The sequence below is a fragment of the Erinaceus europaeus genome, chromosome 1 (genome assembly GCF_950295315.1).
Source record: "Erinaceus europaeus chromosome 1, mEriEur2.1, whole genome shotgun sequence".
In the NCBI taxonomy this organism is placed as follows: domain Eukaryota; kingdom Metazoa; phylum Chordata; class Mammalia; order Eulipotyphla; family Erinaceidae; genus Erinaceus; species Erinaceus europaeus.
Genome location: NC_080162.1, coordinates 73323296 through 73395384, shown reverse-complemented (window position 1 = coordinate 73395384; position 72089 = coordinate 73323296). Strand labels below are relative to the sequence as shown.

Here is a 72089-nt window from a genome sequence, read left to right as displayed (position 1 = left end):
ATTAGGACTCCTGGTTACAGAGGGCAGAAGCCAGCCTCCCCTGGGAAGGATCCTGGGATGACTTGTGTTATCAAGCCAAGTTGTGTCTAACATCTGTAGGGAAATGACTGTGTAACCTGATATTTATTTTCTTTCTGGAAGACAGTTGAGCAATATGGCCTAAAACATTCTACTCAACCTAGAATTCTACTTCAAGGAATTTATCTGACAATAATCAAAATGATGAAGGCAAAGATGCAATTTTAAGGATGTTTGTTGCAACACTGTTTATATAGGAAATAACTGGAAACAACTTGAATGTCCAACAATAGAAGGATGGACTAACAATTGGAAGTTTGACAATGAACTATTCTTTAGTTATTTGATCTGCTGCTGTGGTAAAGAGTGACAATTCCCAGACCATCTGCAAGGCTGCTCTGTGAACAAGTTTTGTTGTTCTACAGCAAAATCAGAAAAATTGAGACAATAGCAAGATGTTCCTAACAGTCTTTTCTCTAATATTATCTCTGCTTAAATGATCTCTTTGACATAGTGATGATTATAAATATTAACTTTTTTCTTTTTCCCGAAGTAGAAATAACAACAAAAGCAACAACAACAAAAAAAAACCCCAATTGACAGTAGCATGAAGAAATGGAGCCTTGTATTTGCGCATAAAAAGACTGGTGGTAGCAATCACTGGAAAGGTTTCAGTATCCACCAACAGTCTCTCTCTCTCTCTCTCTCTCTCTGTCTCTTTTTGCCTCCAGGTTTATCCCTGGGGCTTGGTGCCTGCACTATGAATCCTCTGCTCCTGTGGCTATTTTTTCGATAAGACAGAGAGGGTGAGATAAAGATAGACACATGCAGACCTGCTTCACTGCCAGTGAAGCGACCCCCCTGCAGGCAGGGAGCTGGGGGCTCTAACGATCCTCACATGGGTCATTTCACTTCGCACTATGTGCACTTAGCCTGGTGTGCTACTGCCAGCCTCCCACCACCAACAACAATAGTCTTGATATTAGTATTGGCAGCTATTGGTGTCTATGACTATTTGACCCTTTATTCATGGCCCTAAGAATATTGCCACTACTCTTGACACTATATCCACATACAAGGTAAGAAAATGGGACAAAGTGCCAGTGACATTTCCCCTTTTTCAAAGAAGCAACATTTCTGGAGATGTCCAGAAGACTTCTTAGGTCATTGGCTAAATTAGGCTACAGGAATACTGCTGGCTGCAAGAAAACTTAGGAAATCAAGAACCTGTAAAAAGGGAATGATATCATCATATTGGGTCTAGTCATGATTATTTAATGGCCAAGAGTACATGGCCCTATCAAACATAACCAAGAAAAAAAGAGATAGGGTAGTGAGGGTTGGCTACTGAGAGTATTGCTAATCTTGTCTGATACACTTAAGGGAAAGAAAGTTGGCAATTCAGAATCTGTGATCTGGAAGTTTTGGAAGGTGAGATATACTCGTCCATGAAATTCTGAAGACTAGGAACCACTTGAATAGATGATCAATTTTAGAGCAGGTGACTGGTTTCAGATAAGATTCCTATGCTGCTCAGAGTTATTTAGTAATAGAATAAGAAGTTATGGGTATTAGTCCCTAATTTTCTTCCAATCCAAGCACTTCCACTTTTACCTGAATATTATATTATCTGCATAAAATTCCACTTGATTTATATTGAATATATATGAGCTTATATGAGTGTATGTGGGTCTATCTATGTACATGTATAAATGTATTTTAGAGGGGTGGATAGATGAGAGATACAAAATACATATATAGCTTGAGTTCCAAACTGGTGGCCCTTGGAGCCTAAGCCAGTGTTTAAAATTTCTTTAACTTTTAAATATCTTTACAAAAGCTGCATATTCACTATTATGCCACAGATTGAAATTTTCCTATCGCAACCCAACTGTTTATATACACTTTCATATAAATTAACTTACACTTGTCACAAATTTTATTAACTTTAATATGACTCAATTCATGCAGTTATATTAATCTTAATATATTCTAATTCATATTCACATTAATACTCAGCTGCCTATGCATTTAGTTTGTGATCCTTGAATACATTTTGTGTTAGCATGGCTCCTTCTGGGTCATGGGTCATTGTTTTTTTTTTTTTTCTTTTTCCTGGTTTAGCCTGTCTAATTTTGCTAAAATGAACAGACATGACTTTTGTAGTAAGGGAAAATGACGCCATTTTAATTAAAAAGTAATAACAATGTGGCCTGTGACCCATGGGCTGTTTGGGCCATGCTCCATGGCCCCCACTGAGCCTGGCTCTTCTGGGCTGCTCCTGCCTCCCCACCCTGCCTCACATGTGTCGCCAAGTGAGTGACCGGGGTCCTGGACTTGGCCTGTGAGTAAGGTGTGAGTGGGAGATGGGGACTGGATAACACTCTGAAGTAGAACTCTCCTTGGAAAGATTTGGAAAGTTAGTCTCAATCTGAGGTCCTTTCAAATGCTGAACTCAAGCATGGAATGCAGTTCTTGAAAATGCCAAAGCTTGACTCTGACTGGGGCTGTTGATAGATATATTGCTTCAAACTAATGTGGTATTATCACAACATAGTTCCATGTTCAGCTACTGCAAGTCACCAGGACAACATCTGGTTTGAGTCTTTTCTCATTATGACAAAAAAAAAATTAAATTGAAACCACCCTTCTCACACTCTGTACCTCTTTCTCATTTCTCCCTTTCCCTTTCTCTGTCCTCCATCTTCGTCTTACACTCAAACCAGGTATTAAGAATTTATACATTGCCCAACACCTTTGAATGTTCTCTGTGAGGAGCAGAAAGGATTATGGGCAGTGAGAACTGTCATTTAAAGGTTTCTAGCTAATCCATGCAAGAAGTATAGAACTCAAATCCCCTAAATTCTAATTGTAGCATGCTCTACAATTTACTTGGGAGGAAGGACTAGGAAGATGATGCGTATACTACCTTGTACTATGTAGACATGTGTCATTTAACAATCGGGATATGCTTTAAGAAATGTGTCACAAAGCAATTTCATCATTGAACAGACATCATATTGGGGTGCAGGAAAAGTCACAGAGTATTTTTCTATGTTTTCCTATGCAAAAATGCTTCACGACTTTTCCAACAACCCAATCAAATGTAACTACACAAATCTAAATGGCATATCCTACTATACAACTAAACTATGTGGCATAAGCTACTGAGAACACCATCATATATGCAGTTTATCATTCACTAAAGTGTCATTGAGCTACTCAACATTGAACTAGATGCTATGTTTAGTCCCTCATGAAATATGCAGATCACAGATTAGAGCATTGTTCCTGCAGTCAAGCAGGAACAAATAGATTATTCTCATAGCCTCTGTTTCTTGTGTGAAGAATGGGAGAGCTAATAGTATTTATCTAATAAGCTGGTTATGAAGATGAAATGAGAGTGTGTGTACAGGATAAGATTACTCTGGGTAGCAGATAAACATAAACGAGGCAGCCTTTACTTTAGATGACTGACTGATCTTTGGCTCTCTGATGTTGGAGAGCAGTCCATCTTGCAGAGCACTAGTGTGTGTACGTGTGTGCTCACACATGTGCCTGTGCTTTTGAATGTAGGTAATTGTAAAAGAAGTTCCTGAAACTTGCTTTTTCTTTCTGACTCTCTTCTCTTAACTTATCCTTTTTCTGCTCTTCCTTTGTAGTGGATGGGGTTTTTCTAACAAGTTCTCTCAGACTTTTTTTGCCTTCTTCTTCTTCTAGCGTTTGCCACTTTTTTGCCTAAGGTTTATGATCTTGATTCATCTTCATGTTCATCAGACCAGGCTCTTTACGCTTGAAGGCACCTGAACAATTGAGAAAATTTGTTTTTCTCTAAGCACAGATTTATTTTCCAGTCTATCTGATTGTTAAGAACTCAGGAATCAGGAGTCGAGTGGTAGGCAGTGGGTTAAGCGCACGTGGCGCAAAGGGCAAAAACCGGTATAAGGATCCTGGTTTGAGCCCCCAGCACCCCACCTGCAGGGGAGTCACTTCACAAGCGGTGAAGCAGGTCTGCAGGTGTCTGTCTTCCTCTCCCCCTCTCTGTCTTCCCCTCCTCTCTCCATTTTCTCTGTCCTATCCAACAAAAATGACATTAATAACAACAACAATAATAACTATAACAATAAAAAACCAAGGGAAACAAAAGGGGATAAATAAATAAATATTTTTTTAAGTCAGGAACCCTATTTTCAAAGTCCAGAGGTGAACAACTTCGCCCCTTGGGTTTCTGGCATAGTAATCCTGATCTCCCAGGAAGTTTAATGGATGCCTGTGGATGCTTGAGGAAAAACACAGGTGCAAAAAAAAAAAAAAACGAAAAGGAAAAAAACACTTTGAAATATTTTAATGTTTTAACCTTAGTTTACATTGTTAATTTTTTTGTCACTCTTTTTAAAAAATATATTTATTCCCTTTTGTTGTCCTTGTTTTTTTATTGTTGTATTTATTATTGTTGTTGTTATTAATGTCGTCGTTGGTGGATGGGACAGAGAATGAAGAAAGAAGGGGAAGACAGAGAGGGGGAGAGAAAGACACCTGCTGACCTGCTTCACCACCTGTGAAGCGACTCCCCTGCAGGTGGGGAGGCGCGGGCTCGAACTGGGATTCTTAAGCGGTCCTTGTGCTTTGCACCACCTGCGCTTAACCACCTGCGTTTAACCCGCTGTGCTACCGCCCAACTCCCACATTGTTAATTTTTTTTTCCCCGTTTGTACTTCATCAGTACGTCCAGTTGCTTCTTGTTGCTCTTTTTCTCTGGACCCGGATATTTGGCTGACGCCTCTGCCTAGGGGACAACAGGCAATCTTGGTTTCTTCATTTCAGACAAGACTGAAGACTTGGTTTCTTCATTTCAGTGAAGACTGACACTTGGGGGTCATGTGATAAGGGAGTCTAAGCTACTGATACTTTTAATTTTATTTATTGGTGGATTATTGGGTAGAGATAAAGAGAAATCGAGAGGGAAGGGGGAAGTAGAGAAGGAGGGAAAGAGACACATATAACACTGCTCCTCTACTCATGAAATGTGGTTCCCTGCAGGTGAGGACAGGGCTTTGAACCCAGGTCCTTGTGCATGGTGATATGTGCTCTCAGCCTGGTGCACCACTACCTGGCCTCCATTATTATTATTATATTATTATATATATTTTTAAATTTATTTCTTTATTGGGGAATTAATGTTTTACATTCAACAGTAAATACAATAGTTTGAACATGCATAACATTCCCCAGTTTCCCATTTAACAATACAACCCTCACTATGTCATTCATCATCCTTCATGGACCTGTATTCTCCCCACCCACCCACCCCAGAGTCTTTTACTTTGGTGCAATATGCCAATTACATTTCAGGTTCTACTTGTGTTTTCGTTTCTGATCTTGTTTTTCAACTTCTGCCTGAGAGTGAGATCATCCCATATTCATCCTTCTGTTTCTGACTTATTGCACATAACATGAATTTTTCAAGGTCCATCTGAGATCGGTTGAAAACAGTGAAGTCACCATTTTTTTACAGCTGAGTAGTATTCCATTGTGTATATATACCACAACTTGCTCAGCCACTCATCTGTTGTTGGACACCTGGTTGCTTCCAGGTTTTGGAAATTGTGCTATTACAAATTGTGCTGCCAAGAACATATGTGTACACAGATCTTTTTGGATGGATGTGTTGGGTTCCTTAGGATATATCCCCAGGAGAGGAATTGCAGGGTCATAGAGTAGGTCCATTTCTAGCCTTCTGAGAGTTCTCCAGACAGTTCTCCACAGAGGTTGGACCAATTGACATTCCCACCAGCAGTGTAGGAGGGTTCCTTTGACCCCACACCCTCTCCAGCATTTGCTGCTGTTACCTTTTCTGATGTATGACATTCTCACAGGAGTGAAGTGATATCTCATTGTTGTCTTGATTTGCATTCCTCTGACAATCAGAGACTTGGAGCATTTTTTCATGTGTTTCTCGGCCTTTCGGATCTCTTCTGTGGTGAATATTCTGTCCAAGTCTTCCCCCCATTTTTGGATGGGGTTATTTGTTGTCTTGTTGTTGAGTCTGGCAAGCTCTTTATATATGTTGGTTATTAAACTCTTATCTGATGTATGGCATGTAAAGATCTTCTCCCATTCTGTGAGGGGTCTCTTGGTTTGGGTAGTAGTTTCTTTTGCTGTGAAAAAACTTTTTAATTTGATGTAGTCCCATAGGTTTATACTTGCCTTAGGCTTCTTTATAATTGAATTCGTTTCATTGCAAATGTCTTTAAAATTTATGCGGAAAAGAGTTCTGCCAATATTTTCCTCTAAGTATCTGATAGTTTCTGGTCTAACATCCAAGTCCTTGATCCACTTGGAATTTACTTTTGTATTTGGTGAAATACAGTGATTTAGTTTCATTCTTCTGCATGTTTCAACCCATTGTTTCCAACACTATTTGTTGAAGAGACTCTGCTTTCCCCATTTAATAGTCTGGGCACCTTTGTCAAAGATTAAATGTCCATAGGTGTGGGGCCTCATTTCTGGGCTCTCAATTCTATTCCACTGGTCAGTATGTCTATTCATGTTCCAGTACCAAGCAGTTTTGATGACAATGGCCCTATAATACAGTTTGAAATCTGGGAGTGTGATGCCTCCAGTTCAGTTCTTTTTTCTCAAGATTTTTTTGGCAATTCTAGGTCTTTTCTGGTTCCAGATAAACATTTGTAGCATTTTTTCTATTCTCCTAAAAAATGTTCTTGGGATCTTGATGGGGATAGCATTAAATTTGTAAATGGCTCTGGGTAATATATTCATTTTGATGATGTTAATTCTTCCAACCCATGAACATGGAATATCTTTCCACTTCTTTGTGTCTTTTTCAATTTCTTTGAGTAGTGACTCATAATTTTCAGTATACAAGTCTTTCACTTCTTTGGCTAGATTTACTCCTAGATATTTTATTGTTTTTGTTGCTATAGTAAAAGGAATTGATTTCTGGATTTCAGTTTCTTCTAACTTAGTGTTTGCATAGAGGAATGTCACTGACTTTTGAATGTTAATTTTATAGCCTGACACCTTACTGTATTGCCTGATGATTTCCAAAAGCTTCTTGCTGGATTCCTTAGGTTTTTCCATGTATACTATCATGTCATCTGCAAATAAGGAGAGTTTGACTTCTTCTCTTCCAATCTGTATCCCTTTAATTCCTTGCTCCTGCCTGATTGCTATGGCAACAACTTCCAACACTATGTTGAATAGTAATAGTGATAGTGGGCAGCCCTGTCTAGTACCTGATCTGAATGGAAATGCTTCCAGTTTTTCACCATTGAGTATGATGTTGGCTGTAGGTTTGCTATATATAGACTCCACTGTCTTCAGGAATTTCCCATCTATTCCCATTTTTTGTAGTGTTTTGTAGGGATGTTGTATTTTGTCAAAGGCTTTCTCTGCATCTATTGATATGACCATGTGGTTTTTGGTCTTGCTTTTGTTGATGTGGTGGATCACATTGATTGATTTACGTATATTAAGGCAAACTTGCATGCCTGGGATAAACCCCACTTGGTCATGATGAACAATCTTTTTAATATACTGTTGTATCCGGTTGGCTAGAATTTTGTTCAATATTTTCACATCTATGTTCATCAGAGATATTGGTCTGTAGTTTTCTTTTTTGGTTGTGTTCCTGTCTGCTTTTGGTACCAGAGTGATGTTGGCTTCATAGAAGCTGGCAGGGAGTATTCCAGTGTCTTCAATCATATGGAAGACTTTTAAAAGTAGAGGTATTAGTTCTTCTTTGAAGGTTTTGTAGAATTCATTTGTAAAACCATCTGGTCCAGGACTTTTATTTTTGGGGAGATTTTTGATAACTGTTTCAATTTCATTAGCTGTGATGGGCCTGTTCATGTTATCCACTTCCTCTTTACTTACTTTTGGAAGTTGGTAGGTATCTAGGAAATCATCCATTTCTTCCAGGTTCTCTAGCTTGGTGGCATATAGTTGTTCATAGAAGCCTCGCATGATATGTTGAATTTCTGCAGTGTCTGTTGTGATTTCTCCTCTTTATTTAGTATCCAATTTATTTGGGTCTTCTCCCTTTTTTTGTTTTGTGAGTCTGGCTAAAGGTTTGTCGATTTTGTTTACTCTTTCGAAGAACCAACATTTACTTTCATTGATCTTTTGTATGGTTTTCTTGTTCTCAATGTTATTTATTTCTGCCCTAACTTTAGTGATTTCTGTCCTTCTGGTTGCTTTAGGGTTCCTTTGTTCTTCTTCTTCTGGGTCTTTAAAATGTGCAATCAGGCTGTTTATTTGTGCTTTTTCTTGTTTCCTAATGTGTGCTTGTATAGCTATGAACTTCCCTCTTAGGACTGCTTTAGCTGTGTCCCAAATATTTTGATAGCTTGTGTCTTCATGTTCATTGAAGTCTCGAAACATTTTTATTTCTTCCTTTATTTCCTCTTTGACCCAGAAGTTGTTAAGAAGCGTACTGTTGAGCTTCCACATTTTGGGACTGTTACTAATCTTTTGTTGATTGTTAAGTGTTAGTTTAATTCCACTGTGGTCTGAGAAGATGCTTGGGATGATTTCAATGCTCTTGAATTGGATGATGCTGTCTTTGTGGCCTAATATATGGTCTATCCTTGAGAATGACCCATGTGGATTTGAGTAAAATTTGCATTCCAGTTTCTTGGGATGAATGACTTTGAAAATGTCCAGTAGTTCTAGTTTATCTCTTCATTTAGCTCTCTTATGTTTTTATTGATTTTCTGCCTGGATGATCTGTCAATTTGAGACAGTGGTGTGTTGAAGTCCCCTACTATGATTGCATTACTGTTAATATATTGCTGTAGCTCTTTCAGTAGAAGTTTGATGTATTTAGATGGCTTCTCATTAGGTGCATAGATGTTAATAATTGTTAAGTCCTCTTGATTGACTGATCCTCTGAGCATTAAGTAGTGTCCATTCCTATCTTTTTAAATCTTATCTATTTTAAAGTCTATCATGTCAGATATGAGAATAGCTGTTCCTGCCCTTTTTTGTGGGCCATTGGCTTGTATAACAGTTTTCCATCCTTTCACTTTAAGTCTATGTTTGTCTTGTTGAGTTAGGTGGGTTTCCTGTAGACAGCATATTGTTGGGTTGTGTTTTCTGATCCATCTTCCTACTCTGTGTCTTTTAATAGGTGAATTCAGGCTATTGACATTTGATATCAAAGATTGAAGATATTTTAACGCCATTCTTGACGAGTTTTAGAGTGTTTTGATATATGTCCTATTTGTGGTGGTCTGGTTGTTTATAGGAGACCTTTCAGAACTTCTTTCAGGGCAGGCTTGGTGATGGTTGCTTCCTTCAACTGTTGCTTGTCTGAGAAGGTTTTGATGCTTCCATCTAGTCTGAATGACAGTCTAGCAGGATATAGTATTCTTGGCTGAAAGCCTTTCTCATTGAGCACTCGATAGATATCTTGCCATTCTCTTCTGGCCTGTAGTGTTTGTATGGAGAAGTCTGCTGCTAATCTTATGGGTTTTCCTTTGTAGGTGATTCTTTGTTTTTCTCTTGCAGCCTTCAGGATCCTTTCTTTATCCTTATTCCTTTCCATTCTAAGTATGATATGTCTTGGTGTCTTTAGGTCTGGGTTAATTCTGTTTGGGACCCTCTGGGCTTCTTGAATCTTTATGTCTTTGATGTTGTCTAGACTAGAGAAGTTTTCAGCTATTATGGCCTGGAAAATGCTTTCTTCCTTTCCTTCTCTTTCTTCCTCTGGTATGCCAATAATGCGTATATGGTTTCTTTTGAAGTTATCCCATAGGACTCTGTTGTTGTTTTCAGTATCTATTAATCTCTTTTTGAGATCTCTTACTTCTTTTTTAGTTGTCTCTAATTCATCCTCAATCTTGCTAATTCTGTCTTCAGCCTCATAGATTCTATTCTCTCTGCCCTCTACTGCTTTCTGGAGTTCATCTATTTTGTTGCCCTGCTCTGATACTGTTTTAGCTTGTTCAGCTAGTTGCCTTCTTAGCTCAGCGATTTCAGCTTTCAGCTCTCTAATAACCTTGAGATAATTAGTATTTTCTTCCATAGTCTCATTTGTTGTTCCTGTATTTCTGATTACAATTTTTTCAAATTCTTTACTCACTCCTGTTATTATTTCCTTAGCTTAATATTTGGATGTTGAACTCGTTATTTTGTGCTTCACCCTCTGGAGGACTTTTAGCTGGACTCTTGTCCTGGCTCGATTCTCCAATATTTCTTCTTGTTGTTTTAACCATTTTATATATTATGTTATGAGTTCCCTTTATCAGTACTTTTCAAATTACTGATCACTATTGCCTGGATTGACTTGTGTCTAAGTAAGTTAATTAAAGGGTTCACAGTGGTGGAAGTTAACAGTTGTTTCAATGTTTCAATAGTACTTTAATCCCTGAGTTGGAGCTCAGTGGTTTAAAAGCCTCTTTTTTTTTTTTTTTCTTCCCTGTAGGCTATGGGTGTCTGCGGGCTTTTAAACTATCAGTAGGCTTCTTAACTTAATCACTGACTCCTGACCAAGAGATAAAGCAGGGTGTGGCAGAGATAATCCAGTGGTTATACAAAGAGAATTTCACAGCCCCTCAGCTATGCCACCGAGGTATAGGTCTTCTCCTGAGTTTCCCGGTTACATCTCTGTCCCTTGGTGTCCCTCCCTGTTGCTGCTCCAGATTCTGAGGGCAGTAGCAATGGAGACTCAGAGTTGCACTTGGTGAGTCTCTGGGGAGTCCTCTCCTCCCCTCCGCTGTCCCCTTATTGGTGGAGCAGACTGGAGGTCTCAACTGATAAACTGCTGGACTGTTAGCAGTCACTTAATCTCTCCTTACGCTCCTCTCTCCTCTCTGTCACCAGCCACGTGTGTTTGTATTCACCCGTGATTTAGTGGGTTCCTGTGGTCATTCTAGTCCTGTCTTGTTTCGGTCCCGGGTGGTCTCCTTTGGTATTCCTAGTTGATCTGGGAGAGGAGAGAAGACCATTGTTAAATTTTTTATACTTCTGTGAAGCACTGACTCAGTGCCTAGCACATAAGTAGAACTCAATGAACTTGGCTAGTATTGTTGCTATTTCTGTGCACTAGCAGGTATTCTTATAATACTCATTTAAAATAAAACTAATTAATTGGCGTATTGCACCAAAATAAAAGACTCTGGGGTGAGTGGGTGGAGAGAATACAGATCCTTATACATGGTAACATGTGTGCAGCCAGGTATACCCTGGGTCCCATTTTTGTTCTTTAGTTTTTTGTTTTTTTTTTTAACAATGTGATGCTAGAGTGCTGGGAAATTGTGCAGATGCACATCTGCCATGTTGTCCCCTCAGGCTATTGCTAGTTCCCGAGAGAGTTGGGACATTCTCAGAGCACCTATTCCACCATGTTGTCCCCTCAGGATATTGCCAGTTCCTGCCGAAGTCAAACCCTATAGCAGTTCTGCTCAAAGGTCTCAGACCATGGGGCATTTGGTCATCTGTATGCCCAAGCTCAGCCGTGAGTCCCTGGTCGTCTCTCTCCCACCCGTGAAGGTAGACCGGCACTAGAGAATGAACCAAGTACCCCACACATATGCAATAATAAGTGGCCTCCCCAGCACAATTTTTAATTCTTTCCTTACAGAGTCAAGCAGAGAGAAGAGGGAAAGATACCACCGCCATCCACCAACCCCCCCCCCCCAACATTAATGCTGTCCTTGGTGTTCCAATGTGATGCCACAAAAGAAACTTAGAATCTGACATATGGTAAGGCATGTGCTCTACCCAATGAATAATCTCCTGGTCCTGCTCTAGAAATAAAATACTTTTCTATAGTATGAATATGCCATAGTTTATTCATTAGTTTTAATGACAATAAACATTTGAATCCTTCCAGTTTTGAGGTTATTATAGATAACAATTTTAAAATAAGAATATGCTTTGTATATACCTTCTGATGTACATGTAGACTAATTTTTGTTGAATGTAAATTACTGGCCATAGGTGGTGCATACCTTTCACTTTACAAAACACTAGCAGTTTTCCAAAGTTTCTATACCAATATAAGCTAATTATATGAAAGTTTCTGTTGTTACACATCCTTGTCTTTACTTGGTATTCTCAGACTTTTTCTTTTTAACAATGCATACTGCATGTGTAAAGGTTATTTCATTGATGGTGAAATTTTCACTTCCCTGACAACTAGTGTGATTAAATACCATTTCAAGGGCCTTATTGGTCACTTGGATATTGTCTTTTGGGAAATGCTTGTCCATTTGTGTTGTCCTTTTGGAAATTAACTTCTTTTTCTTAATGAGTGGATGTATTCTTTTAAAAAATTATTATTATCACTATTATTATTATTTTCCCTCCAGGGTTTTCGCTGGAGCTTAGTGCCTATACTATGAATCCACAGCTTCTAGCAGCCATTTTTTCTTTTTTTACTTTCAGTTTTTTATTGGATAGGACAGAGGAAAATTGATAGAGGGGGAGAGATAGGGAGAGAGAAAGACATCTGCAGACCTGCTTCACCACTTGTGAAGTGACCCCTTCCTTTGCAGATGTGGAGCTGGGTGCTCAAACTGGGGTCGTATGTGTGTTTAACCCAGTGTGCCACTGCCTGACCCCAATTATTTTATTTCAATAAAAGAGAGAGAGATACAGAGAGAAAGACCAGAGCACTCAGCTCTGGCTTATGGTGGTGCTGGCTATTGAACCTAGGACCTTGGAACCTTGGGCATGAAAGTCTTTTGCATAACCATTATGCTATCACCCCAATCCTGGAGGCACTCTGATATGTTCTAGTTAGCAAGTCCTTTCTTGGTCTAATGGCAAGTATGTTCTTTTGCTTTGTAGCTTACCTTTTCAGTTACCTGTGTCTTCAAATGAAGTTATTTCAAAAGACATAAAGTTCAGTTTATCATTCTTTTCCTTTGTAATTTGTGTTTCTCTTTTCTTTAATTTTTTAAATATTTATTTATTTATTTATTTTCCCTTTTGTTGCCCTTGTTGTTGTAATTGTTATTGTTGTTGTTATTGATGTCGTCGTTAGATAGGGCAGAGAAAAATGGAGAGAGAAAGGGAAGAGAAAAAGATAGACACCTGCAGACCTGCTTCACCCCCTGTGAAGCCACTCCCCTGCAGGTGGGGATCCCGGGGCAAGAAACTGGATCCTTACGGTGGTCCTTGCGCTTTGTGCCACATGCTCTTAACCAGCTGTGCTACCACCGGACTCCCTGTAATTTGTGTTTTTCTAAGCTGTTTAAGGAGTCTTAGCCTAACCCAAGTTTGTGAATATACTTATCAATTGTTTTTTCACTTTAATTTTCACATTTAGCATTTAATTTTCACATTAAATTTCACAAACAATTTGAAATTTTTTTAGTGTAATGAAAGTTAGGAATCAAGGCTCATTTTTCCCTTCACCAACTGATATCCAATTGACCATTTATATTTTTTAATGATATTTTATTTTTCTCTTTATTTTTTAGCCAGAGCACAGCTCACCTCTGACTTGTGGTGGTGCAGGGTATAGATTATGGAACTTTGGAGCCTCAGACATGAACATATTTTTCATAACTTATGTTATCTCCTATCCTCCATCATTAAAAAATGCTTATTTTTTTCCTCACTGTACTACACTATCAATTTTATTATACATACTTGATTTCATGTGGGTTTATATAGGTCTGTTTCCAACCTCTTAATCCACTACATTGACCTCTTTGTGTTAATATTACATTAACTTCATTACTGGTTTTACTGTACATTCTGATAATTGCTCAAATAAATGTTCCTAACTTTCTTTCTTTAAAATTTTATTGTTTGTTCTTGCATCAATTTTCACATCAGGTTAATCTGTTCTCACAGAAGGAAAGAAAGAGCTTTTCTTTTTGAGAGAGAGAGTTTCACTGAGGTTGCACTGTACTAATAGTTCAGACCAGAGCAAACTGACATCACTGCAGTGTTGAACAAACGCAGATATATGGATCATACCCATGGAGAGGAGGAGTCTGAATTCTAGAGAGAAGTAGTAGAGAAGTGTGAAGTAGTTCTCTAAAATGGAATGATCACAGCACCTGAAGGGACACATTGTCAAGAATAACTCTTTAAAAATCAGTGAGGGATCTGGGAATTTAGTTAAGTAGTTTTATTAGCAGACACGACTGTCACCTCTCCAGATTCAAAGGAGGTCTCGAAACTTTACATCAGGCTCAACCTGACGCTATTGACTGGCTACGGAAGAAGGGCAAACACTAGAAGAAGAATTATCAGACAGAGAAATAGTCTGAGACAGAGGGAGGATGCCTGAGAGCAGAGGGGGGTTTTCCTCCACCTCTATAGAGCAGGGGTGTACTAGGCTTATCAGCTGTTCTCTCTGAACCTCAGTTTCCTACATTGTGGGGCTAGTAAACCCAGTCTACCTTATAAGGTTTGTTTACAGTTCCAGCAGGATCGTGGGAGTATTCACTCATTAATCCACTCATCCATTCGTGTAACACATAAGTACTGAGTGCCCATTGTGTGACAAGAAGCACCAGGTATATTAGACAAACTATCTACCTTCTAGAGAAGAAAAGAAACAAAACAATGAAGTGATGAATCACAATGTTGAGGAACCGGAAAGATAGCATAATGGTTATGCAAAAGACTTTCATGCCTGAGGCTTTGACCTCCCAAGCTCATTCCCAAGTATCACCATAAACAAGTGCTGTGCAGTGCTCTGGTTAAAAAATAAAGAAATAGGGGGCTCGCGATAGTGCAGCAGATTATGGGTACATGGCACAAAGTGCAAGGACCAGCATAAGGCTCCCCAGGCTCCCCACCTGCAGGGGGGTCGCTTCACCACGATTCATGTGCGGTGAAGCAGGTCTGCAGGTGTCTATCTTACTCTTCCCCTCTCTGTCTTCCCCTCCTCTCTAGATTTCTTTCTATCCTGTCTAACAACAACAAAAGCAATGGCAACAACAACAATAATAACAACAACAATGAATAACAAGGGCAAGAAAGGGGAAAGGATGGCCTCCAGGAGCAGTGGATTCATAGTGCAAGTACTGAGCCCCTGTGATAACCCTGGAGGCAAAATAAAGTAAAAATAAAATAAAATAAATGACAATAATCAGAGTATTGCTTAGGGGACATAATGACTTTGTAGTGGGTGGTACAGTTTCTTTAGAAAAAGATTTGAGAATGGTTTGTAAACTAAAAGGACTGTGCACATTTGAGTCATTCTTATTCTTTTTTCTGATTTTTCTTCCTTAGTAAGCAGAGGAAATTTTTAAAATAGTAACAAACAATGTTTAATGAGCTTACCCTGTGTCTGACACTAGTCTAAAACTTTTTATAAGAGATACAACACATCATAAATTTAACTTTTTATGTAAAGTTCACAATTCAGTGGTTTGTGCAACTATTGGCATTATTTAATTCCAAAACATGTTTATCATCTTACAAAGAAACCCTCTATCAAGAGAAAACTCTGCCTGGGAGATAGCATACTTGTTATGTAAAAGACTATCATACCTGGAGCTCTAGGGTCTCATGTTCAATCCCGGGTAATGCAAACTAGAGCTGAGAATTACTCTGATTAAAAATTAAAATTAAAAATTCAGTGGAACAAACTAACTAAAAATCATCTAATGTCCTAAGTTATGGCCCCTGGGCTATGATGTGTGAGCATACGTTCTTTGATTAGAACAACTATACCACCCTGGTGTGGGATTTTGATAGTGGGGAAATTTGTATATATGAGGGTGCATAGGACTTGTAGAAAAAACTCTCACCTACTGTTCAATTGTCCTGTGAATCTAAAACTGTTTAAAATATATGTTTGTCTATATGCATTTTATTACTATTATTATTACTATAATATAAGCACTGCTCAGCTCTGGCTATTGGTGGTACCAGTAATTGAACCTGGAACCACTTGCATGAATGTCTTCTGCACAATCATTATACTACCTCTCTGGTCCATAATGTCCTCCTTTTTAGTTTGTTGTTGTTGTTATTTTTTTGCTGATGAATTAACATTGGGACTTGATGCCTACACAAATATACCACCATTTATAGCAGTCATCTTTTTCTTATGATAGAGACAGAAAGAAATAGGCAGAGAGAAAGAGAGAGAGGGAGAGAGAGAGAGAGAGAGAGAGAGAGAGAGAAAGAGAGAGAGAGAGAATTGAAGCCTGCTCCACCATTCTTAAAGCTTCTCCATGCAAATGGAAACTGGGGGCTTGAATCCAGGTACTCATACATAGTAATGTGAACATAATGCCCATTTTTTGAAAGGAAAAAGGAAACATCTAATGTGTTATTCCTCTTTCCAACCCCTGACACCACTAAGCCTACTGTTTCTAACGATTTGACTACTCTGGGTATTTTTTTTCAAGGTCCATCATATTATAGCATGTGTCAGTTCTTCATTCTTTTTGATAGCTAAATGATGCTCTGTTATATAGGTATAACATATTTTGTTTTTTTTTTAATTTTTTGTTATTTTTATTGATTGGATAGAGACAGTAAGAAATCGAGAGGGAAGGGAGGGAGAGAGAGATATCTGCAGCATTGCTTCACCACTTGTGAAGCTTTCTCCTTGCAGGTGGGGACCAGAGGCTTGAACCCAGGTCCTTGCACATTGTAACATGTGCGCTCAACCAGGTGTTCTACCACCTGGCCCCAACATATTTTGTTTATCCGCTTGTCAACTGATAGACAAGTTGTGCTGCTTCAGTCTTTCGGTGCTTGGAACATTCATTTACAAGTTTTAGAGTGAACATGCTTCTATTTATTTTAATTCAATTCAAGGGTTGAAACTCACAGGTTAGATAGTATCTCTATATTTACCTTTTTGAAAAACTTCCCAATCATTTTCCAAAAGGGCTGTATCATTTTATACTTCTACCAACAACACAGAAAAACTGTAGTATTTCCACATTCCTGCTAATAGTTATTGCCCATCTTTTTTATTTCATCCATCCTGGCAGCATTGCCAGTATTGTATCTTCCAGCCCATGAGCACAAAATGTCTATGTTTGTTTAAATAGTTAATTTATTTCAGTTATATCTTATAGTTTTCAATACACAAGTTCTTGAAGGGAAGATTTGCTAACAATATCTTTCAATTTTTTTCCCCTCTCAGAATGTCTTAATTTCTCTTTCATTTTAAAGTGTAGTTTTGCCAGGTGTAGAATTCTTTAATTATTCATTGTTTTTCTCTTTCAGTAGTTTGAATACATCATCCCAATGGCTTCTGGTCTTCCTGGTTTCCAGTAAGAAATCAGTTTTTATTCTTAATGAAAATACCTTGTACCTGATGAGTTATTTCTCTCTTGCTATGTTCCAGATACTTTAACTTTGGGGTAGTTTGATTATGATCTGTCTAGGTAGGGGGTCTCTGTCTTCTTCTGAATTTGTTGAGCAACTTGGATGTGTAAAGTCCTTCATCAAATTATTTCTTTAAATATTCTGATTCTATTTCCTTGAACTTGCATCATACATATAATGTTATACTTGCTGGTGTTTCACAGTTCTTTGAGGTTCTGTTCATTTTTCTTCAGTTTTTTTATTTTTCATTCTATTCTTCAAACTGGATCATCTCAATTGATCTAATACCACTGATTCTTTTTCCACCTGCTCCAGTTTGCTCACCTCCTGTAATAAATTTTCTACTTGTGGAGAAAATAAACCTCTAGTGAAGTTATTCTCCTTTTCAACTCCAAAAATTCCATTTGGTTCTTTTTATACAATTTCTGTCTCTATTGTTATTGTCTGTTTGATGAAACATCATTCTCACTTTCCTTTACTTCTTTAACCATGGTTTCTTTTAGTTCTTTGAATGTAATTAAATTATCTTATTTAAAGTCTTTGTTTTGTGAGTCAGTGTGTGGACTTCCTTAGGGACAGTTTCTATTGATTGATTTTCTCCATACAATAGTATTTCTTTTCATGTCTTATGATTTTTCATTGAATAATGAACATTTTACATTGTATCATGTGGTCACTCTAGAAATGAAATTCTTCCCCACCCCCAGGGATTGTTATTTGTTTTAGCAACTTTTCTGAAAGGATTATGTAAAATCTGTATTCTTTTTTTTTACATCTGTATTCTTATGTGTGGCCCTAAAATCTCTGTTCAGTCACCTTATAGAAGTTGGACTAGTGCTTGGACAGTTGGTAGTTGAACAGAAATTTATTTATGTACCCGGAGCTAATATGTAAACCAGTCTTTGCCTAGAGTCTCTCTGTTCATGTGGATTTATTCTCAACATTCAACAAGGCAGTTGATAATGTTGCCTTAATTAACATTCCTGCTTGTGCAGAGTCTTGTGGTCACCATTAGGGGAGCAGTTAGATCTTTCTTGTGTGTTTGCACAACCCTCAGCCTGCACACAGCCTTGCACATGCACTTGACCCTGTAGATTCCAAGGGATTCATCAATTTTTCCAAACTTCTATGGGAAATTCATCCCCTAGCCTTTTGCTTAGCCTACTGTTTCCCTCAACAACTATTACCCACTGCCTCAGTCAGTCCCCAAATGAAACAATTATCTACAAATGTCTTTTTAACAAAGTCCCTGAGGAAAAAAAAATTTGCACTAGGTGAACTTCTAGTCAGGTCCAGAAAAGACTGTCTGGTATGTGAGGTCTCCCTAGGAAGCACAAGACAGGGGGAAAAAAAATGACAGTTCTTTTGGAATAAGCCTTTGAAGGAGTTTCAGCCCTATTTTGTCCCTTCTTGTGGCTGCTAGGCTATTGAATGTCGAGTCTATCAGAGTTGGGGGGGGGGGGCGGGTAGATGCATGAAAACAAGACAAATTAAAATGACACAATTTGTAGTTCTTACCAAGATGTTGAGTTTTTACTTTAATAAATGATCCCTTGATTACCCAAATTCTTTATATAATTTCAAGAATTGTGAAAAATATTAATTTTTAACATCTTTGCACACCTGGCTTTAATTTTATAGAGGAGAGAATTTTCAGAAGTCCTAATCCTGTTTCCTTTCTTTCTTTCTTTGTTTCTTTCTTTGTTTCTTTCTTTGTTTCTTTCTTTCTTTCTTTCTTTCTTTCTTTTAACTTTTTCAGGTGTCACTTTACTTCACTTTAAGATTTTTTGAGACAGATATTGCAATTAATATAGTTTTCATTTTACAGGTGAGGAATCTGAGGCTCAGAGAGGCAATGTGACTTGCCTATCCTCATGTAGTCAACATCTGGTGGAGACAGAATTCAACTGCAGGCTTGAGATCTAGGATGATCCCCAGACTCTTCTTTCTTCCCATAACTGAGAAAAGAGCATTGACTTTGGAGTCAGGAAGCCAGAAATCAAGTCCCAATTTTACTGTTGTTTCACTAAACCAGTATACCACTTCCTCTCTGCCTCAGTTTTCTCATCTGCAAAATGAAGCAATTGACTGATCTCTCCTATTGTCCTCCTATCAGTTATGACCCTTGAATGGAGACCAGGCCTAGATGCTTCTACAGAGACTGTGCTAGATGGGCAGCAGCTGCTGTCTTAAACACCATCTGTTCCATTACTGTTGCCTGAAGAGTTGGGAGGAGGGGGAGACAAGATGACCCCAAAGGAGGCCTTTACCTATTGGGGCTGTTACTGATGAGACATCCTTTATTAGCTGTACCATGGAACCCAGACCACTATTTCTGTTTGGGTCTCCCAAGGCCAAGGAATAAAGAAGGTCCTTGCTTCATCCCTCTCTATCTTGGATTTTTCCCTAACAAAAGCCTGCAGGAAGCTGGATCTACTATCAGGGCATTAAGGGATATTTTAAATTTCCAAGTCCTTCCTCTCCCTTTCTCTCTCTCTCTCTCTCTCTCTCTCTCTCTCTCTCTCTCTCTCTCTCTCTCCAGGGTCTTGTATAGATTTCACCACTCCAGGTCAACCATTTTTTATGTTTATTTTCCCTTTTGTTGCCCTTGTTTTTTATTGTTGTTGTAGTTATTATTGTTGTTGTTATTGATGTCATTGTTTGAAAGGACAGAGAGAAATGGAGAGAGGAGGGGAAGAGAGGGGGAGAGAAAGATAGACACCTGCCTCACTGCCTGTAAAGTGGCCCCCTTGCAGGTGGGGAGCCAGGGGCTTGAACCAGGATCCTTATGCCAGTCCTTGTGCCGGGTCAACTTTTTCAGAGAGAGAGAGAGACACCTTAGCACTGGAGCTTCCCCCAGTGCCATGGTACTCTCATGTAGTACCAGGGTTTGAACCTGAGTTTTACACATGGCAAGACACACCCTATCCAGTGAGCTGTCACTTATCCACTAGGTCTTTTTTAATATTTCCTTTAGGTGGCCTCTCTCAGTCATTTTCTGAATGTCAAAAACACATGCCAGTCACAGTCCTACTGCAGGACCTTTGGGTTTGCCATTCCACCTGCCTAGGACATCTACCTCAAGTATTTCCATACTGTCCTTACTCCTGCTCCCCTCCCTGCATTTCAGAGTTTTCCTTAGGACAGACCTCTTTTGTTATGTAAGCTAATGCATTTTTTATTTTTGCTCAAACTAGTCTGAGCTGTTTTCATTCCTCCGAATATGAAGTATTTCTCAGCATCACAGCCCTTGATAAAGAATTGAGCCCCGGGAGGACAACCTGCCTTGTGGCTGAAGATATACAAGTATGCACTATGGTGACAGCTGTGTGCAGGATGACAGTTGAGCCATGGAAAAGGCAACAGGAAAGTACTCATTCAGACGGAGCTGGCTTTTGCCTCATCCTCCTTAACTTTGCCAACTTAAGGTCTAACCTAACAATTGGGAAATGTCTTTTCCTTCTTCCCTTTGTCAAAGTCCATCCAAGGTCAGTTTTTTCCACCATGCCACATGATCATAGTGGAAACTATGGCAGTTCTGGATAAGCTGAGGCTTGCATGCCAGGGACTGGGCCTCATTCCTGTCACGTTCCTGGCACTCAATCTCCCTGACTGACCACATCCATGCCACCTTTCCACCAAGCTGCTGCCAGAGTTGCTCCCAGATAGAAGGAAAGGGATAAAGGGCCACTAAGCTGATCTAATGCATACATACCCTCCACCCCCAGAGAGATGTTAAAACTGAGGCCATCAATGAGAGGAGACTAGTCAGGGTCACCCAGGCTTATAAGACCAGATGGACCTGTGCTTTCACCCAATTTATACTCACTATCAGAGAGATTTTGGTCAGGACCACCACCTTAATGAACTTCAGCTCCCTTGTCAAAGTTTATAAGAGTCTTCCCCCTTTTTGGTTGTGAGGAAGATAATTTGAAGTAATACATAAAAACATAAAGTGCTTGACTCACGTTGTCACTCTGCACATGAAGCCTCTCTGAAAGGACAGTTCAAGTGCCCTTAAGAGAGACTTTAGTTTGCTGCGTTTGAGACCCTGTCTAAGAGCTTGCCCAGCTCACTGCACCTGCACAGCCTAGAAAGTGACATAACTCAGCACTCAACTTGACAGATGAGAAACTGAAAGCCAGAAAGGTTGAGGAGTGTTGTACTTTCCCAAGATGAGAAGCTTAGAATCTCTGGGCCAAGATATGCTACAAAAAAACAAAAACAAAAGCACCTAGCACACACTTCCTGCTGTTTGATCTGTAGAAACTAGGTAACATCATCTACAAACTCTCATGCCTGTTAGAAATTATTCCTTTTCCCCTTGCGGGAAAACTAGTTTTGCCTTATTTATAATTTAAGTCTTTTGCTCCACATAAATTTGAGCAACATGACATCAGTCTTGTTCTCTCATTGTTTAACAAGTAAAATAAAAATCTTGAATACATGTGTCATTGTCAGAATTAAAGGAGAGTGTTTTTGTTTAAAAAAAAAATCTTAGAAATAAAAGTCTGATTCTTTTTCCTCTTCTTTTTCTTCTTTCCTATTTTTTCTCTTTTATTTAATTTTCTTTATTTTTTATTTTAATTATTTATTTTTTGCCTCCAGGGTTATTGCTGGGGTTCGGTGCCTGCACTATGAATCCACTGCTCCAGAAGGCTATTTTTTTCCTTTTGTTGCCCCTGTTGTTTATCGTTATTATTATTATTGTCCTTGCTGTTATTGTTGTTGTTGGATAGGACAGAGAGAAATGGAGAGAGGAGAGGAAGACGGGGGGGGAGAAAAACACCTGCAGACCTGCTTCACCACCTGTGAAGGGACCCCCCTGCAGCCCCCTCTTTTCTATTTTTTATAGAGACAGAGAGGTGGAGAGAGAGGGAGAGTGGGGAGGGAGAGAGAAAGAGAGAACCACAGAAATGAAGCTTTCTTTAATGCAGCAGAGGCTGGGCTTGAGCTGAGCCGTGCACATGGTGAAATAGCATACTGTTCAAGTGAGCTATTTTACCAACTCCAAAGTCTGATCAGTCACATAAGTAAGTCTTCACAGAACTTCACTTTAGTGACCTCCTCTCTATCATTCTCCCTACAATCACTGGGGAGCTACTGGAATAATCCCTATCTGAAAAATTGATACGGCAGATGCATAAACAACCATGCTGAGACATGCACTAGGGCTTCCAGGTACCCTCAAGGTTTCCTGACTCTGAGAGCAGAATACTTTTCCATTGTGTGCATTCATTCCTTTAGTCAACTGAATTTATTGGCCACTTAGTATGTCTACCAGGCCCTGTTATGGGTGCTCAGAGTATAGCAGGGAACTTGACAAACAAGCTCCCTGTGTTCAGAAGCTGTTTGTTCCAGTTAGAAATGAAAACAGGTCTTTTGAGGTAAAGCTAGTCACCTACCCTGCCTACCTGGCCCATGTGGGATTTAGGGCTGAAGCTGGACACAACTGGAGAGGTGTGAGGCAGGTGAAAGGATACAGATTAAGTCTTTGAAAGGATGGGTACAAGGATTTCCACTGAAGGAAGGAGGATTCCAAAGGAGAATGACCTCAGAAATGAGCAAAACAGAGTCTCTGTGTCCCAGGAATTAGTTTCTCTGAGGACTGTCTCTTCCTGGGATCGGTAATGCCCAAAGGGAAAAGCAGGTATTTTCAAGTGTAAAGACTCTGACTGCACTGAGTTGTACACCCTTTATAGGGATCCCCAGTCCAGGATATCCCTGATTTTCCTGGTACAAAGAGCCAGGATAAAGGAAGCTCATGCCTCTCATTTTTCTCCACTACCTTGGTGGACATTTGGGTGAACCTCGGCGCCCTCTAGTGGCCTCCCTCATCTCTGCCTGGACCCTACATATGTACCCATCCAGACACTTCCCTGCTTCCAGCCTTTCCTGCTTCCAACCAATGCCTTAAAATCTCAGTCACAGTTCTTTGTTATTCTTATGTAGACCTCAGAGCACAGATAGTGGGCACCTGCAACCTCTGTGATGTTATCAGGGGCACAGACATGTGATAATGAAGCCATAGAGATACAGCATCTGGTTCAAATCCTGATAGTGTCACTTGGAATAACTGTTCAAACTTTTGTGCTTTGTTTCATTTTAATATTTATTAATTTATCTGTTTATTTTACTAGATCACTGGTAATTTCTGGCTTATGGTGCTGGAGATTAAACGTGGGACTTTGGAACTTCAGGCATGAAAGTCTTTTGCATAACCACTATACTATCTTCTCATCGCTTCTTGTTTCATTTTTTTTTTTATTTCTTTATTGGGGGAATAATGTTTTACATTCGACAGTAAATACAATAGTTTGTACATGCATAACATTTTTCAGTTTTCCACATAACAATGCAACCTCCCACTAGGTCCTCTGTCATCCTTTTGGACCTGTACTCTCCCCCCCCCCCCACACTCCAAAGTCTTTTACGTCAGTGCAATATGCCAATTCCAGTTCAGGTTCTTCCTGTTTTCTCTTCTGATGTTGTTTTTCAATTTCTGCCTGAGAGTGAGATCATCCCATATTCATCCTTCTGTTTCTGACTTATTTCACTTAACACGATTTCTTCAAGCTCCATCCAAGATCAGCTGAAAATGATGAAGTCACCATTTTTAATAGCTGAGTAGTATTCCACTGTGTATATACACCACAACTTGCTCAGCCACTCATCTGTTGTTGGACACCTGGGTTTCTTCCAGGTTTTGGCTATTACAAATTGTGCTGCAAAGAACATAGGTATACACAAATCTTTTTGGATGGGTTGGGTGTGTTGGGTTCCTTAGGATATATCCACAGGAGAGGAATTGCAGGATCATAGGGGAGGTCCATTTCTAGCCTTCTGCAAGTTCTCCAGACTGCTCTCCACAGGGGTTGGACCAGTTTACATTCCTACCAGCAGTGCAGGAGGGTTCCTTTGACCCCACAACCTCTCCAGCATTTGTTGCTGCTACCTTTTCTGATGTATGACATTCTCACAGGAGTGAAGTGGTACCTCATTGTCACCTTTATTTGTATTTCTCTGACAATCAAAGACTTGGAGCATTTTTTCATGTGTTTCTCAACCTTTTGGATCTCTTCTGTGGTGAATATTCTGTCCATGTCCTCTCCCAATTTTTGGATGGGATTATTTTCTTGTTGTTGAGTTTGGCAAGCTCTTTATATATGTTGGTTATTAAACTCTTGTCTGATGTATGGCATGTAAAGATCCTCTCCCATTCTGTGAGGGGTCTCTTGGTTTGGGTAGTAGTTTCTTTTGCTGTGCAGAAGCTTTTTAATTTGATATAGTCCCATAGGTTTATCTTGCCTTAGTCTTCTTTGTAGTTGGATTCATTTCATTGAAGATGTCTTTAAAATTTATGCGGAAAAGAGTTCTGCCAATATTTTCCTCTAAGTATCTGATAGTTTCTGGTCTAACATTCAAGTCCTTGATCCACTTGAAATTTACTTTTGGGTTTGGTGAAATATAGTGGTTCAGTGTTTCATTCTTCTGCATGTCTCAACCCATTTTTTCCAATACCATTTGATGAAGAGACTCAGCTTTCCCTATTTAATAGTCTGGGCTCCCCGTTTCATTTTTGAAATTAGGGTCATATAGTTTCTACCTTGAATAGTGGATATAATTAAATGAATCATACTAATTGACCAGTATGTCCTATAAAAGGAAGTACTACTGCTGTCCCAATGCACATACATACATATATTTTTCATGCCCTTCCTTCCCTGTTTTCCAGGGGTCTGGAGCCTGACAATTTCTTTTTATTTATAAATTTATTTATTTAATATGTGTAAGAAACAGAAAGGAAGACAGAGAACCAGACCATTCCTCCTAGATGTGATGCGAGGGACTGAACTCAGGACCCCATGCCTATGAGTCTAATGCTTTATCCATTGTGCCACCCCCTAGATTGCATTTTGGAGCTTGGCATTTCTAGAATGTCTTGTCAGCAAAGTTCTGGGTTAGATTCAGCCAATGAGATGCAAAAGAGGTAGATTACTGCTTCTCCAATAACAGCGGCAGAATCTGGAGATTCAAAATTTAGTTTTGCAGCCACTTTTGCAGGCATTGCCCTGAATATTGACTCAAGGGCAGGAGACAAACACAATTTTTGCTTTCCTGCTACTCCAAACTTTCAAACTCTCCAAAAGTTGACAGTAACTCCCTTGATCTTTACATTTCAACTAATACAAGTTTTGTAGTAATCAGATCTTTTTTTATTTCTTTCTTTTTCCCACCAGGAGCCCAGTGCCTGCACACAAAAAAATTATCAGTGATTGCAGACTGATTTCAGATAAAAGTTTGTGAAAGAGAATGGGGAACAGGAACAGAATTTTTCTGGGAACGGATGGGGAAGATATTCACATCAACATGCAGTGACACCTGTGAAAGAAGAAGAGAAGGAATGGGGACTGGACATAAGGTGCCTCAAACTTTAATTTACTTTTGAAAAAAATCTCAGTTAATCCAACAAGGAGCCCCCAGTGTGAGGGTATTCTGGGGCTCAATGCCTGCACAACAAATCCATGATTCCTGGAAGCCACTTTTTTCTTTTTAAAAAATTTTATTTGATAGGACCAAGAGAAATTGAGAGAGGCAGGGAGATATAAAGAGAGAAAAAGATACCTGCATATCCACTTCACCCCTCATGAAGTTTTCCCCCTGCAGGTGACAATCAGGGGCTTTGAACTTGGGTCCTTATACATGGTAACATGCATACTCAAGTGGGTGTGCCAAGTAGCGTACAGAAAAATTGCTGGTCATCTACACTATGGGATACCCTCACACTGGGGGCTTCCTGTTGGATTGACTGAGATTTTTTTCAAAAGTAAATTAAAGTCTGAGGCACCTTCTGTCCAGTCCCCATTCTTTCCCCTCTTCTTTCACAGGTGTCACTGCATGTTGATGTATCTTCCCCATCTGTTTCCAGAAAAATTCTGTTCCTGTTCCCCATTCTCTTTCACAAACCTTTATCTGCAATCAATCTGCATCACTGATAACTCCATTCTGACTTCTGCTTCTCTAGGTCCCCAGCGCGCGCGCGCATGTGTGTGTGTGTGTGTGTGTGTGTGTGTGTGTGTGTGTGTGTGTGTGTGTGATTTCAAAAGGCAAACGTAATCTACAGAGACCCAGAGCAGATCAGTGGTTGTCTGGACCAGAGGTTAGACATATTAACTGCAAAGTGACATGAGGAAATTTTGGGAGTATTGTAAATATCATGATTTGGGACTAGGGAGACAATATAATGATTTTGCAAAGAGACTTTCAAAATTGTAAACTTTTGTGCATCCAAGAACACTACTAACAAAGTAAAAATACAATCCGCAGAATTTTAGAATTTGTAAATCATAATCCGAGGAGACTAAGAACCAGAACATGTAAAAAATTCAAATTTTGACACATAGACACCATCAAACATCTCAACTCATTAAAGACACGATAAACTAAATTTTTATCTAAAAATAAAATACATACATCAAATTAATAAGCAAGTAGATAGATAATTTGTGTTAATGGAGAGTAAGATCAATATGGCTAAGTTTCTGGTCCTTTAGAACTTGATTAATAGGTTCAATACAATCCAAATAAAAATCCCAACAAATAATTTTGCGGATACTGAAATGCTTATTTTAAAGTTTTCTTTGAGAGGCAAAAGACCCAGAATAGTGAAAATAATATTAGAAATCAAAGTTAGATGATTAGTATTACCTGAATTTGAAACTCACTGTAAAACTACATTAAACAAGTTAGTGTGGTGTTGGTGAAAGAATAGACAAATAGATTAATAGAACCAAAAATAGAGATCCAAGAAATAGATGCACATAAAAACTCAACAAATCTTGTAAAGAATGCTGGAGATAGATGGTGGTAGTGGTGGCACAATACAAATATACTTAATACCACTAAACTACACATTTAAAAATAGCTAACATAAATTTTATGTTACAGATATTTTGCCACAATAAACATACGCTTTTGAAACTATCAGTTATATTTAAGTCATTAAGAAAATTAACTCCTCCAAGTTCCAAATATACTGGGCACTACACTGACTAGGGAGACTGGAAGTCTTAGGTTCCAGTTACTGTTAAACAGTATTAGTCACACAAGATTTCCTGGAGGTGAAGTGCTTGGGCTGGTAACAGGCCAAAAGATAAAGATAACTTCAGTGGCAAATGATCTGACTTCAATGCTCACTGGACCCTGACCCTCAGTCCACCTCTTCATGGTTTCCAAGGAGACAGAGAGCTTGGAATACCAACATTGCTATCACTTGGCAACAAAGGACTGGTGGCTACCGCCACCTGCCCCATTTTTTCCATCATCCTGGGCCCTCATCTCTGGCATGGGCTTCCCACTGCCTAGGCAACGGGGGCCCAGCCAGGGAAATACTTCCCATCTGCTTCCCTTCTCAGCCATCCACATATCTCATACGGAACACAGAGAATTTTGTTGATGGAGGTAAGTCCAGAGAAATTGTTAAATGAATCAGTGCAAGGGTCAAGCAACCTCCTATCCCAGGGATTCTCACTTACTATCCACTGAAAGTCCTTCTGTTGATGGAACACAATATTGAACATCAGGTGATTTGCAGCCCAAGTAAAAGACACAGGGCTCATCTAGTTATTTTAATACACACATGTTGATACCTATTTCATTATGGCCCTAGGGCCACAGACTTTGTAAAGGCAAACTGTTACCTCTCTCTTTTTAAATGTTATCTTAAGGGAAACGAAGGAATAACAATATCAGGAGTGCAAATTAAACTGCTTACTCCTCGGCAACCAACTCCAAGCACCAAAAGCTAGATATTTTCTCTAAAATGCAATTTTCTACCCTCAGGTTTTGTTTGTTTAATGTCACCTGAAATGAACCTCAATCTATGGAAACCCAGATCCCTATAACATAGTTGGTACACTCTGACACATGTCCTATACTATTTCCTAGTTTCCCAGTATGATTGATCTCCAGGTGTCCAAGATGACAGAGTTGATCACACAACACATTTTGCCTGTCCTACCTTCTATCCTTGCCCCATTCCATTACTGCTACTTCTTGGAATCAGTCCCCCCCCCAAAAAAAAAAAACTAACCAATCTTTATCTCATGTTAGCTTCTAAAAAAACCCATGTTTCTTTTTTGATAGACTGATGTCACATTTGTAGTACAAAATCTAGCACGCAATAAACATTTTACAAATTTTATCCTAGGAGCCAGACAGTCAGGTTTCAATAGCATTTCTGTCACTAACGCATTGTGTTATTGTGGCCAGTTCTACACACACACACACTGTTGGGCATGTTTACTTTTCTGTAAAGTAGGGCTGCTGTTATTACTAGAGAAGTGGGTCTTGAGAATGAAATAAATGAATAAAAAAAAAATTTTAAAGCATTTAGAACAGCGTGGCACAAAGCAAGCATTGCATAAACGTCGTTACTATGAATATGTTTCAGTCGTATTTCCTTTGACTCTCTCCACTGCCTGACATACACCCACCACATTTTGAGGTTAAGATTTCCGTGGTTCAGAACTAGGTAATCTCTCCTCGAGAACTCAACACTGTGTACAAGTTGCCTTATTCCCTGGGGAACTGGAGATTCCCCCAGGTGTCATGGGCCACACGAACCGGGATGCCACTGCTAGGCGGAACTTTCAGTGTCACGCCGGAATTTCCAAGCCGACCGGCCTCGGCAGCAGAGCCAGCCGCTTGGGGCTATTTCCGGCGACAGCGCCCCGCCCCGGGCGTCTCCATATTGGTCGCAGGTGGAGACGCAGCTAGTGTAGTGCGGGTGCAACTGAGTGGAGTCTTCCGTGCTTGGAGGCGGAGGCTCCCAGACCTCTTCCCCGCTTCTTCCCTCCTCCCGCAGAAGCCGTGAGCGAGCATGGCGGGCTTGGAGGTTCTGTTTGCGTCGGCGGCGCCGTCCATCACCACTGCGCAGGACGCCCTAGTCTGCTTCCTGCATTGGGAGATGGTGACGCACGGCTACTACTGCTTGGGGACCGGCGACCAGGTACGACACGGCGCCGCTTGGGGACCTGGGGACCCAACAAAGGGAAAGGTGTCTTCTGCAAAAGCCCAAGAGGGCTGGAGGCCTGTTCTTCCGCCCTCGCAAGTATGGGGCCTCGGCTGGACACGATCGATCGGTGCTGTCTCCCAGGCGGGGAGCTTGTGTTCTGTCCCGGTGCCCCGCACGGCACAGCACTGCTGGCACAGCACGACTTGTAAACCCAAGAATTGCCCGTCTTCAGCCCAGCCTGGCAGTCTGTCCAGCCAGGATTGTGTGGATCCGGCACTGAGACTAGAGTGTCAGCCGTCCCAATCCCTAACAGTTTAGCTGCCTGAACTCCACGAAGTCCCACCCCCAGAGGGTGGAGAGAAGGACACTGTACAGAAAACTGACCACGTACTGTCTCGAGCTTCCACTAGATATCTCTGTACTCAGGACCTTACACACTCTGTACTGAGGACTCCAGCCTTCCCCAGACTTACCCTCAGGATGTAGACCAGGTCTGGAGAAAGGGCGCCTCATTGCATCTTACAGTGCAAGCTTGACCTTCTGTTCATTTAAAATTTTTGTTTATTTATTTATTCCCTTTTGTTATCCTTGTTGTTTTATTGTTGTAATAATTATTATTGTTATTTGATGTCATTGTTGTTGGATAGGACAGAGAGATAGAGAGAGGAGGGGAAGACAGAGAGAGGGAGAGAAAGATAGACACCTGCAGACCTGCTTCAGTACCTGTGAAGCGACTCCCCTGCAGGTGGGGAGCCGGGGACTGGAACCGGGATCCTTCCTTGGGCTTTGCGCCACCTGCGCTTAAACCGCTGCACTACTGCCTGACTCCCCCTTCTGCTCATTTCTAAATACTTGTGTGTTTTTTTAATACTTGTTTTTAAACTCCCTACTTCTTCTCTTTCAGACATTCATTCAGACTCTTTAATTTTCCTCTCCTGACATACCTGTAGGGATCTTTCCTCAAACAGTGCATTTTGAGGGACCAGGTGGTGGCACACCTGGTTAAGCACACACATTACAGTGCATAAGGACCCAGGTTCAAGCCCCTGGTCCCCACCTACAGGGGAAAAGCTTCATGAGTGGTGAAGTAGGGTTGCAGGGTTGTCTCTGTGTCTCTTTCCCTCTATACTTCCCCCTCCCCTCTAAATTTCTGTCTCTATCTAATAAATAAAAAAACCAACAAAAAAAGAATGCATTTAGAGCCAGGTATTGCGTCCCGCCCTCTGCCCCTTGGAGCTGAAATCAAGACCCTCACACCCTTTCCTGCTTTACTCCTACCTAAAGGACAAGGACTGTCATAGCTTTCGGACTCTTTTATTCCCCCCAGACCTCATCTCACAGGAACCCTGGATCAACAGTTAGCACTCCCTATCCCTTCCTCTAGATTCATGCATGTTTGTCCCTCACATGAACTCTGGGACTGAAAATAAGGGTGGAAAAGGCAGATTAACTCTACATACAAATCCCTGTATGTCTTCTTTCTCCCAGATGTGTCTGTCCTTGACTTTTTAACCCTGCACTTCATTTTATCTACTTTGTCTTTGCCTTTGAGCATACCTGTAGAGATGGGCTACCCAGTGACAAATGGTACAATTCTTCTTTTGTGGCATAGACTCCCAAACAGAAACCTGTGTCTCCTTAGTTGCTGCACTTCATCTTTCTAATCTTTCACTTGCCTCTGTCATTTCATCTCAACTTTTCCTAGGAAGCTCTCCCAGCAAAGTGATGTGCCGTATGATGAAGGGGACAGTGAGATTGGAGAGAACAGTAAGACTTGGTTCTGACCTTGGGACTTTCCCATCAGCCCTAAGCCCGTTCTTGCCCTGCTGTGGTCTGGTCTAGTGTGCCCCGCTCTCAGTGCCACTTCATGTGCTTCACTCTTTTCAATTATCCCTATATACTATCAGACCTCTCCCTCACACCCCCAACAGGAGCTTGTTAAAAAAGACCTCCCTTCTCTTTTCCCCATTCTATATATACTTAACAACACAGATTTTTTTTTTCTTTTTCTGCCTCCAGATTTAGTGCTTGGGCTTGGTGCCTGCACTACAAATCCATTGCTCCTGGAGGCCATTTTTCCCATTTTGTTGCCCTTGTTGCTGTTGCCACTGCTGTTGTTGTTGCTGGATAGGACAGAGAGAAATCGAGAGAGAGGGACAGAAAGATAGACACCTGCAGACCTGCTTCACCGCTTGTGAAGTGACACCCCTTGACCCCGCAGGTAGGGAGCCGGGCTGAACCGGGGGGTCCTTACACCAGCTTCTCGATTCATACCATGTCCACTTAAACCACTGCACTACCGCCCAGCCCACTGTCTGAATCCCTTTTGATAGTTTAGAGATATCAGTTTATACAGATTGTTACTTTTTCTAGTTATCATCTCTCCCTTGCCATACTCTCCAGGCTCTCAAATTTAAAGGTGAAATTCATAGAGATAATATGATCTCAAAACACTAATTTTTAAATATAAAAGATCTTGTGAGCTAGGTGGTGATTCACCCAGTAGAGCCCACACATTGAAGACCCCATTCCCACTGCAGGGGAAAGCTGCATAAGCAGTGGAGCAATGCTGCAGGTGTCTGTCCTTCTCTCCCCTTCCTTCTCTGTCCTTTTCTGTGTCTCACCCTCTATAAGAAAAAAGGAAGGAAAGAAAGAAAAGAAATAGCAGTCCCAGCAATAGCTGTGGAGGCATAATAAATCAAAGGTCTTAGTCTGATTTCCAGAGATCCATCTAATTCTCCTCTATTTACAGTGCCATGTGTTATGTTCCTGGCTCCAGGTATCTTAGGGGATAAAGAAAGAGGGGATGTGGGGTTTTTGGAAGGCATTGCCCACTCTTGGTCTGTCCACTCCAGTGCTTAATCATGTTTGCCAGCAGGGCAGGAGGGAGAGTGGGTATTTGTATTGCATGTGAAAGTATGGTATATTTTGCTTCTCCCTACCTTTTACTTTAAGATTTTTTTAAATATTTATTTATTCCCTTTTGTTGCCCTTGTTGTTTTATTGTTGTAGTTATTATTGTTGTTGTTATTGATGTTGTCGTTGTTGGATAGGACAGAGAGAAATGGAGGGAAGAGGGAAGATAGAGAAGAAAAAGACAGACACCTGCAGACCTGTTTCACCACTTGTGAAGTGGCTCCCCAGTAGGGAACCGAAATCCTTAGCTAAGCTACCGCCCAACTCCCTTTTTTTTTTTTTTCCTCCAGGGTTATTGCTGGGGCTTGGTGCCTGCACCACGAACCCACTAGTGGCTCCTGGAGACTATTTTTTTCCCCTTTTTGTTGCCCTTGATGTTTTATGGTTGTTGTGGTTATTATTGTTGTTGTTGTTGATGTTGCTGTTGTTGGATAGGACAGAGAAAAATGAAGAGAGGAGGGAAGAAGGGGGAGAGAAAGATAGACACCTGCAGACCTGCTTCATCACTTGTGAAGCGACTCCCCTGCAGATGGGGGGGGGGGGGCTCGAATAGGAATCCTTATACTGGTCCTTGCACTTCATGCCATGTGCTGCTGTGCTACAGGCCGACCCCACCCCCACCTTTTTCTTTAGTGCCTTGGAGACTCAAGTTACATTTGCCCTCCTTTCAGTTCAGCTAAATCTTCTCATTCATACTAGATGCCCTGTGGAGAGGCATCTTTTCTGTTGGTTTATTTAAGAGGGGTATAATTGGTCTGAGGCAGCTGACACCTACAGTGTTTGTCAAACTCAGAAGATGATTATGTTGCCTCTCCAACTACCTCCTATTCTCCCACCCTTTTGGAGATAATAGGAGAGCAAGGAGGGTTGCAAAAGCATATATTTGACCATGTAATATATTGGCAGTTAAATGGAAAGCTAAAGTTTCTGCTTTTTCTCTTTGGTTTTGTCTCCTTTGATACAAGGGGATTCTAGAATTGGTTTAGAAGAGCAACACAGTCATCCAGTAAAAATTTAATATTTGAATTTTCCCTACTCTTGAGTCAGTACCACTGCATTACAATTGTGTCAAGTGATACAGTGGGTGAGGGGGATAAAAACAGCCATAAAGATTTTCATTTTCTCTTGTAAGACTCAAAGAGTTATGAGAGAAAGAGAGGAAATAACCAGAATGGCCCACTTGGTATCTGTGATTACATTTTAGTGCAGAAGTGTTGAGATGAATACATGACCACTGAAGAATGCTTTAGGCTCCAGGACTTCACCTAAAGGAGCAACTTGCTTTACTTTATGGAGGCCAGAAAATCTTCACTATTTATAACCTAGGCAACCAGAAACTCCAAATGCATAGCCAAACTCTGCACCTAAATTATTCTAACCTTGGGCAGTTCTCAAATATTACATGTTTTTCCATCACAGGGACTTAAGCTGTCCAGTCATTCACTTTGGCTGCTTTTCAATCAAAACTCTCTGGGAGGCCTGATACTTGATCTAAGAGTTTACGGGGCAGTTGAATGCCATGTTTGGCTTGTTATCACCAGGACCATCCCCTCTCCATCCTAACAGTCCTCCTTGTATCAGGGTAACAACTGAGTTGGGGAACATCTGACTCTCTGCAATGAGAGGCAGCAGCCTCACCTGGTCCCAGGATTTTCTTGTTTTGAAAGTCAGAGTTTATGACACAATGAACAGACTGAATTAACTATAGTCTTAAGAAAAAAGAATTTTTAAAACATTTATTTATTAATGAGAGGGATAGAAGATGAGAGAGAGTTAGAGCCAGACATGGTACAAGTGCTGTGGGGGGATCGAACTCAGACCTTGTGCTTGAAAGTCCAGCACTTTATTCACTGCACCTGCTCTCAGACCATTCAAGGAAAAATTCTAATGAATTGAATATTACATGTGGAGGGCATAAGTGTAAATTCAAAAATGCTTGACAGGATACAGGTAACACATGTCAAAATTTAGACTTCCAGGGCCAAGAGATTGCTCACCCAGGAGGGCACAGTGCATGCTATACTGTGTGCAGAGTCCCAGGTTGAAGCCACACAACCACATGTATTGGGGAAAGTGCCATGGATGGTGGAACAGTTCTGCAATGCCTCTCCCTCCTTATTCGTCTCTTTCTCTCTGAAATTTTTATTTAAAAATTGTCCTTGAAGTGATTAAATTCTGCATGCAAGAGACCATGGCAACCACCTCCACTACCCCCCTCAAAAAAAAAAAAAATCTTCCAAAGTGAAACAAATTCACAACATTGAATATGTTACAGGAAACTAAAGGGGGGGGGGGGAACCAGCTTTTCCCATTTACTTGTTCGTCATTACTTTCACTTTTGTTTTTATCATTCGTATCTCTGCTTCAGACTTGTAGATTCCCTTATTTCTAGGCCAGGTTTTAAAACTTTCCAATTGCAGCAGCTTGAATTTTATTTGGAGCTGCTTTCCCCATCAAATTCCCTAAGCACAAGGGTGACCAAAGAGGAGAGGCCTGCAGTTCTTCAGCTGTGACATTCCATTGTCCAGGGTGTATGAAGGGCCCGTGTTGCTGGGCCTTTGACTTGCTGTTGCTCTTCACCACTGTCCTACTTCGTACTATGTCCTACAGAGTTTTCCCATCTATTTACTGTGTGTTTAGCTATATAAATATAAGTCCATGAAAGAAATACCAGGGTGTGTGTGTGTGTGTGTGTGTGTGTGTGTGTGTGTGTTAAATCTTTACATAAATGCTACTAGACTGTAAATTTTATTTTTCCTAACTTTGTGTGTGTGTATGTGATATTGGTTATTTTTTAAAAATCGATCATTTAAATTTAGTTTGCCCTTTATAACTATTACATGACCTTCTACTCTGAGCACATTTTGCATTTTGTCGTCACTGATAAGACTGATGAGGATTTCTTGTCTTGTCCGTAGTGTTTCTTCATTCTGGTGGTGGGAATTGTATGGAATTGTATACCTCTTATCCTACAATCTTGTCAATCATTATTAAATCAATAAAATAAAAAAAAAAAGAACAGGAGAAATGGAATAAAAAAGTGTAAGTTTTAGGTCATAGGGAATTTTGTTTCAGTTGATCCTACCAGAGGAATTCTGTAATTGTAATTGGCCACTACTAGTGCCTGGAGGTGTGCCCCACACATACACCCCTGGTGGAAAGTAGAAAGGTATAACCTGCTATCTTATTATTTCAACTTGAACTTCTCTGGTTGCTAGTGAAGTTGAAAAACTTTATATAATGCAGATCTTTTGTCTGTTTATATCTTTTACCAGTTTTTCAATTGAGTTTCCAATTTTGGTATTTTTCTAGACATCCCCTCCATATGCTAATTACTAATTCTTTTTCATTTGCATCCATGGAAACTATCTTATCTTAGTCTGTGACTACTTATTACCTTTGTGGTATCTTTACTGAAGGGAAGCTTTAAATAATAAGCAGTTTCAAAGACAACACTTATTTTGTAAGGTTTCTTTTATTTGTGATCTATCCCTAACTGCAGTTCACTGTTTGCTTTTATTATAGAATAGTTTTGAGAACTTTCTCAAACTTCAAGTATAAAAGGAAAAGTCCTAGGGTAATTAAAAGCAAAGTAGGACATTACAACTGACAGTGATACATTTTTGCACCAACTAGATGAGTAAAAGTTTTAAAATTAGGGACCAGGAGGTGGCATACCTGGTTAAGTACACACATTTAAGTGCTCAAAGACCCAGGTTCAATCCCCTGAGCCTCACCCACGGGGGAAAAGCTCATGAGCAGTGAAGCAGTGCTACAGGTGTCTCTCTGTTTCTCTCCCTTTCTCTATTTCCCTCTCTTCTCTCAATTTCTCTCTGTCTTTATCTAATAAGTAAATAATTTTGGGGGGGCCAGTTGGTGGCACAGCTGGTGAGTGCACATTACAATGCACAAGGACCCAGGTTCAAGCCCCCAGTCCCCACCTGAGAGGGAAAGCTTCACAAGTGATAAAGCAGGGCTGCAGGTCTGTCTCTCTCCCTCTCTATCTTCCCTTCCTCTCCACTTCTGGCTATCTCTATCAAATAAATAAAGATTTAAAAAATTTTTTAAATAAAAAAAACAAAAATAAATAAATAAATGTTTTAGAATTGGACAATAACAGTATTGCTGACCATGTTAGACAACGAGAACTCACACAGTTCTTTCCCCAGGTATAGTCTGCAGACACTCATCCACATGTGTACTAGGAGATATATACAGGAATGTTTATAGCAGCATTCATTATGACAGAAACAAACAAACAAAAAAACACAAACTGGAAATATTCAAAAAACGTGACAGCATATTTATAGAATGGAACAGAATTTGGCTGTGGACTATAAAGCAGCAGGATGCTACATAGTGAATTAACTAATATAAAGTGAAAAAGGCAAGACTTTATGTGTGTATGAAAGTTGTGTATAACTTTTTGTTAATCTATCATAGTAGTTGGGGAGGGGGAATACATTAGAATCTGTTTTTTCCCTCACATCTCTGGGGGCCTTCCATATGCATAAATTCACCACTGTGGGTTGAGTTTTTCAGAAAAACAGACAAAGTGAGAGAGATACCACAGAGCTGTAATAACTCCATGTGGTGTGTGCTGGGGCTTGGACCTGGCCAGGTTGCATGCATGGTAAGACAAGTGCCCTGCTTCATGAGCTGTCTCCCCTGCCCTAGAATATGTATTTTTAAGCAGCATGTCGGTGGTATGATTGCAGTAGTCCAAGTTCCAAGTTTTACAGTCAACTTTTCTACAACTGAAATGGTATGCCACCAAGCTATACCCTCAAATATTGAAAAACCACTGCCTTTGAATTTCACAGTGTTTCTGAAATGATTTGCTTTATTCTTGGCAGGGAAACAGAGATTAGTCTTAATCTAAGACTGCAAGTTCTTGGTAGGCTCCAGTGCAGTGTCATAAAAACAGTAAAAGATGAGGGAGGAACATAAAAGCAGTAGTCCAAAGGCATAGATCCTAGACCTCTTTTTTTTTTTTTTTTCCCTCTGTGACCATGGAATTTTTACTTTTTTTTTTAAAAACAGAAATTAAGAGGGAAGGGCTATAGAAAGAGCACTTCATCATTGCTCCATCACCTATGAAGTTCCCCACACCCCCTCCAGGTGGGGCCCTCATTCATAGTAACTTGTGCTCCCTACTGGATGTGCCGCTGCCCAGCCGCAATATATGAAGTACTTTATAGCTGTGTGATCTTCCTCCTCTCAACCTTGCTTATCTTCTCAGCCAGGTCCCAATGATAAGAAATCAGAACTTCTACCAGCCAAATGGAACAACAATAAAGACCTGTATGTCCTCCGGTATGAGTCTAAGGATGGGTCCAAAAAACTCCTTGTGAAGGCCATCACCATGGAAAACAGCATGATCATCAATGTGTTGGTGAGTCTCTGGGAGACTTAAGAGTTTGTTAATAGGAGTGCGCAGTGGGATTGACTTGTTGAAATCTGTTTAACATTATGAATTAAGAGCCCTAAATATTTTTTTAAATTTTTTTACATTTATTTATTATTGGATAGAGACAGAGAGAATTTGAGGGTGAAGGGGGAAATAGTGAAGGAGAGGGCAGGGGTAGATAGCATAATGGTTATGCAAAGAGATTGTCTTGCCTGAGGCTCCCAAGTCCTAGGTTCAGTCCCCCTCACCATCATAAGCCACAGCTGATCAGTGCTCTGGTAGAAAAGAAGAAAAAAAAATGGTGAAAGAGACAGAGAGACACCTGCAGCCCTCACCTCTTGCAAAGCTTTCCCCCTGCAGGTAGGGACCAGGGGCTTGAACATAGGTCCTCACACACTGTAATATGTGTGCTTAACCAGGTTCACCACCGCCTGGGCCCTAACAATCCTAAATGTTTACAAAAACCCAGTCATCCTCCTTCTATAACTTTATCCTAAGACAAGAAACCTAAATATAGGAAAGCTTTGTGGAGTGAAGGAGATAACATAAGTTATTCAAACAACTTTCATGCCTGAGGTTCTGAGGTCCCAGGTTCAATCCCTAGCACCACCATAAGCCAGAGTTTAGCAATGCTCTTATTTCTGTATCTTTCTCTCTGATCTCCTTCATTAAAATAAATAAAGTGGGGCCAGGTGGTGGCGCACCCAGTTAAGCGCACACATTACAGTGCACAAGGACACAGGTTCCAGCTCCTGGTCCCCACCTGCCGGAGGAAAGCTTCATAAGTGGTAAAGCAGGCTGTAGGTGTCTTTCTGTTTCTCTCCCTCTCTCCTCCCACCTCCACTCTCAATTTCTCTATGTCTCTATCCAGTAATAAATAAAATAAAATAAAAAGATTTTTAAAAATTTAAAAAAAAGAAAAATACCTGCATTTAAATAAATAAATAAAGCATATTTTAAAAAAGAAAAACTGAAAAAATGTTATATAGGTACAAACTACTGTATTTTACTGTCGACTGTAAACCATTAATCCCCCCAATAAAGAAAAAAAAGTAAAAAATATATATATATATAAGGTAAGAAAAGCTTTGTGCATGTAAGTTGTTCACCACCTGGTATTATTGAAGAAGAAACTTTCCATCATAAGGGAATGATTAAGTAAATTAAGGTAAGTAAATCCACCCATTTTTTTGTTACATTTGTCCTGGTTGTATGTGTATGTCCATTTAAAAGTATCTGCAATTTATTTGATACTGCTTTTTTTCACTAAATTATGTTTTAGGGGTCTTTACATGGGGATGCTTAAAGGCATACTTCATTATCTTTAAATAATGGTAGGGGGAAAAAAAAAGCTTACTATCTTCCCAAGGGCCTACTTTTAGTTCTCTAAATAAGCCTAGCTTTTTGCTGTCTTAAAAGCTTTCCAGTTAATGTTTCCTGCATTATAAAGCTTTCCCTCTTCACTGTTGGCCACCATACACAGTCACACTCTCCACCAACCCTGTAGCCTTAGCTAGCTCCCTCTAATTTCTCACTTCCTAAAAAGTTCTACTCTACCTATTTTCACCTGCTAGGGGGGAAAAAATTATCTCCTCCATCATTAACCACAATTAGTAATTCTGTCCTTAATTTATGCACTGGTTATATTTGCATTTTAATACTGGACTATAAGCACCATGAGGATTTTTTTGTTAGGTTCATTTTGGTTGTCTGTGTATTCACTTAAAAGTATCTGCCAGGAGTCGGGCTGTAGCGCAGCAGGTTAAGCGCAGGTGGCGCAAAGCACAATGACCGGCATAAGGATCCCAGTTCGAACCCCGGCTCCCCACCTGCAGGGGAGTCGCTTCACAGGCGGTGAAGCAGGTCTGCAGGTGTCTATCTTTCTCTCCTCCTCTCTGTCTTCCCCTCCTCTCTCCATTTCTCTCTGTCCTATCCAACAACGACAACAACAATAATAACTACAACAATAAAACAACAATGGCAACAAAAGGGAATAAATAAATAAAATAAATATTTTTTTAAAAGTATCTGCCGTTTATATGATACTACATCTTGCTTTTTTTCACTCAGTTATGTTTTAAAGATCTTTACATGGGGATGCTTAGTGGTATGCTTCATTATCTTTAACTACTATGTAATATTCCAAACCATCATGATTGATTTATCTTGTTTCTTCTTGGGTTCTTAGTTACCAGTAAGAAAACTACCACAGGTTAATTTGTACAGACTGAGTTTATTAAAAGAATTTGTACAACTCTTTGAATTAATGGGAGGACTAAAAAGCAAGTTTAGCTCTGAGGTTTCAGGTCAATGTCCCAAACCATATTATGGAAGCCATTGCTACCGCCACTACCCAGGAACATTCAGTGCTGACTAACATTGACAGCCCTAGAGCCCCTTCCTTTTCAGGAACTACTAATTTTGTGACCCCTGCTGCTTCTGTTGCTTCCCTCATTAGTAAGATGTCTGCCTGCTTCTGGATCTGCTTCTCCACATTGCCTACCTCCAAGTCAGAGTTGTGCATTCATCTAGCACTTCACTTACATGCCTGTGTGATCTAAGAAGTAGGCTTTCTGGGCTTTGTCTTGGAATGGCTATATTCTTAATTCCAATAAACTCCAAAACATTTTTTAAAAAAGGTATTCATATATTTCAAACAGTCTCTCTACATATCTTTGTAAACATAGGCATTTCTTTATGTAATTGTTGCTCTCCCTTTCCTCCCATTAGCCCTCATCAGCCCAGAAATATTCTGTCTCTCATTTTCTTTTTTTCATTTTTCTAGGAATATGGCTCACAGCAAGTGTCAGATTTGACCCTGAACTTGGATGATTATATTGATTCAGAACACCTGGTTGAATTTGACAGGTACTTCAAATGAATGATAACTTTTCCCTGGGATAAAGACAAGAGAGTGGTCATCTGTAAGGATTGGGTAGAGGTGTCCAGAGGAAAGTTCACAGAAAGATTTTTCATATATGAGCACAAATAATTTCTTCAGTCTTTTTTCTGTTAATTTATTTGAAAAGAAGACTTCCATGAGAACTGTCACATCCAAGAGTCCACAGATGTGCAGTGGTTGTAGAGTATTATAGAATAGAGTTAGTGGGCTAGGCCAAAAGGGTCAGTTAGAATAGACTCCTGTCGGGGGGGGGGGGGATATTTACCTAATCAGGTCTCTGCTACAACCCCAACTTTTTTTAATGTATTTTTTATTGGGAGGTAATGGTTAACAGAAAACATAGTTACTAACACATACATAAAATTTCTCAATTTCCTGCAAAATACTCTCATCCCCAGCCTAGGTCCTCCTCCACTATCATTGCACCAGGACCTGAAAACCCCTGTTTCCCCAGAATCCTTTAATTGGTGCAATACACCAAACCCAGTCCAAATTCTACTTTGTGTTTCATTTTCTGTTCTTATTTCTCAACTTCTGTCCATGAGTGAGATCATTCCACATTCATCCTTCTCTTTCTGGCCCATCTCACTTAACATAACTCCTTCAAGCTCTCTCCAAGATGAGGTGAAGACGTTGAATTCACCATTCTTAATAGCTGAGGAGTATTCCACTGTGTATAAATACCATAACTTTCTTAGCCTCTCAGCTGTTATTGGACACCTAGGTTTCTTCCGAGTTTTGGCTATTACAAATTGTGCTACTATGAACATAGGTATACCACAAATCTTGTTGGATGGGTGTGTTTGGTTCCTTAGAATATATCCTCAGGAGAGGGTAGGTCCATTTCTATCCTTCTGAGAGTTCTTCAGACTGCCCACAACAGGGATTGAACCAATTGACATTCCCACCAGGAGTGCAGGAGAGTTCCTTTATCCCCACAACCTCTCCAGCATTTGTTGTTGCCATCATTTCTGATGTATGACATTCTCACAGGGGTGAAGTAGTATCTCACTGTTGTCTTTATTTGCATTTCTCTTACAATCAGTGACTTGGAGCATTTTTTATATGTTTGCCTTTTGGATCTCTTCTTTGGTGACTATTCTGTTCATAGCTATTGTAATTAAAAAATAAAAATTTTAGGGATGGTGAGACTGGGTGCAGGTTTAAAACAAGGTTTATTACATGGTGGTATAGCAGTATGGAACAGTATATTTTAGGTACAGCAGGATAGGCAATTATAGGCAGAGGTAAGAGTAGGCTAGGCCTGTGAATCCATAAATTACTAAAGCACAAGCAGAAGAAGGTGTGTGTGGGGGGGCATCTTCCAGCCTCCTACAAGTTAAAAAGTTAAATTGCTTGGTTTATGTAAGTCTATCAGCCATATGCTGATTGTGTTCTCATGGTCAGCCTCAACCATATGCTAATCAAGTCCCAAAGTCCTATTCATGGGCTGTGTCACAACACACATCCTCTCTCCATTTTTGGATGGGGTCATTTCTTTTTTTTGTTGCTGAGTTTGGTGAGCTCTTTATGTCTTTTATCTCCCATGCTGTAAGGAGTTGTTTGGGTGGTGGTTTCTTTTTCTGTACAAAAACTTTTCAATTTGATGTAGTCCAACTTATAAACCCCAACTTTTTAAAGATAGACTTAATGTTTTTAGAACAGTTTTACAAAATTCCTAACAAGTGCTAGGAATTCCCATGTAGCCTCCCCATACACATGCATCAGTGCACATTCACTCTCTCTCACTATCAGCATCCTACATGAGAATGCTACACTTGTTACAGCAGATGAACCCATGCATATTATGAAAATCCTTTACATTAGAAGTTATTCTTGTGATATTAAAAATATGTTTAGTTTTGTAGAAAGTTTCTTTCTCATGCAGCCTAGCCACGAGGACATCCACACTTGCACTCCTCACCATCTCCAGTTGATTTCCATTCTGTAGTCCACTAGCTTTTTTAAAACATAGCTAAGATCATGGTTAAAGTCCTGCTTGAAATATGATCAGCATCTCACATACTTTAGGATGACTGCTATTAAAATCAGAAAATAACAAGTATTGGTGAGGATATGAAGAAATTGGAACTATTGTGATATAACCACTATGAACAACAGTGGCTCCTAAAACAATTAAATTACCCTGATGATCCAGCAACTTTCCTTCTCAGCGTATGTCCAGTATATTTAAAGTAGATATTAAATTTGCAAGTAGATATTTTACACCCATGCTCATAGAAGCTTTATTCACAATTGCTAATAGTAGGTAAAGCAATTTGAGTATCCATGAGGACCTTGCACAGATGCATGGATAAATAAAATGTGGTGGGGGCCAGGCAATAGCAAAGCAAGTTAAGCACACATGGCACGAAGTACAAGGACCAGCATGAGGGTCCTGATTCAAGACCATGGCTCCCCACCTGCAGAGGGCGTCACTTCACAAGGAGTGAAGCAGGTCTGTAGGTGTCTGTCTCTCTCCCCCTCTCTGTCTTCCTCCTCCTTTCTCACTTTCCCTCTGTCTTATCCAACAACAACAACAGCAATAACAAGGGCAACGGAAATGGAAAAAATGGCCTCTAGGAGCAGTGGATTCGTAGTGAAGGCACCCAGCCCCCAGCAATAACCCTAGAGGCAAAAAGAAAAAAGTGGTATATAATTATGATGGAATAGTATTAAATTTCTAAAATAAAGGAAATAATAATGCCCTACAATATGGATTAACATGAGACCTTATGCTAAGCAAAATAAACCACTCAGAAGACATACTATATGGTTACACTTATCTAGAGTAGTCAGATTCATAGAAACAAAATAAAATAGCGGTTGCCAAGGACTTGGACATGAGATAATAGAGAGTTACTGTTCAGTGAGTATAGCATTTTGATCTTGCAAGAAGCAAAATGTCTTGAAAATGGATGGTGGTGGGTTCACAACAGTGGAAATTGTACTTACTACTTAAAACAGGTTGATACAGTTTATTTGTATTTTAACCACAATTTTTTAATCTATAAAGAAACCCTTCAATTAATGTTCATTTATCTTAGGATAAATAAACAAAATCCTTTATGAGGCCTGAAATGTAGTGCCCAACCTCCAGCCTCCTAGCCTAGTTCCTGTGCCTCAGCCAGGGAGCTATGCTGCTCCTCTCTTCAGAGCTTTTCCCTCTGCCTAGAGTACTCCACGACCTCTTCATGACCACTGCTGCCCTTTCTTCAGTTCCCATCAAAATGTTCCTCAGAAACATCTCCCCTGCTCTCCAACAACTGATGTTCCAAACTAGCTTTTAAGCACTTCGAATGGGTATTTTCTGATTAATTTCTTGTAGTTGGTCTACCTTATTGACTGTGATCTTCTTGTGGGCAGGACTTGAGTTTGTTTTGTAGCTTCACAGAAAAGGATGAAACAGTAAAGTGTGACCAGGTCTGACCTTGGCAAAGTTGCTTTTCTGGGTGCTGCCCACAAAATGACCCACTTACACCCCTTAAGGGTTTAGGGAAGGACATTTGAAGTATGCTCTTTCTCTTAACTTCTTCATTTTGGAATTCCATTGGGAGAGAAATTGACAAAACCTATGAAAGAACTGAGGAATTATACTAGACTTTTTTTAAAAATTTCTTTATTCGGGAATTAATGTTTTACATTCAACAGTACATACAATAGTTTGCACATGCATAATATTCCCGTTTCCCATATAACAATACAACCCCCACTAGGTCCTCTGTCATCCTTCTTGGACCTGTATTCTCCCCACCCACCCAACCCAGAGTCTTTTACTTTGTTGCAGTACACCCATTCCATTTCAGGTTCTACTTGTTTTTTTTGTTTTTTTTTTTCTGATCTTGTTTTTCAACATCTGCCTGAGAGTGAGATCATCCCATATTCATCCTTCCATTTCTGACTTATTTCACTTAACATGAATTTTTCAAGGTCCATCCAAGATCGGCTGAAAACAGTGAAGTCACCATTTTTAACAGCTGAGTAGTATTCCATTGTGTATATATACCACAACTTGCTCAGCCACTCATCTGTTGTTGGACACCTGGGTTGCTTCCAGGTTTTGGCTATTACAAATTGTGCTGCCAAGAACATATGTGTACACAGATCTTTTTGGATGGGTTGGGTGTGTTGGGTTCCTTAGGATATATCCCCAGGAGAGGAATTGCAGGGTCATAGGGTAGGTCCATTTCTAGCCTTCTGAGAGTTCTCCAGACAGCTCTCCACACAGGCTGGACCAATTGACATTCCCACCAGCAGTGCAGGAGGGTTCCTTTGAGCCCACACCCTCTCCAGCATTTGCTGCTGTTACCTTTTCTGATGTATGACATTCTCACAGGAGTGAATTGGTATCTCATTGTTGTCTTTATTTGCATTTCTCTGACAATCAGAGACTTGGAGCATTTTTTCATGTGTTTCTTGGCTTTTTGGATCTCTTCTGTGGTGAATATTCTGTCCGTGTCCTCCCATTTTTGGATGGGGTTACTTGTTGTCTTTTAATGGTCATTAGAACACTTAGTTCCCTCAGCAGTTAGTACCATGAGAGAAACTATGACCATGTTTTATAATGATTTTAAAACATTTGAGTTTTTTTTTTTGGGGGGGGGAGGAAAGGAGATGGGAGGTGTTTTGGTTTTTGATTACCATGAAATGAAAACACAATACTACTACTTCATAGCATTCTGAGAACAAATTTAAATGTAAGGACAGAGTCCTTATGCTGGGCCCAACTCAGTCAACATGCAGAAGGAAGAGTCTGGTGCTGCCTTTCTCTCTGGCTGACCACCAGCAGCATTGTGTGCACTGCCTGCCACTGCTTACACACTCCCAACTCACTTTCCCTGAGAGGTTTTCAGAGCATGTCTTGTTTATTCTAGGTAGGAATTTGTTCCTTTGGTGAGCAAACTATGATTTGCTAAGAAGTATAACCTCCCCCCACCCCTTCAGCTGTTCCCCTTATAGAATGATAGGCTGTCTTTTGCTACTACTAAAGTGATAGTTCCACTAAATTTGAGAAATGTGTGAGAACTTTTATTTTAGAGCAGGCAGACTTTGAATCAGACCTGATGTAAGCATCTTACACTGGGAAATTGGAGCCTTCCAGTTGTTTTACTGAAATGATCCAAGCCCAGGGACTGGGGGAGGTAGAGCTTGAGTATGTATTGCATTAAATTAATAGAACTGTTTAAGATTATCTATTTCATAATGACTGAGTTGTTTGTGGGTTTTGAAAAATTGGTTTAAGAATTCTAAGTTGTTGACAGTAGTTGATTTTAGTTTACTCTTCCTTTCAATTGTTATAGAACTGTTATAAACTCATATTTTGTTCTTGTTACCATGATTTGCATCTTCTTTTTATTTTGTTACTAAGAGGATATCAGTTTTATTCATTTTGAGGGGAGAACTAGCTTTTAAAAGAATAATAATCTTACTGTTTCTTTTTTATTTCTTCTGCTTGACCTGGATTTGATTTATTCTTTTCCTAAATTCTTGAGGACTCAGAATTTGTATTTTTTTTTCAAGTATTAACATTTATTGCTATAAAGTTTCCTCTTCATGTTCCTTTTTTGTTTAAAGATTTTTTAAATTATTTATTTATTCCCTTTTTGTTGCCCTTGTTTTATTGTTGTTATTGATGTTGTTGTTGGATAAGGCAGAGACAAATGGAGAGAGGAAGGAAAGACAGAGGGGGAGAGAAAGATAGACACCTGCAGACCTGCTTTACTGCTTGTGAAGTGACTCCCCTGCAGGTAGGGAGCCGGGGGCTCGAACCGGGGTCCTTACGCCGTTCCTTGTGCTTGGCACCATGTGCGCTTAACCCGCTGTGCTACCGCCCAACTCCCAAAGTTTCCTCTTAATGCTGCATTAGCTATACCCATGTATCCATTTAAAAAAATTTTTTTTGATTTATAAAATGGAAACACTTGACAAAACCATAGGATAAGAGGGATATAGTTCCCACCACCAGAATTCCGTATCCCATCACCTCCCCTGATAGCTTTCCCATTCTTTAACCCTCTGGGAGTATGGGCCCAGGGTCATTATGGGGTGTAGAAGGTGGAAGGTCTGGCTTCTGTAATTGCTTCCCCACTGAATGTGGGCGTTGACAGGTTGATCCATACTCCCAGACTGTCTCTTTCCCAAGTGGGGCTGGCCTCTGGGGAAGCGGGGTTCCAGGACACATTGGTGGGATCATCTGCCCAGGGAAGTCCAGTTGGCATCATAGTAGCATCTGGAACCTGGTGGCTGAAAAAAGCCCATGTATTCTAATATGTTGAATTTTAATTTTTTGTTCAGTATTTTTTCCCCAAAACTCCGCTTATAGTCCAAGGATTATCTAGACTTGCTTAATTTCCACATAGAGATTTCCTTTCCATTTTAATATTCACTGTGCTTCCATATGATTTGAGAACATATTTTGTTTACTTTTAATTCCTTTATATTTGTGGGGTTTACCTTTTGACCCAGATATGTTTCATTCTTAAAGGAGAGATTTCTAAAAATTCTGAAATCCTGCCTACTCTCTGTTCTATCTGTCTGCCTCAATACATAAGCAAGCAATGCTTGTTTCCCACAGAGAAAAGAAACACTTCCAAGAGTCCTTGAGTGACAGAACTGAACCTTGAACCTTTGACTACCTGCATAAGGAAACTGACTGCACTTTCCTCCCCATGGAGCTATTGCCTTCCTTCATGGCTTTTCCCATGACACATATGATGAACACATAATGAGACTAAGGGTGGGGTGAGCTAGGGTGGGGTACTGTTGGGTACAGAGGAGTAGCCAGTAGGCCCTGTGCCCTTACACCCTCACCTCTTTCTAATGGGGTGGTAAATGAGGAGGGGCAACTCAGATGCCTAAGAAGCTTAGGCCCAAACCTCGGAGACAGCGCCGGGCTGTTGCCCCCCTCAACCAGGTCCACCGGGCGGCCCGTTCCCACCCTTGTAAACAGTCCAAGCGCAACAACAGCAGCTGTCAGGGTCGCCGTCGCCATTGCCGACGCCAAAATAAAGTGCACAGGATTGCCAGCCAGGTGCAAGCAGTTGACACCTCGTCTACCTCCTGCAGGACCTACAAGAACAGTGAGGAGCTTCGGTCTCGTATTGTGTCTGGAATCATCACACCCATCCATGAATACTGGGACAAAGCTAGTATAAGCAGTCCCCACCGGGAGTTTCCTCCTGCCACTGCCAGAGAGGTGGACCCACTCCGCATTCCCCCTCACCACCCACATACCAGCCGACAACCTCCCTGGTGAGTACAGGGCCCCCATCAAGCAGTCCATGCTTTTGCAAAAGGTTTCCAATCATGACCATCCTGCCACTTGACCCTGTCTCTAGCCTCCATATGTCCTTAACAGAATTATTTGGGTCTTGGTGTATATAGAGAGAAATGGACACATCAGTAGAACTCTGAGTTCTTGTACTGCTGCTAGTTACCCTGACTGTCCAGCATCTTAAGGCTGCCTGCACCTTTCTAGAGGGTGTACAGAACCCCTGAGGCTGCAAGACGCTGTGCCTCTGAGGGTTGTGTGCTATATTCCAGGTTTGCTGCCTAAGTGATTGTCGCTCATCCCAGAGTTCTTCGCAGGTCCAGGATCAGACTTTTTGAGAAAAAGCAAGTATGCAGAATCTGCTTTTCCAGGGATGTTCCTATTATTTTGCATATTTCATTTCATTTTATTATAGTTTCTAGCCCCTTGGACAACCACAGAACTACCCCAGAATAACATGAGGTATGAGCAAGTCGTGTACACAATCATTGCATATTAGATTAGGAACATTTAAGACTAAAAAATTCAACTCTAAGGGACCAGGGAAACTAAAGTCTTTAGCTGAAATTGAACTTCCCAATTTTCGGTCCACCATATAAATATAATGGTAGAGTTCAGAGAGGCCTTACTTTGGGGCCATAATAAGCATTCCCTTCACCTCCATTGTTATTTTATTCTGTCTTAGTTATATAAATAGTTAGCTTTAAAAAATTATCACAGAAAGTAGTGATTGTTAAAGTTTCTTTGGTAGTCTTTGGGAATACTAGGTTTGGTGGAGAATGATAAAAAGTGGCCAAAACGTTTGAAATATGCTTACATCATCTGACAGAAACAAAGATAAAGATAATCTGCTTAAGGTGGCCAGCCACTAATCAATGAGGCAAAGTGTCTTCACTTCCAGCACAGTGTTCTGTGATGTAGCCAGGATTGTTGGCAAGATTTAAGAATAAGCCTTGGACAGCACACCTGGTTAAGTGCTCACATTACAGCACACAAGGTCCCAGGTTCAAGCCCCTGGTCCCCACCTGCAGGGGGAAAGCTTCATGAGTGGTGAAGCAGAGCTGCAGGTGTCACTCTCTGTCTCTCCCTCTTTATCTCCCCCTCCTCTCTCAATTTCTCTGTCTCTATCTAATAATAAACAAATAAAATATTGTTTTAAAAAAAAGGGAAAAAAAGAATAAGCCTTGGACATCCTTCAAGTTGGGGATGATTTTTAGACCTTGAGTAAATAGTAATTCTCAGTTACCTCAGACTCACTTGCCATTCATTGCAAGGCATATAATCTGTGAAGTTTTCCTTACTCTCTTAAAGTAGAATTTACCATCTAACCAGTTTTCAAAAGGAGTCAGTATAGAATCATAACTATAAGTAAGAAATCAGACTCTGAGGTCTGAGGAGATAGCATAGTGTTTATGCAAAAACATTCACAGCTGAAGGTCCAAGTTCCAGGTTCAGTTCCTGGAACCACTTTAAGCCAGAGATAGTCAGTGCTCTGGTACAAAATTTTTTAAAAATTAATAATTTCTGAAGGAAAGCCATGAATAAAAAGATAATATACATTTCATCATGTAGTTGCTTGAGCATTGTTACATGGAATGTAATAAAAACATTTTCATACATTTGCATTTGTATGTGGAATTATCTTAAATTCAATATTAACAGAAGCTGTCACAAACAGATGTGTATGTCAACAATTCAGATATCACCAGTGGTGTTGCTGTTACTTAAATAACTTCTGAAATGGTAAACGGTATGGCAAAACAGATTATAATGGACAGTGTTTCTTCAATTATAATTCTAGATTCCTGGAAATTTTTGTATAAGAACAAAAATATACTGTTTGTTCATTTATAAAATGCTCTTAGATTCAAGTAATACGTGTAGACTGTATACATCTATGAATGTTGAATAAGACTTTACAAGGTAGTGTGAAATGTTGGCCATCCTTTTGTTATGTGGAGCTCTACTGAAAATTACAGATCATGCAACATCTCTGCTCTCTGCCTCTAAATGCTCTGAGGACCCTCCAACCACTATGACAATAAAACTCCTCCAGGATTTCCACAGTGGCCTAAGGAGGGTATGCCACTCTAGCCTGAAAATCCAGACCTGTAGTCTGTAATTGTAAAAGTGAAATATTTTGACCTTGAAAGAATTAGAAAAATCACAGTGTTGTAACCTCTGCTAGGCACAACTTGTCAATGATGATTGGGATCTTTATAATGGACGAATCAAACTGATCATACTTGAACCCTTATAGGTCAGTCTTAACACAGAAAGTATGACAACCAGACGTTAAGCATCTTGTGATATGGTGCAATACTAAATTCACAGCAACCTGAATCTAAAGCTAACTCCTGGCTCTAAAGAAACACGAGGGGCCAGGTGGTGGTGCACGCAGCTGAGCTCACATGTTACCATGCACAAGGGCCTGGGCTCAAGCACTGGTTCCCACCTGCAGGAGGGAAGCTTATATGTGGTGAAGCAGTGGCAGAGGTGTCTGTCTCCCCCTTCCCTCTCTATCCAAGAAACAAAAAATTTAAAAAGAAAAGAAACAAAAAGAATAAAAGAACAAGTAAAACAAATATACAAGGGGTGCTGGACGGTGGCATACCTGGTTGAGCAGACATGTTACCATATATGAGAATTTAGGGTCAAGTCCTGTTTTCCACCTGCAAGGGGAAAGTTTAATGAGTGGTGAAGCAGTGCTATAGGTGTCTCTTTCTCTCCCTCTCTATCTCCACTTCCTTTCTCAATTTCTCTCTGTCCTTTCAAAAAAAAGTCAGATATATATAACTAGACATGTTTAGCTAAAATTGGAAAATGAAAAAAAATACAGGATAAATTGACCTTGGGGGATTTCTTTTAATCAAATAAGTGAACTGCATGGAGAGAAAATGGATATGGAGGACTGTTGTTAAAACTTTGAGACATCAGATAAATTCAGTGTTGGACATTTTATCTTGTTTTGAACAAATTCTAAGTATCATTTTGAGACATTTAGAAAAATTTAAACATAGACTAGGTATTAGATATTAGTCATTACTGCTAATTTTATTAGGTAATTTATGGTTATATTTTTAGAAAATCTTGATAGCATATACAGATTTATATGTGTATACCACATCTGGGATTTGCTTTATATAATTTCGCTGCCCCATCCCTCAAAAAAAGAGCAAGATATTGGGAAACAAATGTAGATGAAATGAAAATGGTAAAAACTGATTATTGAAACCATGTAGAAGGAAGCATGAAACACTAACTTTTTCTAATTCATAAATCATACTATATTTCCTTTTTTCTACTTGATAATCTCCTTAATAATGATTTATTTATTAATACCAGTTCCTCACAAACTACCCAATAAATAGGACATTTTCCAACTCATTTTTATGAGTCCATTATTAATCCAATACCATAACTAAACACATCATAAGAAAACTAGAAACCAGTATTCCTTATGAGTATTGGTATTAATTTCCTCAACAAAATACTAGAAAAACAATTTAGCAGTGTATAAAAGGGATTAAGCATTATGACCAAATAAAATTTATTTCAAGAATGGCACCTTAACATCTTAAGTCAGTATAATATACTATATTAGTAGAACAAAGGCTAAAAACCACATGTTCATTCAATAGACAGAAAAAAAGGCACTTGACAAAATCAAGTACCCTTTCATGATAAAAGCATTCAATAATAGAAAAGTTTCTCAATCCAATAAAGATCGTTTACAAAAAGCCAACAACCAGTATTCTACTTAATGAAGAAAGATGAGATGCTTTCCCTTCAAGATCAAGAATAAGACAAGTATGTCTGTTTTTACTACAAAATAACATTTTATCTGAGATTCTAACTATGACAAGATAGAAGGCAGTAAGTATGACATTCAGAGTTCGGTCCCTGGCATCACATGTGCCAGAGTGATGCTCTGGTTCTCTCTTTTTTTTTTTTGCCTCCAGGGTTATCACTGGGGCTCAGTGCCAGTGCTATGAATCCACTGCTCCTGAAGGCTATTTTTCCCATTTTTGTTGCCCTTGTTGTGGTTGTTATTGCTATTATAACTGCTGCTGTTGTTGGATAGGACAGAGAGAAATCAAGAGATGAGGAGGGGAAGACAGAAAGGAGGAGTGAAAGAGCCACCTGCAGACTTGTTTCACCATTTGCGAATAGACCCCCCTGCAGGTGGGGAGCTGGGGGCTCAAACCGGAATCCTTAAGCCATGTGTGCTTAACCTGTTGTGCTACCTACCGCCCAGCCCCCCCCCCCTTTTTGTAATGAAAAGACATCCTTTATTCATGGAAGATACTGGCAATACTCCCCAAAGTATCTATATAGTCAATGCAATCCAAATCAAAGCCCCAGAGTTTGTGAGGTTTAATTATTTTTTTTATGGCAAGCTGATTCTAAAATTTATATAGAAATGTAAATGAGCCAGAATGGCAAAAAAAAAAAAAAAAAAAAAAAAACCTGTTTCAAAGCATTACTACAAAGCTACAGTAATCAAAAACAGTGTACTGACATAAGGATGAACACCTAAATCAAAAGAATAGAATTGCAAGCCTAGAAATAAACCCATATGTTCTAGGACCATTGATTTCAACAAGGATGCCAAGACAGTTCAATAAAGGAAGCAATTCAGGATTTCCACACTGTACAAAAGTAGAACATGCCAATAAAGCCTTTTATAAGACAGAATGATGTAGAGCATAGAAGCAGTAACTTATTTTATATGGAAAACATTTTGAACATTTCCAGACCAAAGAAGTAACCTCCTAAATAACACATAGAGCTAGTATTAAAAAGAAAGAAAGGAACAAAGAAAGAAAGTAAGATGAAAGCAAGAATGATAAAATAATTATACTGCCTGTAAAAAGTAATTGCTAGGGAAGGAGGTTGGTACTATCACTCTTGATGATCAGGGTGCTTGCTGCCTCTTTAACAGCACACTGCAAAACAATTGCTGGACTTTTTTTCCACTTTTGTCTATTGTTATAAAAATGAAAATACTCTTGAGGTGTGTGTCTTTATTTTCAGTTTGCAAAATTAGTCCTTAATGTCAGTCTTACATAAAAAGCAGTAAAAAGCAAACTTTTGAAAAACTAGGAATACCTGTAGTTTTTTCAAGTGGTACTGGGATAACTGGCTACCCACAGGCAAAAGAATAATGTTCACAATTATTGTCTACATTGTTTCACAGTGTAGACAGAAAAATAATTCAAAATAGGCCATAGAACTAGAAAACTCCTGGAAGAAAATTGGGAACAAATCTTTATGACTTAAGTGGTTTCATCAAAAGGGAAAAAATGAAATAATTTTACTTCATCAGAATTAAAAATGTTTCTGCATCAAGGATGGTACCAAGAAAGTAAAGAGACTCCATTGCTTCATCTGCGTCTTGAGGATTATTATGCCTTTCTCAGGAGTTAATTAGGAGTGAATATGATAAAGGATTGAGTTCATTGTTTAGAATATAATTAAATACTGGATAAATACCAGCAGATCATATTCAGAGCAGACACAGATGAGAATAGAACTGAAAGTGTTTTGAGTAGAGAGTCCCTTGAAAAAGAGGGATCTCGGTTGGTTGGTTTAATGCACAGCCTCTTTTCTCAAAAGGATTTGATGCAGTGGAGCTATTTAAGGGTGAGAGTACCAGGGGCCAGGTGGTGGTGCACCTGGTTGAGCACACATGTTACAATGCTCAAGGACACAGGTTCAAGCCCCCAGTACCTACCTGCAGGAGGAAAGCTTTGCTAGTGGTGAAGCAGTGTTGCGGGTATCTCTGTCTCACTTTCTGTCAGCCCCTTCCCTCTTGATTTCTGGCTGTCTCCAATAAATAAATAAAGATAAAAAAAAAAAAGTGTGAGAGTACCTACACAGAGGGTTGAATGACTGTGTGTAAGCTCCACACCCTTTCCATTGCTTTATCAACATCAGTGGCATAAAGAATAGGAGTGGGCCTGGGTGGTGGTACACCCGGTTAAGCACACATAGTATGAAGCACAAGGATCCAGGTTTGAGCCCCTGGCTTCCCACTTGTATGTGCAAACCAGGTCTACACATGTCTGTCTTTCTCCCTCTCTATCTCCCCCACCTCTCTCAATTTTCTCTGTCCTATCCAGTAAAATGGAAAAAAATGGCCACCAGGAGCAGTGGATTCGTAGTGCTGGCACCAAGGCCCCATGATAACCCTGGAGGCAGAGAGAGGGACAGAGAGAGAGGAGGAGTAATAGCCATTGTTGATTAGTGAACCAGATGTCTCCATGTGTTACTTTTAGAAAACCCCACTTATGGCATCCACAGGTTACAAGGAGGAGGAGGCAGTGGATAAGAAAGATTTATCCATCTTTTACTAACAGAGAAGATGCAGACTGAGGTTTAAACCCCTATGTGGATATCTGACTCAGAAACTTATTCTTTGCTCACTGCACCATCTGTTTTAGCTCATGTTATCAAGTTGTGTAAGTACATACTGTTTATGGAGAAAAATTTATTCTTTTCTCTGCCTTCTTCAATTAGTTTTTTATTTGTTTTTGTTTTTTGGCTTATCTATTTCCTATGAGATAGAAAATTTCACATGTATGAGAGAGAAGCCAGAACACCAATCCAGCATATGAGAGGCCAGAAGTGGGAGCTAGGAGCCTCATACATTCAAGTCTTGTGCTCTACCAACTAAGCTAATCCTACCCTCACCCCTAGCCCCCACCACAATTAGGTTTCTCTAAAGCAGGACTAGTACACAAAACTGAATGGGATAGTTTGGCGAGAAGGCAGAATGATTAAGACCACTATTAGCCATTATTAATATTAGCCATTATTGAGTTGATAGTTATCAGGTCATCTTCCTTCCTCCACTCCCACTCCTTGTCAGTCCCTCCTGCCTCAAAAGCACAGATGAATCTAATGACATTGATTCCTTTATTATAGCCCCCATTGTCATCAAGTTGCTGGGCAACCAGACACTCACACTTGCACCTTTTTGTTTTTCCCTCATATGCCTGATTGGAGGCGTGCCTTAGGGCAGAAAGAAAGGAAAGGGCAGAACAGCAGCTGCCCCATCTGACTGCTACAGGGTGTTAATTACCCCATCACTGAACAGCCTTAGCGTGTATTTCAAGTGGGAAATAGAAAGCTCTGTCCTATCTTTTCTTATCTATCCCATACCTGGAAACCTCCAAATGCAAACCAAAGTTGGGGGGTGTCTTCCCTAGTGCATAGACTAGCCTTCCCTCAGTGTGTGGTGACATGTTATAACTTGCCAAAGGATGTTAGGGCTGGTGAAAAACTGATTATGTCTAGACTAAAAATATAAGTGGAGCAGACATTCCATTGTGATTTAAAAAAAAATAGGGGGTGAAAATTAAGTCTGCCTTATCCCTAAAATCTCTAGGGAAGAATTACTGAAAACAACTCATTTGTAGAGAGTTTTCTCTCATCTGAGCCATTTTCTGTTATTTTCATTACAATTCTATCCCATTTTCCTTATTTCACCTCAGTATACCCCAAATCCTGTTCCCTGTGCTGAAACAACAGTCTGTTCTATGCTTAACCAGTGTCACTAAGTTTAAATCTCTAGGCTTAAATATCTTGTTTATATCTTCCAGAACTCATTTTCAGCCCTAATCTGTTGCTTTAGATATTTTTACATTTCCCGTATCTTATATTCTACATTTTCTTTTAAAAATACATAACCTACTTACTGTAGTGCTAAACTTATATCTCTCTTGAGGGGTGTGTGTGTGTGTGTGTGTGTGTCTCGTGTGTGTGTTTTATTTTGTTGATGTGGTAGTTTCCCTGATCTCCTCCATGGGGTATTTCAGGCATGTCCAATTTTCATTTTAAATAGTAAAGCTGTGAACATCTCTATTTTTTTTTTCTTCCTTTAGTAGTATTTCCTATGCTGGTAGATCTCAGATTTTTCAATCATAAGAACCCTCTTGCACTGTCAGTTATTAAGGATCTTAAAAGGTTCAGTTGTACCTGAACCATATTTTAAAAAGAAGTGCCTTCTACCTATGTTGCCTTAATAATTAAATGCCCATTTTTTTTCATTAGTTGTGGTACTGTTATTCTCTGTTCTTAACATTTGTACCCAGCAGCCTAGAAGGTTGTACAGTGGATGAGATGTTGGATGAGATGAAGTCCCGAGTTTGATTCCTGGCATCACGTATGCCAGAGTGATGCTCTGGTGTGTGACACCCCTTTCTCCCCCCCCCACACTAATAAACAATATTAAATAAAATTTGTACACATTATTTTCCTCTTAAACCAAATAATCTTTATCTTCCTCCCCTCCTCAATGGATGAAAACACGAGTCAAAAGCAGTTACTATTCATTGAATGCCAAGTATTTCAAACAACATGTTTCATCTACATACTCCTATTTGTTCCTGTCAACCCTGTGACACCAGTAAGGGCTGACCCCTCTTATAGAAAAGGAGGCCAAGGTTACTATATAATAAATAACTGAATCACACCAATAAGAAGCAGAAGTTGTATGAAAATAGAATATTGGAAGGACCAGAGAGATAGCTCACCAGGGAGGGTTCATGCTTTGCCATGCACACACTCCAGGTTCTAATTAGATTACTAGTCTTACCTATGTGGGGTGACCCACTACTACATTCCCCACCCCTCACTTTTTTTTTTTCCACTTTCCACTTAACCACTATGTAGACTACAGGCATAGTCATGAAAAGTACCTTGCAGGGAAAGGTAAATAAACCTTTTCCATCCACAGGAGGAAAATGGAGCCCTAAGGAACTTGTAAGTACCAGGTATTTCACTAAAAAGGAGCAGCAACCCCATAAAGCTGTATATGGACTCCTGGCCTTACCTGCTAGCATGCATCTGACCCTAAATAATTTACCAAAGTCTTTGAGAATAGAATTACAGGATATCCCACTGCCAGGTCACAGACCAACCACTTGAATAGAACATACACAAAACTGAATAGCATTACAAAGACTTTGTAAATAGAACTGACACTGAAACCAGAACTAGGAACCATAATCCAACTGATGTGATTGCCTACTAAAAAAAAATATGTCAGGATCCTCCCAGAACTTGTTAACAAAATATTGGACATGTCAGGGATACGATCCAGAATTATGGAGCATGCAAGGAACCAAGAAAATTCCAACTCATAAAAAGATAGTCAACAGATGTGATTACCAAAATGGCACAGATGTTGGAATTATCTGATGTGATGAAGACATAAAAGCGGCTATACTGAAAGTGCCCCTGGAAGGGGGCATGGGGATAGCTTCTCCCTGTGTTCAGGCTCCAGCACTACATGGGAGCATCATTGACAGTATCTCTTCTCTGTTTATCTGTCATTCCTTCTCTCTTTTCTCTCAAGAAAAAAATAATAGGATGGAAAAGTGTGCCAGAGAGCCACTTGGCAGTGTTATGCATGCATAAGATCCTATTCATTCCCTGGTACAACATAAAGTAAAAAATAAAAACTCCTAGAAGTAAGAGCAAGTAATCTTGAAACAAATAGAATCATTGAAAGTTATAACAAAGGAAGGTAAAGTAGGGCCAGGGCAATAGCTTCCTTGAATAATAAGTGTGCTGCTTTACCATGTGCACAACCAAGGTTCAAGGTCAGCCCCCTCTGCACTGGAGACAGTTTCAGTACTGTGGTCTCTTCCAACTCTCTTACCCTGCCTCTGTTTAAAAAAGAAGGAGAACAAGAAAAGAAGTAAATGGTATAAAGAACCAAATGGAAATTTTATGCCTGAAAAATACAGTAACCAAAGTAACCTCACTGATTGACTTAAATCATTACCAGAGTGGAAATACTAGACAGAAAGAAATTAGTGAACGGGAAGATAAGTCAATAGAAATTATCCAATCTGAATAATAGAGTAAAAATATTTTTAAATATTTTAGATACTTAATGGTTACAGCTATAAATGGTCTAACATTACACCCTCACAATCTGAGAAAAGAAGAATAAATATACAGAATATATATAAAGTGAGGCAATAGCTTAGCCACCTAAAGCATCAGCTTGAGGGAGTCAGGCAGTAGTGCAGCGGGTTAAGTGCACAAGGTGCGAAGCGCAAGGACCAGCATAAGGATCCGGGTTCAAGCCCCCGGCTCCCCACCTGCAGAGGAGTTGCTTCACAGGCAGTGAAGCAGGTCTGCAGGTGTCTATCTTTCTCTCCCCCTCTCTGTCTTCCCCTTCTCTCTCCATTTCTCTCTGTCCTATCCAACAATGACGACATTAATAACAGCAATAATAACTACAACAACAATAAAAAGCAAGGGCAACAAAAGGGAAAATAAATTTTTTTTTAAAAAAAAGCATCAGCTTGCATACTTGAGACTCCAGAGGTCACAGGTTCAATCCCCAGCACCACCTTCTACCAGAGCCAAACAGTTCTGTCATCTCTCTTTGTCATAATAATTAAATAAATATTTGTAAACAGCGATTTTAAAAAAGAATATCTGAGGCTACAAGGTCCCAGCTTCAATCCCCAGTACCACTATAAACCAGAGATGAGCAGTGTTCTGGTAAAAAAAGAAAAGAAAAGAAAAAGAATGGCAGAAAATTCAGATTTAGCTAAAGAGATATTTGAAAAGCTTAGCAAACCCTAAATAAGTACGTCCAAAGAATTCTTTACCTAGGCAGAATTAAACTACTAGAAACTAAAGGGGGGGGGGGGTGTCATGAAACAGAAAAACATGTTTCTTGTAGTAGTATAAGAATTTGAACAATAGTGGATCTTTCACCAGAAATCACAGAGACCAGAAAGAAATGAAAACAAAATTTCTAATGTATGATTACCAACTCAATCCTATATGCAACAAGTATTTCCTCTATCTGGAAAATATTAAGGCATTAATAGTGAAAGGAACCCAGTAGAATTCTTGCTCAACACATCTTCTCAAAAGGAACTGGATGGTGGGACAGTGTTTTAGTGTCTCTTTTTCTCAAAATATAGAATAGCATTTGGGCCAGAGAGCTGGTTTAAAGGTGTCTCACATGCACAAGGCCTTGGGGTCCTTCCCGGACACCGTACTAAAACATAAACAGGACAGTTGAGACTGCTCACCTGGAAGAGTGCCTGCTTTGCCATGCTCATGGCCTAGGAACACATCCAGCCCTCCCTGCTCAGGGGAGTGTCAGGACTGTTAGGTCTTTCCTTCTTTTCCTATCTCTGTCTCCGTCTCTCTTTACCTGAAAAATTCAGCCAGGAGTGGTGAAGTCCTGGCTATGACAAAAAATAAATAATAAAAGTAAAGTTAGCATGGTGCCTGACATAAAGTAAGCTCTCAGTCAATAATGGTAGTGGTTACTATTCCATTTTTCTAGACCTCTCCTGTCAGGAAATCTGCTTATGTCTAGTATGTAAAACAAAAATCTCAACTTCACAGCAGATCCTGTGGGCATTACTACTTAGATTTTTTACATGTTAAAAAGACTGAGATGCAGGGACCTGTGACAGACCTCTGCCAGCCAGCCAGCCAGCCAGCCAGATAATTCCCCAGCAAGAGTTCAGTGCTCATCTTCTAACTCCCTGCCTAGAGACCTTGTCAATTTACCAGAACACTTCAGCCAGTAGGATGGTGTTAGCTGTATTTGTGTGCCCAAGGGAGGTATGATGTTTTATGGGCGGGGGGTGGGGGGGGGGCGGTTTGGAACCAAAAGGAAGAGATTATATGTGGTCAGGATGAAGTTTAGGCACCTTGTGGGACAGGGAAATACTGTCTAGTGGGCATAGTCAGGCAGCTTTGCTTACAGGGTAAGTTACAGCACTCTTTGGTTGATTCCCAGATGAGTTGGCTTGATTTGAGACCATGTATACAAAAAAAAAAAAAATTAACTTTTTCTTAACCCCTTGATCCCCATTTAGCACATCCAAGCTGAGACTATTGAAATGGGTTCTATACCTGTGCATCTATGCGTTCACAGAAGTGTGCTTGTATTGGTTGTGGCCCTGAAGGAAGTGCTAAATATAGAGTGAATCGCAAGATGGATTGTTGGAGGAAGTAGGCCTTGCAGCTGCTTTTCTAGCATCCACTGTTTTCTGTTTCTCCTTCTCTGCCCGTAATCTAGTACAGGAGGAAGAAATAGCAATGCCTGCATGATGATGTTCAGAGACCATCATGCCCCTTCTTACAGGCTTTTTTTCTTTCCTTCTTTCTTTTTTTGGCAAATAATTCACATACTTTATTATATGTCTTACAAACATTTTAATATCCACTAGAGATCCCTTCTGTTTGCTGCTCTGTAAGGGAGATAGATGGAGATAGGCAACTTGATAGCTCGCTGACATCTGGCATCACCTGGTCTATCTATCTAGTGAGGCAAGATGTTAGAGACCACCAGAGACTTTGGCTCTCCTCTCCATGAATTGTGACTTGGAAACAATAACCTACATCAGGAAAACTTAGCCACATCCTCCTAAGTCAAAATGTCCTTTCCTACCCATAGGTAAGAGTTACTGGAAAGGCACTTTGGAATTGCTTTCCAGGTCTTTAATTAATGGCTTCTTACCTGTAATCTTAGATTAGCTTCTGTCTACAAGGTTTCCTGAAGTCTGGCAGGAGCCTGCTGTGTCCCAGGACTGCTTGATTTAGATTGCTTGTCAGGGCTACACATATACACAGAGTCCAAAGCATATTTTCTCAAATACTAGATCATTTTTATTATTATATTCATATCCCCTATAGAAAAAAACAGGAAAACACAAAAGAAAAAACTAACTACTCAGGAATAATAGTTTGTATTTTCAGTATGCTTCTTTCCAGTTTTATTTATACATACATACATACATTTGTCATAGTTGATTTTCTAGGCTATTGATAGCCCTCTTTCCTGTCATGGTTAACAGGAAAGCATAAACATGTTTCCACATCATTTTAGAACATTCTAAGAATATTGTCTCCATGGTTGCAGGTAGGGATACCTAACTGATCCCCATTTAGTTTCCTTAATTGAAGTCTTTACAGTTGTTTTATTTGTATATTTTGTTTATTCCACATATTTATAAATACTGTTTCATTTTTTTCAGAAATACTAGGTTATTGGTTACATGTCTGTACTTTTTTGTTTTGTGGGGATGGGACAGTTCACCACCCCAGGCCACTTTACACTCAGATAGAGCAACAGAGAAAGGGAGAAAAAACACAGCACTAGCGCTTCCTCTGCCTTCATAGCACCTCCTGTGTGGTACTAGGGTTCAAACTGATGCCCATCACATGGAAAGGCAGCCACCCTGCCTGGTAAACTATCGCTCCAGACCTAACAGAAGGTATTGTGGTGATATCTTAATTTGGATTATGTATTTCTTCTTTAAGATGGGTGCCTAGACCTATAGTGTTTGGATCAAAATTATATACAGTTATATCAGACTTCTGAAAGAATTGCTTTCTAGAAAGTGTACAACACTCCTTTATGCTCCAAGCTCATGCAATGAGATTTATAAAAAACTAATAATAAAATAAAATAAAGTGGTTCTTGGGGGTGGTGGGGTAGTAAGTAAAAAAGTTTTAGAGTTTATATGACTCACCCTCCAAGGAGCTCTAGTGCATCTGTTATTACAATTTTTTTTTGGGGGGGGGGCTTGAGAAACTCTGTTTAAACTGTGAACAACCAAGTAACTGCATTCTTAGAAGCTTTTAAAGTTTAGCTTTTAACATTTTTCTGATCTGAAAGTTCTTTTTGTTTATAAAGAGTTTAGAAATTTGTGAACACTGTAAAATTTACCTGGAAATATTAACACTACTGTTAATATTTTTGTTTTTCAACATTATTGAGATCTTCTGTGTTTTCAGCGTTGTAAAAAGACTTTCTTTTCTACTCTGCCACCAGAATTTCTTGCTTAAACTTTGTGCCTTTGTCATGATTCAATCCCACGATTCCCTGCAGGCAGACCTTTATTTATTTATTTATTTATTTATTTATTTATTTATTTATTTGTGATAGAGGGAGAAAGACAGACATACCATAGCATTGCTCCATCACTTGGATGTTTACCCTTTGCATGGTGCTCCCAATGGTGACAGAAGCCTCAAACCCAGGTCCTTGCACATGGCTAAGTATGTGCTCCTCTAAGTGAACTCCTGGCCCCCACAAAAGTATCTTTTCATGTAATTGACATTGTATTGGTTACAGTGTTCATCTGTATGGAATACCACTTGTGTTATATGCTAGTGTAGGGGTTTTCCCTTTCCCTCATTTTGGATAGTACACTTGTGACCCCATGGGCATCAGACTTGGACCCATGGGACCCCCAGCATCTGCCTGCTCTGGGACTGAGGTAATTGTCCCTTGTTTGTTTCAGGTGTGATCCCCTGGGCCCATTTGCTGTAGGGGGAGAGGACCTAGACCCCTTTGGGTAAGTAGCCCTGAGGAGGTGACAGCATTATAACTTGCTTTTGTGGCTTTTCAGCCTCAGCTCATCTTCTATTTTTGGAATGTTTCATCAGTCTTCCTTTGGGGTGAAGGAGGCAGTTGTTGCTGAGTGGCTGAAATATCATTACTACTTGTTCTGCCCTGCCTTGCTCAAAGCAGCATGGAAGGGCTCTGGGTATTGGAGAAGGGCTGAGCAAGCCCAGAGGGCTGTTCCTCTGGCGCTGTCTGGTTCCATTTGCCCTAGTGGAGGACAGCAGCCTCCTGTGTGGGTGGCTAGCACAAGGACTTATCAGATGCACACTAAAGGGCACCTGCTGGCCTACAGACCTCAGGGAAGTTCAGGGCGATTCAGACTACATCTCTTTTCATGAGTGGAGTCCCTGATTCCTAGTAGACTCGATGTATCTCTTGCTATGCTCCCAACAAGGGAGCATAATCTTAACCATGCAGAGACTGTGCTGTAAAATAACCCCAAGTTGAGCATCTCATTTTTAGACTGGTGAAATAACAAGTCTACAGTTAAGCTTGAACATGAGTGACCTCAAAGTTTGGGGACTACCTATCCTATTTATTCATCCTAGTTTGAGCCATAATGTCAGTTCTGCGGGACTCCATGAGGTATAGTGCTTTCAAGAGCTGGACATGGCAGCCACAGACAGTCATGTTTCCCTGGAGCTTCTAAAGAAAACAATAAATAGACTAACTGAATTGTCTCAACACTATTCCTCCTCCTGGGACCCAAAGTAATGCCCTGCAGTCTTGTGATAGTTCTGTATCTCCCTTATCAATTTTATGTTCTTGATCAGTTTGTCTCTCTTAGGTGTAGGGATATAGCAAGAATCTCAATCCCTTGGACTCAGAACATGTAGAGCTGAAAATGCAGGTCATCCATGGCAGGGAAGGTGTGCTTTGTATAGTCTTGCTGCTGCCCACCTCCTGCTGGCACTCAAGCAGCCATATTCACACACGTCTGCTTGAATCATCAGGAGTAGTCATTCTAGTCCATTCTTACCTCTTTTGACTCTTCTACTAAAGCAACTAACTCCTTGCCTCACCTGTTGACTCTTCATTTTCTTCTCACTTCAGGTGTCGGAGAGGTGGCATGATTGTGGATCCCCTAAGATCTGGCTTCCCAAGAGCACTTATTGACCCATCCTCAGGCCTCCCAAATCGGCTTCCCCCAGGCGCTGTACCCCCAGGAGCTCGCTTTGACCCCTTTGGACCCATTGGGACTAGCCCATCTGGGTAAGTATTTACTCAGGAATGCTAAGAGGTAGGATCTGACAGTAGCTCAGCACCACAATGCAGAAATGAAGGAATCTCACTGCAGATGCAGAGTTGCCACTTGCTCCATCCCTTGCCACTAAAAGTGTAGAGCCTCCCCTAGGCCCCTGCCTAGTGTCTCCCTGGAACTTTCCAGGAACTCCCTGTCCCTTACCACTTCCCTTCACCCTGGATTCCTTCAGGGAGGTTTCAGAGGAGGAGGAACTACTTACCTTACTAGAGATTTAGTGTGTGTCACATTCATTGGATCCTTATATCAGAATTTGTGGGTAGACATACAGTCTGCATTTTATACATTTAGAAATAAAGATCTTGAAAGATTACATAGCATAGCCAATTGGTGGTGTGGGGGTGTTCAGAATTCCAACCCAGGCTCTCTAGCTATGGGCCACTTGTGAACCATATCATTCTGGATAGCAGGCTTCCTCAGCTCAGGACCCTGTCTGCCTGTGTGCCTCTGGCCCCTCCATCCAACTCACCAACCCCTCTTTCCATTCCAGACCTAATCCAGACCATCTCCCCCCACCGGGCTATGATGACATGTACCTGTGAAAGCCTCAAGAATGTAACATCCCAGCCTTTCCTCCACTGTCCTGGAGCTGCCACCACTGGCCCCATCCACATTCCTGTGAGCTGGGGGCAAGGAACCCTACCCATGTGCCTGCAGTCTGCCTGGGATTGCCTCTCCAGCCCTTATCAGTATCAAGGCAACTGCTCCAGCTCTCCACCAAGCTGCATATAGGTACCAAAAAGAAGTCAGTGTGTGTCTTTCACCACCAGCTCCCCCATCCCCATTCCCGAGGGAAGTTCCAGCAACATATACCCTTGACCCAATGCAGTCCCAGTTGCAGCGCTATAAGAACAGAACGCATTTTGGATGTTATTATTAAGAACCAAATGTCAATACAGAACTCATGCTGCCGGTCTCCCACATTTCTTTAAAGAACAATTTCTTCCAGTTTTGAAATTTTAGGATTTGAATCTTTATGGGGCTAAATGACTTTTTCTTCCGAGGGCCCATTCATGCTTTTCAGACATCCCTTTCATAAATTACTCCTGCTCTTGACATCACTAATGTTGATCCCGTTCTGGCTGCATGAATGAAAATGAGTGACTGGAAATCCCATAGGCCACAAGATTGACTTTCAGAAGGGCAAGTTTATTGCAGAAAGACTGTTTGATTCTGCAGGGGGCAAAACCCTCCAGAGCACTGTTTGCACCACTTCTCTGGATCCATCTGTACCTGGGCAGTGACCGCCTAGAAACAGAGGAATAAATAGAACAGACTTGAAAGCTAATCTCATGTTTTGCCTCTAACTTACTGAGTATCCCTTCCCTTCCCAAGGCCTTTATTATCCACTTATGAAATCTGAGGTGCCTTTCCTGTTCTACTACATTCTGATGTCTACTATCTAATGAGAATCCGTAAGAACGAGGACAGAAAGAAAAGGGTGAAAGTTTAAGGCTTTGTGTGATAATTTACTAGAAAGCCAATATACTGTGTTTCTCATCCCCCTTGGGGTTCAGACAAAAGCTCAGGAGCACTGGCTCAATATGAGTTTGATGGTGAACTTTAGGAGGAACCAAGAAGCCTAGTCTCCGCAAGATGGTGGCCGGGTGGATGGAAAACCCAACACAGCAAGAAGCAACCCTAGAAGGAATTTAAGCCCCAGGGACTCCAGGCTCTGGAAGTCATGTCCTCTCTCTTGGCCCACCCCACCTTGGTGCTCTGGATCTTTTTCAGTCCAAAGCCTGACAGACATGGTCAACCCCTATGCTGGAGTGGAAAAAACAGCATAGAGCTCCAGGCTCAGAAGCAGGAGATCAAGGCACTAGTAACTTTTGATACACTGCTAGTATTTCAAGCATAGGTAGGTCCTTTCATTTTAAAGATGCTTGAATTCCACGTCTGTGTATAGGCAGGGGGCTACCTCAGCCTTCCAGAGGGGCTTACTAATGTGTTGTAACCTGAGTGACCTGTCTGCTCCCTCAGGAGTGGATTGGAAGTAAATTAAACTAGCACACAGGCCCAGGGTCTGTCCAGGATAGATGCTGGGCCTGGGGGGAAAGCTAGCATGAGCAGGAATCCTGGGCATTTATGGTAGACCCCATCTCAAACACTGATATAGTAGAAAAACATCTTGAGATCATTGTGACATCTCTATTCTGAAGAAAGACCCAGAGGTCAGGCAGAGCTACAGATGTGAAATTGCCTGTCTTTCTCAAAGGCCAACAAGTTGGTGGAATGTTTTGAAATTGGGTGATGCTGCTGCCCAGATAACTTGATGAAAGCATACTTTATAACTAAAGGAGGCAGTTCAATAAACATCAGACCAAAGACCATCATACAAACAGGCAAGGTATAACTTTTGGGACTCTTCTTCAAGAAGATATTTTTGACCTAATAAAATGGCTATTTGGATTTTCTAGTAGCAAAGGTAAAAAGGACAGTCATATACATCATTCTATTTTTTTTTTTTTTTTTTTTTAGATTTTGTTTATTAATGAGAAAGATAGGAAGAGAGAGAAAGAACCAGTTATCACCTTAGTACATGTGCTGCTGGGGCTTGAACTCAAGACCTCATGCTTAAGAGTTCAGAGCTTTATCCACTGAGCCACCTCCCAGACCACACATCATTCTACTTTCTGAAAACAAATTTAAAACTTTTTAAAATATCTTTATTTATTAGATAGAGACAGCCAGAAATTGAGAGGGAAGAGAGTGGTAGAGAGGGGAGAGAGAGAGAGACACCTGCAACACTGCTTCATCACTTTCAAAGCTTTCCCCCTGCAGGTAGGGACTGGGGGCTTGAACCCCGAGTCCTTGCACATTGCGACATGTGTGCTCAACTAGGTGTGCCACCACCCAGGCCCGAAAACAAATTTTAATGATCCATCTGAATCAGCCTTTTTTATGTGGCTCTCCTTGCATCAAGGAAACTGAGAAACATGTCTTAGTTTTTATGTGAGAGAAAGTTGATGGGACCTTTAGGAACTTCTAAGTCAAGCTGTCAGTACTTGTTCTCATCTGGGCCACTTCTACCTTCAAAATAAGAGTATTAAATGAGAATGACTCAAGTGTGTGTGTTTTTGAAACCTAAATGGCTTGAGACTTAACAATAAACTTAAGAAACAATCTGTTCCTCTTTTTTTTTTAATAGCTTTATTGATAACATAATCACATTACCTATAGAGGTCACCTTTTTGAAGGTATGCAGTTCAGTGGCTTTTCATATAATCACAGTGTTGTACATCCATCACCATATATAAAACCTGAACATTGTCACCACCCCAAAAAGAAACCCCATGTAACAGTCACCCTCCCATTCCCATCTTTTCCCAACCCAGACAACCACTAATTTGTTTTCTATCTCTAAAGATTTGCCTATTCTGAACAGCTCTCAGAAGTAGAATCAGACAGTATAAAGACTTTCATGTCTGGTTTCTTTCACCTGATGTCGAGTTTCATCCCTGTCATAGCAAGTATCTATTTTGTTCTTTTTGTGGCTGAGTAATATTCCACTATCTGGATTATATACCAGATATATTCATTTATCAGTTGAATTGTTTGTACTTTTGGCTATTATGAATTATGTAGCTGTGAACATTTGTACATAAGTTTCTTTGTGGATATATGATTTCAACTCTCTTGGGTAATACTTAATCAAGAGTGGAATTGCTGATAACTTTGTGTTTAACTTTTTGAAGAACTGCCAGATGCTTTCCAAAATAGCTACATTGTATATCCCCACTGGCAGGGTATGAAGGAGCCAGTTATCCCTCACCCTCTCCAATACTTGTTACTCTTAGGTACAGCCTTCATAGTGGGTGTGAAGTTACCACTCTCATTGTGGTTTTATCTTCTAGTTTTGTTTTTAATTTTTACCTAGGCCAAGCACAGCAGAGACCACAGCCAATTCTGGGAAGACCATGACTTTAGTATTAGCCACTTTAGGATGACCATGGCTGGTAAACAGTAAAAAAGCTGGGTTTCACTTTGAGGGAAAGTTGTGGGCTAGATATGGTATAGGACAGGTCCTATCTAGAGAGACATTCCCAGGACCTTCCAGATCTACTGAAGCTCATATATCACTTAGCTTGGTTTGAAATTCCTTCACTGACCCAGTGACTTACAAGTAAAATTAAAGTATGGTTCCCAGTCCTTGGTTTTTGAAGTTCAGTAGACCATTTGCACCACTTCTGGAAACCCCAACACTCCCACCTTCTCTTGTTTACCTTGACTCCTTCCCAACTATTAGAGCTGCCTGTGTTTCTCATTGCATTTATTGACTTTGTCATGAACTTCTGTCCATCTCCGTGGTAAAGTTGTGAGTCTTGGGAGCCTAACTCCAATAACATGTGCTCAAAATGTAGACATTATATTTCAAGGTCCATACATGTTGACATGTATTTAGAAAATAGGTAGCAACCCCCATTACACCTCACACTTGGAATTCAACTTCCCTCATGGCCTCCATTTCCACTGTCATTAATGGCATTTCTCTCTTCAAAGAGAGGAAATTCAAGTCTGGGGCAGTTGATAACACGCCATAGCTTGCCTATTATTTTAGTACAGTTTCAATAATACAGGTTCCCACCACCAGGATGAGGAGAATATATATATATCCTCAACTCTTCTCAATAAAGGAGAGAATCAAAGGTAGGCCTCTGAGTTCCCAGTTCTTATTTTTATTTGAGTTACCACCAGGCACACCCCCAAAATCATTACAGCTATGCTGGGCCTTGAATCTGACCTGAGGGTAGGTCAAAAGGCAAAAGAGGCAGGAATGGGAATGATGGACAATGAGAAGTAGCACCATCTAAGTGACTGAGGACAAACCTTAAAATGCAAATGATGGCATGAGGTTTGAACACCCAACTAGTGGCAGAACCTTTAAGAGATATAAAGTGGAAGACCCAGTCTCTGCTTAGACTGATGGCACAGTCAGAATGGATAACCATGTCAGTGCCCATGTTTCAAATGAGTCACATTCAGTGGTAAAAGAAGCAGTGTGCCAGGTTGTGGGAAGGTGGGTGTTCAGAGGGAGGAGAAAGTGGACAAGTCCTGCACAAGTATCCCAGCTGCAATAAATAGATATGGCGTGTGTGTGTGTGTGTGTGTGTGTGTGTGTGTGTGTGTGTGTGTGTAAAAAGCTTTGTATATGGAGATCAGCAAGATTATATTACCACTTCCAAGATCCTGTGGTCGAGGAAACCCCAGAGCCACATAGCTACTGCCTACATCTGCATGGGAAAAGAAAAAAAAAAATGAGTGTCCTTCGTACTCCCACCTTGACTTCAAAGCTTTGTAAGTTCCTTGGATGATACATGTAGTCAGGCGAGCTTGAGGACTCTTGAGAAGGGAAAGGACAAGGTTCTACATCCTTGTTACTAAAACCAGTAGTATCACCTAGAAACTTGTTAGAAGTATAGAATCTTGGGTCCCAGCTAGATTTATTAAATGAGAATTGCATTGTAACAAGTTTTCCCAGGGGGTTCATGTGCACATTAAAGTTTGAGCCCCTGGAATACAAACTATCCTTTACCTTCACCTGGATATCAGATGCAAAAAACTGTCAACCTTGGTTTATGGGTCACTTAGTCATCTAAGGCATACAAGAACCTCATTTTAATTTCTCTGTTTTCACTTCTATATCTACTCCATTCCCTTTGCCCAGTGGCTCTCAAATGTGTTTAATTTTTTAAATATACATACCCTTGTAAATAGCATATGTTACATCTTTAAATTAATAGTAATGAGAGAAAAACCTCATTTTTCTAGACCAGAAAAAGAGGGTTTGGAAAGGTCCTCTGCTCAAAGCCAAGCAGGGGGGCACAGAATCATGCATGAGTGGAATTAGTCTTCCCTTTGCTGGTATGTAGCCTTATCCTCAAAATGAGCATTGCCTCTACCTTCAGGAGAGCTGTAGTGTCCAACAGTGTGTCTTGTAAACAAGTAGTTAAAACTCTGGGTGCCGGTTACTCTGAACCGTCTGGGCAAAATCAGACTGAGGGGTTCATGGTCATGAGGAAGCTTAGGTGGTACTCTCATGCAAGAAACAAGCATCAATCTGGTACCCCTAGTGTGTTAGGCTTATCCTAGCCTCATGTTGTACTTCTGGCCAGCCCTGAAGTCTACACAAGCCACATTAAATGAGGTGCTAGGCTTGCTTCTATAGGGGTGGCAAATTTACAACAGAAACCTGAGTAAGTCTGTCCAAAGTCAAAACTACCATACCTATCCCCAAAACTAGAAGATCAAGTCAGGAATTATATGAACAAGAAAGGAACTATACTGCATATAAATAATCCCAGGGTGGGGGGGGCAGATGGTGGTGTACCTGGTTAAGCACTCACATTATAGTGTGTGAGGACCCGGGTTCAAGACCCTGGTCCCCACCTGCAGGGGGAAAGCTTCACGAGTGGTGAAGCAGGGCTGCAGGTGTCTGTCTCTCTCCCTATCTCCCCCTCTCCTCTCCATTTCTCTCTGTCTCTATCCAATAATAAATAACTTTGAAAAAAATTTAATCCCAGGATAGTCTGAGACTCCTAAATTAGTCTTGTTTGCAATGCTTATTTCATGTTTCCAAGCACTTTCACCACAGCACCAAGTTAGAAGCATCCAAAATCACCCAATGCAAACCCCACTCTAGAAGAAACAGGCCCAAGGATCCCCTCTTGAGAGACTTCACTGCCCCGCACATGGGCTTGAGCACTATGTGAGTTCTGTCATCTACCTTCTAAATTTAGTAGAAGGATAACTTATTTCACCCACCAAACATGAAAAAAACAGGAACAGAGTGGCTGGGGAGGGTGTGAGGGGAACCTTTCCTGAGGCATGTTGACTACATAAATCCTAACTCTATGAGTGTTCCAATAAACACTGCCCCAACTGTTTATGTTAGCTTCTGACAAAGATATCAGTCTCCTCATTTCCTTCTCCCTTGGTCTAGGCTGAGCATTAAAGTGCCATACAAGTTCAGCACCCTGGCCAGCGCTCACTTTATACACAGCTGCCCCAAGCAGCCTTTGGGCTAGGTTTAGCCAATGTTTACTCTCCCCAGTCCATACTAGAGACAGGCAGGCATCCCTAAGGTCTCTAGACCTAGCTGTTCTGCCTCCTATACAGAGCCCTGCCCACCCCCTTTCAGATTAGACCACAGGAGCAGTTTCACATTATAAGCAGCTTAGTTCCCAGAAAATTGCTTTAACTGAGAATCCTATGAAGAACAGACAGGGCTCCTGAAGCATGGTGACCCTAAGCAAGTCCTGCCTGGAATAAATCTGAACCTGATTATTTCCAACACCCCACTCATCTGTGAATGCATCATTCCTGTGGGTCATTGGTGTGACATACCCTCCTCTCCCACAGAACTTCCCAGCTCATGTCTTTAAAAATGCAGGCCTCGGGAGTCAGACAGTAGCACAGTGGGTTAAGCGCACGTGGCGCAAAGCGCAAGGACTGGTGTAAGGATCCCGATTTGAGCCCCCGGCTCCCCACCTGGAGGAGAATTGCTTCACAGGCTGTGAAGCAGGTGTACAGTTGTCTATCTTTCTCTTTCCCTCTCTGTCTTCCCCTCCTCTCTCCATTTCTCTCTGTCCTATCCAACAATGACGACATCAATAACAACAACAGTAATAACTACAACAATAAAATAACGGGCAAAAAAAAGGAATAAATTTTTTTTTAATGCAGGCCTCAAAAGTGGCACCCCATAGTCCAGATCCATCCACAAGCATGCTGTAACTGGGCTGCATATTATTAAATTTGAGCTTTGACTTTGCTATTTAGTAACTGTGTGGCCTTGGCAAAATCACTTAACATGCTGATGACACAGTTTCCATATTTGGAAAGTGGAAGTAACCATGGTGCCCACTCTTAGTCCATTTCTTGAGGACATCCCATTTCTGTGAATAACAGTCCTATGGGGTTGGGAGAGAGGTGGATTGTCTGGTACCAACAGGTTACTTGTTTTGGTCTCGGTCAAAATTTTCAGGCAATGGGGTTATCCCTTTTAGCATCCTTTTACCTACACAAAGGTCCAGATATCCAGCTGTTCTTGGAAAGTCAGGTTCTCTGCAACCATAAGTCTACCCATCAATGGGGAACAGCCAGACAGAACAGAAGCAGGCATCTCTTTAATCCTATTTGCACTATCCACAGACACCTATTTAATCCATGGATGTCACCTACCAGGCTCTGTAGACACTTAAACTTGTGTGCTAACAGGTGTCTGGCAGATAAGTCAACAATAGTAACAGCTCAACTGTGGGCACCTAACCCCCAGAAGTAGCTTAAGTGAAAGGGTTGTGGACACGGAGGAATCAAAACCAATAGGGGAGGAAGAGACTATAGGAAAAGAAAAGGCGGGAGAAGAGAAATGGACTTTTTTCAATGACCTTGACCCGAGTCACTACTGGCCCAGATGCACTGACACCTGGGAATAAATTGGCATGGCAGCCACCTTTTCTTTGACTCCCTATTCCCCAGGGCTGCCTTCCTACCAGCAGCAGATGGTTCTACTTACAGTCTTTCTCCAAAGCTCAGGAGAGCAACAACCATCACCTCAGCCTTAAGGGCGCAGAGGCCCAGAAGGGAGAAGCTGTCATGACTGA

The 72089-nt window shown here is 40.4% G+C and overlaps 1 protein-coding gene across 2 annotated transcripts; it reads left to right on the top strand.

The window, feature by feature from the left end:
* Positions 1 to 27621: 27621 nt before the first annotated feature.
* PSMF1 (proteasome inhibitor subunit 1) lies at positions 27622 to 64771 on the top strand. Of its 2 annotated transcripts, XM_060187922.1 has the most exons (8): positions 27622 to 27762; positions 29168 to 29311; positions 37476 to 37628; positions 40429 to 40511; positions 47611 to 47796; positions 62119 to 62172; positions 63276 to 63434; positions 63974 to 64771. In XM_060187922.1, the coding sequence occupies exons 2-8, from the start codon at positions 29183 to 29185 to the stop codon at positions 64023 to 64025; spliced, it is 816 nt and encodes a 271-aa protein (XP_060043905.1). In that variant the 5' UTR covers positions 27622 to 27762; positions 29168 to 29182; the 3' UTR covers positions 64026 to 64771. The 2 variants fall into 2 exon arrangements, with proteins under 2 accessions (XP_060043905.1, XP_007523101.1); XM_007523039.3 differs by lacking the exon at positions 27622 to 27762 and having other exon boundaries at positions 29024 to 29311.
* Positions 64772 to 72089: the final 7318 nt, after the last annotated feature.

Coding starts and splice junctions, on each gene's coding strand:
- PSMF1 (XM_060187922.1), top strand. CDS start 29,183: ATGGCGGGCTTGGAGGTTCTGTTTGCGTCGGCGGCGCCGTCCATCACC. Junction 40,512..47,610: donor CACCTGGTTGAATTTGACAG/GTACTTCAAATG, acceptor TACCTCCTGCAG/GACCTACAAGAACAGTGAGG. Junction 47,797..62,118: donor ACCAGCCGACAACCTCCCTG/GTGAGTACAGGG, acceptor TGTTTGTTTCAG/GTGTGATCCCCTGGGCCCAT.